This window comes from Heterodontus francisci, chromosome 13 (genome assembly GCF_036365525.1).
Source record: "Heterodontus francisci isolate sHetFra1 chromosome 13, sHetFra1.hap1, whole genome shotgun sequence".
Classification (NCBI taxonomy): domain Eukaryota; kingdom Metazoa; phylum Chordata; class Chondrichthyes; order Heterodontiformes; family Heterodontidae; genus Heterodontus; species Heterodontus francisci.
The window spans coordinates 8,979,384-9,044,131 of NC_090383.1; the positions used below are offsets into that span (position 1 = coordinate 8,979,384).

Genomic DNA, 64,748 nt, shown 5'->3' on the forward strand with positions numbered 1-64,748 from the left:
TCACCCCCATCCCCCCTCACCACCACCACCCCCCCCATCCCCCCTCCTACACCACCACCCCTCACCGAACCCCCCCATCCCCCCTCACCACCCCCCCCCATCCCCCCTCACCACCACCACCCCCTCACCACCCCCCCCATCCCCCCTCACCACCACCCCGCCACCCCTCACCACCCCCCCTCACCACCCCCCCCCATCCCCCCTCACCACCACCCCCCCCCATCCCCCCTCACCACCCCCCCCATCCCCCCTCACCACCACCCCCCCCATCCCCCCCTCACCCCCCCCCATCCCCCCTCACCCCCCCCCATCCCCCCCTCACCACCACTACAACCCCCCCATCCCCCCCTCACCACCACCACCCCCCCCATCCCCCCTCACCACCACCACCCCCCCCTCACCACCACCACCCCCCCTCACCACCCACCACCCCCCCCCTCACCACCACCACCCCCCCTCACCACCACCACCCCCCCATCCCCCCTCACCACCACCACCCCCCCATCCCCCCTCACCACCACCACCCCCCCATCCCCCCTCACCACCACCACCCCCCCATCCCCCCTCACCACCCCACCACCCCCCCCATCTCCCCTCACCACCACCACCCCCCCTCACCACCACCCCCCCCCATCCCCCTCACCACCACCCCCCCCATCTCCCCTCACCACACCCCCCCATCCCCCCTCACACCCCCACCACCCCCATCCCCCCTCACCACCACCACCACCCCATCCCCCCACCACCACCACCCCCCCCCTCCCCCCACCAACACCCCCCCCCCCTCACCACACCACCCCCCCCCCTCACCACCACCACCCCCCCCCACACCACCACCACCCCCCATCCCCCCTCACCGCCCCCCATCCCCCCCTCACCGCCCCCCCCCCATCCCCCCTCACCACCACCACACCCCGCCCATCCCCCCTCACCACCACCACCCCCCCCATCCCCCCTCACCACCACCACCCCCCCCATCCCCCTCACCACCACCACCCCCCCATCCCCCTCACCACCACCACCACCCCCATCCCCCTCACCACCACCACCACCCCCATCCCCCCTCACCACCACCACCCCCATCCCCCCTCACCACCACCACCCTCACCACCACCCCCATCCCCCCTTACCACCACCCCCCATCCCCCCTTACCTACCCCCCCATCCCCCCTCACCACCCCTACCACCACCCCCCATCCCCCCTCACCACCCCCTCACCACCACCACATCCCCCCTCATCCCCCCCTCACCACCACCACATCCCCCCTCATCCCCCCCTCACCACCACCACATCCCCCCTCACCACCACCCCCCCCATCCCCCCCTCACCACCACCCCCCCATCCCCCCTCACCACCACCACCCCCCCATCCCCCCATCCCCCCTCACCACCACCACCCCCCATCCCCCCTTACCACCCCCCATCCCCCCTCACCACCCCTACCACCACCCCCCATCCCCCCTCACCACCCCTACCACCACCCCCATCCCCCCTCACCACCCCCTCACCACCACCACATCCCCCCTCATCCCCCCCTCACCACCACCACATCCCCCCTCATCCCCCCCTCACCACCACCACATCCCCCCTCACCACCACCCCCCCCCCATCCCCCTCACCACCACCCCCCCATCCCCCCTCACCACCACCACCCCCCCATCCCCCTCACCACCACCACCACCCCCCCATCCCCCCTCACCACCACCACCCCCCCATCCACCCTCACCACCACCACCCCCCCCATCTCCCCTCACCACCACCACCCCCCCCATCTCCCCTCACCACCACCAACCCCACCTCACCACCACCCCCCCCATCTCCCTCACCACCACCCCCATCCCCCCTCACCACCACCACCCCCCCCCTCACCACCACCACCCCCCCATCCCCCCTCACCACCCCCCCCATCCCCCTCACCGCCCCCCGCCATCCCCCCTCACCAGCCACCACCACCCCCCCCCATCCCCCCTCACCACCACCACCACCCCCCCCCCATCCCCCCTCACCACACCACCCCCATCCCCCCTCACCGCCCCCCCCCATCCCCCCTCACCGCCCCCCCCCATCCCCCCTCACCACCCCCCCCCATCCCCCCTCACCACCACCACCCCCCCCATCCCCCCTCACCACCACCACCCCCCATCCCCCCTCACCACCACCCCCCATCCCCCCTCACCACCCCCTACCACCTACCACATCCCCCCTCATCCCCCCCCACATCCCCCTCACCACCACCCCCCCATCCCCCCTCACCACCACCCACCCCCCATCCCCCCTCACCACCACCCACCCCCCATCCCCCCTCACCACCACCCACCCCCCATCCCCCCTCACCCCCCATCCCCCCTCACACCACCACAACCCACCACCCCTCATCACCACCCCCATCCCCCCTCATCACCCTCACCACCACCAACACCACCACCCCCCCCGTCCCCCCCTCACCACCATCACCACCCCCAGCTCGCGCACGCGTGCACTAACCGTTTGGAACTCACTGCCCGTTCAAACCGGGCTCGTGCAGCGCATGCGCCAACGGCTCTGCCTCAGTGAGCAACCGCCAACCCCTGCCCCCCCCCCCCCCCGCATATTATAAGAGTTTCCCATTTTCTTAAAAATACAAATAAAACTGTCAAAACTAACATATCGCACCTGATCATAGAATAATAATACATGTATATAGGTGGCCACATTAATGCCTGATTTCTAAATGGAAGCCCGCCAATAAATAACAGCACGGTCGATGCGTTATTTATATATGTGTGTGTATATATATATTTGCAGACGGTTAACAAAAATTCGATTTTTTTTCTCTCTCTCTTTATCCGGAGTGAACTCGCCGACCGGGTGGCTAGAGAAGACCCAGGGCCTAAGCACCATGGCGGAGCGGCTCAAGGTGAGTGAGTGAGTGAGGGAGGATGAGGAGGTGGGTGAGGGGGAGAAAGGGTGAGTCAGGGGGTTTCATGGCATCACCATCCCCTGAATACACTCACCATCCGAAAGAAGGGCCCTGTAGACTAATATCAGTCTGATTTGAAGGGAATGGTTGATTAGTGTGCTTTCGCAAGGTGAAGGAAGCACTAGCAGGAAGTACTCCCTCATCTCTATTATATATTTATAAATAAAATAAAATTTTTCATTTATATAACGCTTTTCACCTCAGGACGACCCAAAGCCACTTTGCACCCAATAAAGTTGTAGGAAATGCCAATTGTGCACAGCAAGATCCCACAAACAACAATGTGATGATGACCTAGACCCATCAATTTTTTTTTCGTGATGTTATTTGAGGATAAATATTGGTTCGGGAAAGCACGATACCTTTCCCCTCTTGTTCCCCTTGGATACAATGTGCGGTGGGATCTTTCACGTTTAGCTGGAGAGAGGGTAGCCGGGACCTTGGTTTTAACCTCTCATCAGAAAGATGGCATTTCCCGCTGACAGTGCAGGACTTCCTCTGTACTGCACTGGAGTGTCAGCCTAGATTTTTGTGCTCAAGGCTCTGGAGTGAGACTTGAACTTACAAGCCGAGATGCTAGACTGCTGCCCACTGAGGCATGGTTGACACTCAATTGTATGTATGTGTGTGTATATTTTATATAATTGTGTGTGTATGAAAATGTTGAAACACAGCTGAAGACTTCACCATGCCCATCCCCATGCTGCCTTCACTATCTGAGCATCAAGCTGTAGATTAAGCTTTATTTGACAGCTTGGGCAAGATTGAAGCCACTCAGTTTGGTTGCTACTGGATTGTTTACACCTCAGGTAGCTGATTCTTCCCTTACTATATTGAAGGCCCCTATTCAACCTTGCTCTTCTGTGAACTGAGCCACAAGCCCAATGTTCGTATGTCATTGACACAAGACTGCTTATTTGCACACCCTACGGCACCAACTGTTGTTAAAATCCTCATTCATGTCACCTCAAAGATTTGATCTGTCCAATTCCCCTACTTGTCAGTCTCCCCAATTACATTCTTCACAGGCTCCAACTTTCCCTTGGGGTCTGTAGCCCATGCCCCAACACACCAAACTGTGTGCACCCTATCTACTCTCGACCTCCCATACCATATTGATTTTAAAATCTTCATTCTCAAATGCCTACATGGCTTTGCTTCACTTTATCTCTAATCTTCAGCCCTATGTCCTCGTATTCATTCCTCAGTTCTTTTGACCTTATTTGAACAGTGTGCTGTTAATATTTTCACTGAATAAATGTTATTTTATTTATAGGTGATTGTTTAAATTAGACATGAGTCTCAAAACTGCTTGGAAGAATTACAGAGTTTTAATTGTAATGGGAACAAGCCTTGCAATGATTCATTGGGGATGGTATAATATGAAGTCCAGTGAAACTTTTAAGAACAGAAACAAAGACCATATTCCAGAACCCGGAATTGTGACACACATCATCCAAAAGGAAGGCCAACCAAAGGGAAAGTAGTAACTGAATTTGTTAGGTAATGCACACTCTCTTTATTAGTTATGTAAAAATAATGATGTTTCATATTTTGGAGAATAAGTAATCACCACAAAAAATTATGAATGAAATGTGTGCAAAAGTACACAAAACTAGGTTATAAATAATTTGCAAGAGCCCATCTATTCTATGGCAATACTAGCAAGAAATAGTTTGTTTTTAATATGCAAGCATCCCTTTTAGTTTCGATTATGCATGTCAGTGGGCAGGCAGATACCCTATTTGTCTTTGAATTGATGCTAGGAGGATGTGTCTTCTGTTTTCAATACCATTTTTTGTTTGTAAATGATCTCCTCTCTTCTGCCTATCCATGGCATCTTTGCTACACAGAAGATGGGCAGAAAGGTGGCCTATTTCTAGACCACAGTCAATGCAGTATGTTATTGTCCATCGGAATGTGATGCCACTTCCCTTCAGTTTACACTCACTTCTCCAGGAAGAAGCCACAGAATTTGCTTAATGCTTTCTCATTTGCGACTTAGATTGGACACTGAGTGGTGTGCAGTTTGAACCTGCCTATGCCTATGCTAGGTGCCTTCTTGCTAATAGACAAGCTGAGATCAGAAACCACTTCTTTAGGAACATGACTGTGAACCTGTATTTTGCTGCTTCAAAGTGCAGTTGTGTTCATTGTTCAGTTTGCAAGCTAAACTTATAAAATTCAAAAATATTACAGCCTTTTCGATTCATTTAATCAGTCTCATTGCAACTACTTCATTCTTGTTTATGTTTATGTTTAGAGATACAGCACTGAAACAGGCCCTTTGGCCCTCCGAGTCTGTGCCACCCATTTATACTAATCCTACACTAATCCCATATTCCTACCACATCCCCACCTGTCCCTATATTTCCCTACCACCTACCTATACTAGGGGCAATTTATAATGGCCAATTTACCTACCAACCTGCAAGTCTTTTGGCTTGTGGGAGGAAACCGGAGCACCCGGAGGAAACCCACGCAGACACAGGGAGAACTTGCAAACTCCACACAGGCAGTACCCAGAATTGAACCCGGGTCGCTGGAACTGTGAGGCTGCAGTGCTAACCACTGCGCCACTATACCGCCTAGTTTTATAGACTATCACAGAATAAGATTGAGTTCAGCTGTCTGTTGATGCTTCTTCTGTCATTTAAACTTGTTCAGATGATGGAATGTTTCATAGAATTGGATTATTTTACACTTGGGCTTGTTCCTCATAGGTTATTGTAGATGGCAGTTGTAAAGGATATCTGTGGCCAAGTCTGTTGTATCTTACCAGATGATAAAAGTGTGGTTGGGCAACTGAAGAAAAAGGGAGATGGGTGTAAAAAATACACATTCATTGCAGTTTTCATCAAGTTCCATTAAGGCTGAACATGCCTTAAACGTGCAAACTTCAAAAGGTTTCCACTACAGTTGCAAATTTAGAGAAGCAAAAGTAGAATTGTTGGCATCTTGTCATTGAAGGTAATGCAATAGATGTACATATGAACTTTCTAAAGGCATTTGATAAATTTGCCTAATTATAGATCTATTCAGAAAATAGAAATACATACTATTAAAGGGATGGTGGTAACTTGGATACAAAATTGGCTAAGGGATAGGAGGCAGAGAATAGCGGTGAACGGATGTTTTTCTGATTGAAGATATGTATGTAGTGGGGTCCCCTGGACCATTGCTCTTGTTATATAAATGACCTAGACTTGGATGCAATTTCAAAGTTTGCAGACGATACAGAACTTGACAACGCAGTGAATAATGAGCATGATAATAGAGTTCAGGAGGACATAAAGAAATTGGTGAATTGTGCACACATGGTAGGTGCAATTTAATGTGGGTAAGTATGAAGTGATGAACTTTGGGAACAACAACATGAAGAGGCAGTATAATTTAAATGGTATTATTTTGAGGAGGGTGCAGGAACAGAGGAACCTGGGGCTGCATATGCACAAATCTTTGAAGGTGACGAGGCAAGTTGAGAAGGTGGCTAAGAAAGGCTTTGAGAAACTTAGCTTTACAAATAGGGACAGTGAATGCAAAAACAGGGAATTTATGCTAAACCTTTACAAATCCCTGGTTAGGCCTCAGCAGGAGTATTGTGAGCAGTTCTGGGCACCACACTTTAGGAAGGATGTCGAGGCCCTGGAGAGGGTACAGAAGAGGTTTACCAGGATGATACCAAAGATAAAGGAGTTTGAGAGATTTCAGAAGCTGAGATTGTTCTTCTTGGAGCATAAAAGGTTAAGGGGAAACCTAATAGAGTATTATAATTAAGAGGGGTTTTGATAAAAGCAAATAGGGAGAAACTGTTTCCTTTGACAAGTGGCTTGGTAACTGGAGCTCATAGATCTAAAATAATTAGCAAAAGAACAAGATGGGAAATTTCTTCAGAGGGTTGTTAAGGTCTGGAACGCACTACTTGAAAGAGTAGCGGAATCAGATTTCATAGCAACTTTTAAAAGCCAATTGGACTTATACATGAAGCGGACTAATTTGCAGGTGTGTGGGTGTATCTAGGCTGAGGTGTGGAACTAAATTGGACAGCTTTTTCAAAGAGCAGGAGCGGTGACATACTGCATGACCTCCAATATGATGTAAGGTTCTATATTCTATGATTGAAAACTTCATTTTGTTAAAAAAACAACCTGACAATACACATTTTCTAATTACAGGTAACAATAAATTGGACTGCAGATATTTTATTGTGACATCCTGATAGAAGAATGAGGAATAAAAGGTGGTTTCACCAAAACTGGCTTCTGGTGGCTGGACTGTCCTTACTTGGCATCCATACTGTTACGTATTTGATGCAGAAGTTTGTAAAAAAATCAACAAGTTTAGAACTGAAGCAGAAGAAAGTTGATAAATAATACAGAAATGTCAAGCAAGATAAATCTCCTACAATACGTCCAAATTTTGCTCCTCTAGTTGAGTTAACATTGAAATATACTACTATGGGAATTCCAAATAATTTTCATAATTTCTATAATATGACTGGTATGTACAGCAAGCATAAAACTCAGACATGAAATGCTGTGTGTTAGATTTCAATTTCCTTTAGCAAATAATAAAGCAACTGTTCTTCGACACACGTTTTCTGTTTTTAAAAACTTCCACTGTACCTGAATGATGTCCAGCATTGTACCTAAAATATCATCTTTATGCAGCTCTGGACATTTAAATTGTGATGTACTTTGTCAGGCTCTTTCCACTTTCAGAGGAATTGTGGAGTCCTGTTATGGCCCATTTGGTAGACTAAAACTAATTCACAATGCTGTGGGAGGTTACGTTTTAACCACATCACAGTCTTCTGTGCTTTTGCGTAATCTTTCTGTGTTCCATCCTGTGATAAATCTGCTAATAGCTTCCGTATTGAATCATGTTTCTCGATTTAATGATTCTGGACTGTTTACAGCAATTCTCTGCTGTAATTTGGCTGAAAGTGCAAAACGACTTACTATACCAAGCAGTCGCATTGTCAAAATCCATAAGCACCTTCTGAATATTTGCATTGACTATCTAACTTCTGAGGAATGTAGCTGCAGAATACAAATAGATTTTAGTAACAGCAAGACTTTGCTTTCACTCGTTCGTACAGTGATAAATAAACCTACTTGTATGTTGACTACAAAAGAAGCTGACTACATCAGTTCCTTGGTGTTAAAGGCATTCTTTAATACAATTCCATCTGTGATTGGAGATAACGTATCCTTGGGAAAGATGCTGATTGTTCCCATTGAGGGACAAAGTGTTAATGACTCCTGTGTGCTTTCTGGAATCCTTATAGAAATATTTGCATCTCATTCAACACCAATTGATATCACAAAGTTGACTTCTGGTTGCATTAAGATTGCTGTATTCAGTGTCTCTATGTCAGGAGATGTTGTTGACAGCGGGAATGGAAACTGGGAGGTAGCATCAGATTTCTGTCCAGAAGATGAATCAATTGTACAGCTGCTAAACGTGGGAAAACAGCTAGTTTGTGACCAAGTTCACCTTGTGGTGTGCCAGAAAGTGATCCATCCAATTCTAAAACAGTATCTGCAGGAGCAACAAGTGATGGTGGAAGATAGACTTGGACTTAACCTCATGGAGCCTTTGATTCAATTAACAGGTCCGTATGTTATTCACTGATGATGAACATTTATGCTTGTGTCTCTGATAGTGAGATAATATTTGATGTTTGTTTACAGATTCATTCTTTGAGGGTGAAAATGTATGAAGTGTTCTTCATATACAGGCCAATTGTTTGTGTTTTTTGTTTAACTCCCTGTTGCTCCTTATTGCTGGGAGGGGGCTGGGAGTAGTCATGTATTTTATACCTCGTAAATAATCTATGCTTTGCATCAGTTATACGTAGTAAGAATTTCTTAAAACCATGAGTATGGTGTCACTAACCTAATCATATAACTCTTAATTATGTGATCCAAAAGCAATCCCCTTTGTTAATATAACAGAATATTCGATTGGCCATCAAATTAATTACTTGCAGTTTAGTTTCCCATTCTATCCAGCAGCAATTAATATCTGCACCTAGTTTGCAAATAAGCCAGCAAAAAGCACCATTTTGCAAGATAAAAGTATAATAGCAAAACCAACTAAGGACTGAATCCTTCAGTCTTTTCAGCATTTTGTGCTGCTTTCTGTATATATTTTTTGAAATTTCTGCTAGTGCCTTGCCACAGGATAATAGTCATCAAATTTGCCCCCACAGTTTCCTACATGATTAATTCTCAGTGTCACCCATACTGGCAAGAAAAATAGAGAGCTAATCGCACTTATTCATCCTTCACATCTCCTAGCATCCAGTAACCAGCGTAGGGAGAGACTTGGGAGCAGGTCGTCCACCTGCAAACTTCATTGAGGAATAGTGCAGAATGGAGGATCTAAGTAGTTGAAAAATATGAATATATATGAAATACAAATTAGTGGTTAAAATATGAAAAGAACTAGCAGCTTCCAATACGGAAATGTGAATGTTTTATTCTAACAAGCACTGCTACTTTCAATGCAAATTGCTGATTTGGATAAGTCTCAAATATGGTGCAATTAAGAACATAGAACAGTGCAGCACAGTACAGGCCGTTCGGCCCACGATGTTGTGCCGAACCTTTAACCTACTCTAAGATCAAACTAACTACCTACCCTTCATTCTACTATCATCCATGTACCTATCCAAGAGTCGCTTAACTGCCCCTAATGTATCTGCTTCTACTACCACCGCTGGCAGCGCATTCCACGCACCCACCACTCTCTGTGTAAAGAACCTACCTCTGACATCTCCCCGAAACCTTCCTCCAATCACCTTAAAATTATGCCCCCTGGTGACAGTCCTTTCCACCCTGGGAAAAAGTGTCTGTCTATCCACTCTATCTATGCCTCTCATCATCTTGTACCCCTCTATCAAGTCACCTCTCATCCTTCTTCGCTCCAATGAGAAAAGCCCCAGCTCCCTCAATCTTTCTTCGTAGGACATGCCCTCCAGTGCAGGCAGCATCCTGGTAAATCTCCTCTGCACCCTCTCTAAAGCTTCCACATCCTTCCTATAATGAGGCGACCAGAACTGAACACAATATTCCAAGTGTGGTCGAACCAGGGCCTTATAGAGCTGCAGCATAACCTCGCGGCTCTTAAACTCAATCCCCCTGTTAATGAAAGCCAACACACCATACGCCTTCTTAACAACCCTATCAACTTGGGTGGCAACTTTGAGCGATCTATGGACAAGATCCCTCTGTTCCTCCACACTACCAAGAATCCTGTCTTTAAGGGAATAGGGATAACCCTGGGAATTATAGACCAGTCAGTCTTACGTCGGTAGTGGGCAAATTATTGGAGAGGATTCTGAGAGACAGGATTTATGATTATTTGGAAAAGCATGGTTTGATTAGAGACAGTCAGCATGGCTTTGTGAGGGGCAGGTCATGCCTCACAAGCTTTATTGAATTCTTTGAAGATGTTACAAAACACATTGATGAAGGAAGAGCAGTAGATGTGGTGTATATGGATTTTAGCAAGGCGTTTGATAAGGTTCCCCATGGTAGGCTCATTCAGAAAGTAAGGAGGCATGGGAGTCAGGGAAAGTTGGCTGTCTGGATTCCGCATTCAAATTCGACCTTCCAAAATGAATCACTTCACACTTTTCCAGATTGAACTCCATCTGCCACTTCTCAGCCCAGCTCTGCATCCTGTCAATGTCCCATTGCAACCTACAACAGCCTTCCACACTATCCACAACTCCAGCAACCTTCGTGTCATTGGCAAACTTGCTAACCCAGCCTTCCACTTCCTCATCCAAGTCATTTACAAAAATCACAAAGAGCAGAGGTCCCAGAACAGATCCTTGTGGAACACCACTGGTCACCGAGCTCCATGCTGAATACTTTCCATCTACTACCACCCTCTGACTTCTATGGGCCAGCCAATTTTGTATCCAGACAGCCAACTTTCCCTGACTCCCATGCCTCCTTACTTTCTGAATGAGCCTACCATGGGGAACCTTATCAAACGCCTTGCTAAAATCCATATACACCACATCTACTGCTCTTCCTTCATCAATGTGTTTTGTAACATCTTCAAAGAATTCAATAAAGCTTGTGAGGCATGACCTGCCCCTCACAAAGCCATGCTGACTGTCTCTAATCAAACCATGCTTTTCCAAATAATCATAAATCCTGACTCTCAGAATCCTCTCCAATAATTTGCCCACTACCGACGTAAGACTGACTGGTCTGTAATTCCCAGGGTTATCCCTATTCCCTTTCTTGAACAAGGGAACAACATTTGCCACCCTCCAATCATCTGGTACTACTCCAATGGACAGTGAAGACGCAAAGATCATCGCCAAAGGCGCAGCAATCTCTTCCCTCGCTTCCCATAATATCCTTGGGTATATCCCGTCTGGCCCCGGGGACTTATCTGTCCTCATATCATTCAAAATTTCCAGCACATCCTCCCTCTTAACCTCAACCTGTTCGAGCATATCAGCCTGTTCCACGCTGTCCTCACAAACGACCAGGTCCCTCTCACTAGTGAATACTGAAGCAAAGTATTCATTTAGGACCTCCCCTACCTCCTCCGACTCCAGGCGCAAGTTCCCTCCACTATCCCTGATCGGCCCTACCCTCACTCTGGCCATCCTCTTGTTCCTCACATAAGTGTAGAACGCCTTGGGATTTTCCTTAATCCTACCGGCCAAGACTTTTTCATGTCCCCTTCTAGCTCTCCTAAGTCCATTCTTCAGTTCCTTCCTGGCTACCTTGTAACCCCCTAGAGCCCTGTCTGATCCTTGCTTCCTCAACCTTAAGTAAGCTTCCTTCTTCCTCTTGACTAGCTGTTCCACATCTCTTGTCATCCAAGGTTCCTTCACCCTACCATCCCTTCCCTGCCTCATCGGGACAAACCTGTCCAGCAGTCGCAGCAAGTGCTCCCTAAACAACCTCCACATTTCTGTCATGCATTTCCCTGAGGACATCTGTTCCCAATTTATGCTCCCCAGTTACTGCCTAATAGCATTGTAATTCCCCCTCCCCCAATTAAATATTTTCCCATTCCTTCTGCTCCTGTCCCTCTCCATGACTATAGTAAAGGTCAGAGAGTTGTGATCACTATCACCGAAATGCTCTCCCACCTATGGATCTGCCACCTGGCCTGGTTCGTTGCCAAGCATTAAGTCCAATATAGATGGTACTTTTAAATAGAATGGGTTTCAGTTTATAAATAGCTAAAATATCTTAAAACATGCGTCATTTAGATAACTTTTTGTGCAATGACTACAGATTTAATATAAATATTTATTAAAATAATGGTTGGAAACAAATTATAGGCTTGAATAGTCAGAGTTCAGCATTAATCCAAGGCTGGATCTCCCAAGGATCCATTCGTAGTCCCATGGTCTTCTACATGCTCCCCTTTGTCGATGCCATCTGAACACATGATCAGGTTCGACACAACAGCAGATGACTTCAAATGTAAATCATTGGCCATAGATATCAGATAGAGAAAGACTGCATTTCACAAATTTAGAGATACAGCACTGAAACAGGCCCTTCGGCCCACCGAGTCTGTGCCAACCAACAACCACCCATTTATACTAACCCTACAGTAATCCCATATTCCCTACCACCTACCTACACTAGGGGCAATTTACAATGGCCAATTTACCTATCACCTGTAAGTCTTTGGCCCGGCAAAAACCCACACGGTCACAGGGAGAACTTGCAAACTCCGCACAGGCAGTACCCAGAATTGAACCCAGGTCCCTGGAGCTGTGAGGCTGCGGTGCTAACCACTGCACCACTGTGCTGCCCACCACCCAAACAAAATTTGTTTGAACAAGCCAAATGAGTGGGATAATAATTTTTTCATAGTGTTATTCAGTGCTACATGCTGCTCTCGGCTGCAGTGAGTGTTGACTTCAGAATGCTTTTTTGCAACAAACTCATTAGTGGAAGAATAAATTTCTAATTTAATCCATAATAATAAAGGTGAAATGTTCTTAAACATTGTTTAGAACACATTACTTGTATAGTGCGTGGGAGAAATGTGTTCCTCCAATAAAATATGAATAAATTGTGGCACTGGAGCATGAAATTGAAAATATAGTTGAGGTTAAAGTACATTACTTACACAGTCTAGATAGTCTGGCCTTAACTACACCTGATCAGGAGATGACAATGGATGCAGAAAGTGAGATTTTCAATTCAATACAATATAAATGAAACATATTAGTGAAAATTATACTGCAGCATTCCAATAGCTGGTTTTGGCTGGAGATAAATGTTGGCATGGACACTGGAAGAAGTCCCCACTGTTTGTTTAGGTGTTGCAGGATCTTTTTAGTGCACCAGGACAGGCAGATGGGGCCTCAGTTTGTCTCATCTGAAAGATTGCACCTCCAATGATGCAGTGGTCCCTCAGTGCTACACTTAAATTTGGACCTTTGACAGTCTGGAAACAACTCATCACAGTTTACCTTATAACCCCACTAATTTTGAGGACCTTTATCAGGTCACCCCTTAAATTTCTCATGCACCATTTCCAATGGGCTGCCCAGAACTGTGCAGCATACTCCACCTCAGCTCAGCTAAGGTCTTGGGCAATACTTTCATCTTTTTTATTCTATGGCCGGAATTTTACACCACTCCAACGAGCCAGATGGTGGTGGCTGGTGGTGGGGGGTGGGGGTATGCTAGTGGTGGTTGGCATAAAATGGAGTGGGAAGCTCCGGGAGGCCTTCCTGACCCGTTCCTGCCTCTGCCCCACTTTATGTAGGGCGGGGGGGAGGCGATAAATGGGCGACCCGCCCCAGGCCAATCAAGGCCCTTAAGTTGCCAATTAATTGCCACTTAAGGGCCTTCGCCTGCCTCCACGCGGATTTTATGCATGACAAGCGGGGGTGGCCTGGAGCCGGGAAAGGCCACCAGGTAAAAGCTGGCGGCCTCTCCGCGCCCCAGGGGTGGGCCCTGAAAATCAGGCACAGGGTGCCCGATTGAGGGTTGTCCCCACTTCCCCAACCACCCCCAGGACCCAACACGCCCCCCTCCACCTCCCCCCCCAAATGACCACCCTTGCCTCGCCGGGGCCCGACCAATTACCTCCGGCAAGGCAACCAAAACTCAGCTGAAATCCCGGCTCCACATCTTCATCTGCCGTGGGCTGGGCTGTAGACCCAGCAGTGGCCACCACTCCCAGTGGCACTGCTGGGACTAAGAGCTGCTGGCCCACTGATTGGCCAGCAGCTCAATGAGACGGGACATCCCTCAAACCGGTGGAAGTCCTGCCTCGGAACAATGAAAGCTTGGGGACCAGTAAAATGTAGGACGGATCCCCAGGCTAGGCGGAAGTGGGTTCGCCATCAACTTTTACGTCGGTGGCCAGCTCCCATCCGCCCAACGTAACATCCAGCCCTATACCTTTACAAAATCAAGGTTTCTGTTTGCCATTTTATGGCTTTTTCTACTTTCATTGCCATCTTGAGTAATCTGTGTATTTGCATACCAAAGTTGCACTGCCCCTCTACTCAATTTAAATGTTTGCCATTTAAGATATAACCTTTTTTCCTATTACTTTCAAAACAAATTTCTTCACATTTTTGTACAGTTCAGGTGCCACCTTGGTGCTCATCAGTAGCCTATTTAGTGCCCTCCTGAAGTCTTTCACAATTGGCAGCCATCAACAAATTTTGATATCTCCCCAATTCCTAATTTCTCATTATTTATATGTATGAATAAGAGCAACCAAGACTGATTCTCGTAGAACACCTCACCATATCTTTGTAATCTGAGAAGCTTCCTTTTGCCTCTACCCTTTACTTTCTCTTGTCACATGTTTCTATTTTTGTGGCAACAATTGGTCAGAATCTTCTGGTTCGAAAGATATGCCAGTTTCTACATCAATTGGCACCTGCACCGAAATGTACTGCCGATCGTATTATGCCATAATATAAAGACTGGCGTAAGCAAGTGGAAATCAGCGTAAACCACCGGAATCTGAGGAAAGTGCAGAATTTATGCTACATTCCTTCTTTAAGAACCTCTTCATGAAAATTAATATTTGAAGCCATCAAGCCATCATTTATGTGCATTGGGAAAGCATTTCAATTTTAATTAGCATTTGATTCTATAAAAAGGAATTCAAAGATGTAGGCCTCCGTAAGGAAAAAGTAAATAAACACTGTAAACTGTGGGGTCCCTACTTGCATAAATTGTTTTGCTTAAATCTGCACCTGCAGACAACTAGCAAAATTCAGGATATTCACATGAGCTGCTCTTTTGCATGGGGACAGTTAATGAGCAGCAGAGAAATTTGCCAGAAATTAAGATGGAGGAAAAGGGTTAGCAAAAAAAAATTCTGATGCCCAAATTTCCTTCATCTTTTGCGCTTAAAATGGGCACTATGCCATACTTACATCCTTGTTTCACTGCAAGTTTTTAAGAAATTCTAGACCAATATCTTCAAAAGGAAATTTATCAAAATCCAATTCTGTTCACAGATATTAAAGTTATTGCAAGTGCAGTTACAATAAAAAATCAATCCAAAAATTCTGAGTAATTCAAGCTGTTACAGTCTAGAAAAGGTTCTTTGGAATTTCTTTGTGGAATATATGAAACCAACATAAAAACTTGTGAATGTTAGATATGCTTTTTTTTGGTACTGATATATCATTAGAGTGAAAGACTGATGCCTGGTGAAAATCAGTTCCTAGTGATCTTTTGTGAGTACATCATCAATGACTAGATGTTCCATAAGTTCCAGTTTTCTCCAATTGGTTATACTTCTGTAGAAGCCTGGACAATGAGTGTCAGTTAACTGTTCTACAGTGATGGTATCATAGCTGAACTTGATCCTGTTCTTAACCGGTTTCCATGCACAAGTAACTTCCAATGAGGGTCGCTGGACATCAATCAAGAGAAGGAATCTGTTTGAATCCGAGTGCTTTGTGCTGTGTGCCCATACCCAATAACGACTGGGTTGAAATCCATTTCCAGAAAACCCTTAGAGCTGGAATCAGTATCGAGTGGATTCAGTCCCGAGCCCTAAATATGATGTAGGAATGTGCTAACCCATTGCCCCATAAAATCATCAGATGTAAATAATTTAGTCCACTTATTCTGAGAGAATTCAAAGACTAAAGTTGCACTTGCAGTTTATGAAAATCCAAAGATTCCATTGCAACATTGAATTCTTTTCTGCATACAGTACCCTAGTTAGATGTAATATTTTGTACTAATGTAGTTTTATGACTTAAATTTTAAATGAAGTGTTTTTATTCAAGATTGAAGGAACACTGCTACCTGACTTTTTCAGGAAATGCTGAGCAGAGTTAATGAAACCACAGCATTTTTTGGCAAGTAGGGAGCATGTTTGAAAGTTGTATTTTTCAGCTTAAGTCATTCATGCCATAGTTGCACTAGTAAGTTTTACTGGAGTAGTCCATGAAACAAGCTTCTGTTACTGAATGATTATTTGGAGTCTAATAATGGGTTGGCACTTTACTGTACCTTTTTATTTAGAGCGTGTGAAAGGCTGGGCACTGTAATTTACAGATGTTGCATGTGCGAATGAGTTCTTCAGGTCTTTCTCACAAGCGAATGCAAATTAAGTGGTCTGCGTATTGCTTGTTACTTCTACATTATTTTTGCAAATTCAGATTCTGTGGTTTTGTTATTGACATAGGAAATGAGTATTGGTATAGACTCATGGGTATTGTATAAATTTTAAAAACAGTACTTTTGCAATTCAGCACTCGATCGACTTTTTTGCAATGTTTTTCCAATGCAATAATATGGCAGGCAAAGGCTGGTTGTTCTGAAAAGCCATCAAAATAATATTCTTTAAAACTGTTCTGTACATCTGTCTGTAAAACAATTTGGTATCTTTATTGTGAAGTCAAGTGCAGATTGCTGACTTCAAATGCCTTAAAATATTTCAAATCATCTTTTCAGATTAATATGCCATTGGTATACTTTTGCAACCTTTTGTAATCAACTCTATTTTTGGCTACCTTATTGAATTAATACAGGAAACCAGACTATCAGATACTGTATATTGTAAAGTGTTCTATGAAGAAGACTATTTTGGCTGGCAATAGTTGACACTTTCTCACATAGAAAATACAGTCCTTCAAAAGAGAAATGCCATGTTCAGCCGATCAACCCCATCAGTTTCACCCTTAATTATTGGTTTGTATTAACACAGGTTTTACTGATTTCAACAAAACGTAGATAGACTGTTTAGTTAAACTGAGCTTAGTATGACATTGATAGTGTCGTGGAAATAGTAGAACACAGAATTACACCAGTAATTCCAGTTTTCCATTCTGGGCCAGATCATCTGCCCAAAGCAGTGGTTCTGCCATCAGAGAAAGGAATGTAGCAAATTACATGTAGCTGGCACGTGTATGTCAGTCTCCTGTGACCTGGACTAAAGAAACATCAAATACAATGGTGCCATCAGTTGTCCACATAAACACAAAAATGGTGTCCTTTGCAATATATTAATAAACCGTATACGCATTCATGTGGCATGGTTTTTGTATGGATCTACTAAAGATCAAATTTAAAAATAACTCTTCAAAAAAAATCAAAATATGTTGCATAAACAACCACTTCAGTTTTGGTGCAGCATTTTGAATAACTGGATAATTAATGTATTCACAAAGTACAACAACAATAAACAAATGTAGGGTGCAATATTTGGGCAACAACAATAACCAGTTACATTTTTAGAGGTCCTCTAAAGTAGTAAAATGTACCACGTTGCTTCACAGAAGCATAATCAAAAAATGGACATAAAGCCAATGAAGGGGATATTAGCAGTGCTAACCAAAATTGCCTCAAATCTTTACCATGGGGCATCCATGATGACACCAAATAACCTTGCAGACAAATAGAAATCATGTCTACTAACCAATCTAGTGGCCTATACACTTTGCATGCTGGTGATGATCATGGTCTAAAATGACTGGAAGTATATGCCAAGTCTGCATATGCTAAATAATAAGTAGCATACGTGTGAAAGCTGACCTCACCTCTGCAGATGAGGGAAAATGAGATGCTACGCATGTGAGCACTGAGGCACAAACTCAGCAGACTAGATCCTATAATGGTACAATTTTTCTTTTCCAAATTAATTAATATATATTTCAGACAATATTTTAAGAAAAATAGAACTTCATCTTTCTAGCCTTATCACATCTGTACTGAAGCTGTATGTCTTATGTGGTAAAATAAAATGTTAGAAAATTATTGCCTGGTATTTCAGTAAAATTCTCCTGATCATCCACCGTAGTGCAGTTCATGCCATTTCTCTGGGATTTCTCCCATAATTTCACTGAAATTATGACAGACAGTCAGGAGAAGCCCTGCAGAAATTCTGCCCCCTTATTTTCATAAACTTAATTTTGCCTAGTTTTGTTTAGGGGTGAATATGAAATAGTGTTGATCAAATTACAACACTTCAAAAGGTTTTCTGCAATAAACATTCCAAATATTTTTACCTTTCATCCTTTTTTTTCTGAATAAGCTCTGCTAAACTAATCGTATAAAGAGGAACTAATTGGATAGCTCTTTCAAAATGCTGGCACAGGCATGATGAGCCAAAAGAACTCCTTCTGTGCTGTGAGTTTCTATGTTTGGATGATATCAATAAGACTGAGATCATTTGATCTTTTTAATGAAGAATTAATTTAATAGCACACTTGCTCTGGCAAATTGCTCATTTATTCTCCACCTGTTTGACCATCAAAGTCTATCATTGAGCATTTGCGATAGCTTTCCATGTTCCTTTAGTTAATGTTTTGCTCAGTGATTATGTTGATGTACTGCATAATCTGACATGTTAATTAGTGTGGATTATTGTTAATTTTCAGTTTGTGGATTTTTCCATTTCTTTGTAAGGTCTGCAATTTTGTAATTTTTGGCATTTTAAATTTACTAGGTGCACAGTCCATTGGTTCATATTATCATCCCATTTCCCCTGGCTGCTATGGTAACGTTAAGAATCTGTGTGTTGTGAAGTTTGGTCTCAAGCGATTCCTGCATCTGGTCCCAAATGAGAACAAGCCTGTGTGTAGTTTGTTAATATGCAATCGAAGTGAAGCTGGAGTGAATGAGCTGAAGGTAGGCTACATGATTCCATGCCAGAGTTGTGTTGGTTTCCTGGTGGGTGCTGGATATCTTGGTCTATATGCAGTGATTTTTCATTACCTGCCAGTCAATATCCATTGCATCTAGTACAAACTTGTAAATGGTAAGTGAATCAGAACCACAAATTAATTGAAGCTGAAAATTCCAGCTTTGTTGATGTGTTTCCATTTTCTTAATTGTGTAAAGAAACAAACTATTGAGGCTGTGCCCACAATTTGTCCAAAACAGTAGTAATAAATGACACAAGATTATACACAAAAGAGTAGGGAAATTGGAATCAATAGCATCAAAACCCTGCAGGAAGAAAAATGTCAAGATTTCATTTGTACTTCATTGGCTGCAAAGTGCTTTGGGGCATCCAGTGGTCATGAAAGACACTATATAAATTCAAGTCTTTTTTATTAATTCCAGATAGGGCATCTAGGCCAATGTTGCACTTTTCATATAGTGATCATTTTAAGCAGCATAAAGCATTGCCATTGAAAATTAGATTTGTTATTCTTTTCCATGTACAATTTCTGTAGCACTGCTGGATGATCCTCTCTCTGTTACTTTTCACCCACTGTCACCTCAGTTAGTTCCATGCTGCTCTTGTCAGTAAGTGAACGAAAACTCAGTGTGTTGATGTATCTGTTTCAGCTTGTGGGTCAATGTTTAGTAAAGTTTAATGGTTGAGTACTTTGGTTAATACTTTTACATTTAAAATTGGTTTTGTGACAAATCCTAAATTGTAAATTTGTGTAATATGCTGGAAGATACCTTCTGTGTTTTAAAGTCATGAATGGTACATCAAATGTATTATTCTGAATCCCAACTTTAAAATATGTGGATTCAGGCAAAGATTTCAACAAGGTTCAGAAAACCATTAATGGGAAGAATTCCAGGACATTACTGAAGCAATGAGTTCAAGCAAGGCTGCCAGGCCTACAGTGTTCCAGTCATTCGCTTTCTTGTCCCATAAAAAAATCATCCAAGCATCTAAAGGAGGGGGCTACTGGGAATCAATAGATTGACTGCCAAATTCTTCAAGTTCTCTATCACTTTGACACCTTTTGGCTGAACAGACGTAGCAAAGCATGCACTTCAAAGCAGATCACTCTTTGCCACATGGGAGAGTGGGTATTGCATGAGCTATACTAAAGAAGCAAGATTAAAGAATTAATTTAGCAAATGATAGATTTCCTCTCTCTTAGAAGAGACTAATATTCTTTTCCATCCTGCATCCACCAGCTTGTAACTGAAGGAGATAAATTCTTACGGTTTGCCTAGTGGGTGACTCACTAATAAAAATGGTCAAATGCATATGCAGATGCATGGGAACATCACCACCTGCAAGTTCCCGTCCAAGTCACACACCATCCTGACTTGGAACTATATCGCCGTTTCTTCACTGCAGCTGGGTCAAAATTCTGGAACTCCCTTCCTAACAGCACTGTTGGTGTACCTACCTCACATGGACTGCAGCGGTTCAAGAAGGCAGCTCACCACCACCTTCTCAAGGGCAATTAGGGATGGGCAATAAATGCTGGCATAGCCAGTGACACCCACATCCCATGAATGAATTTAAAAAAAAATCCCAATTGAGAGTCATCATTCTGGTGATTTAACTTGTGGATTGTTAACTATGAAAAAAAAGTCTTACTGTATATAGTAAAAAGAATTTTGACTTCTAAACTGTATTTGTTAGTAGCGGTGAGGGGTTTGGAGAAGGGCAAATTTAGCCTGATTATAAAACATCTACAATTTGACAAAGATTGGTAGATCATGGCAGTTTCTCTTGGAGTAGATATTATAACGATATTAACTTTTAATTCTCCTATTGGAGGTTATTTAATAGGGTTCCAAAATTCACAATAAGGGTTCTGAAAAATGAGGTAATTACTCAGGTCTGTAGTTTCTTGCAAGGCTTTATGTTATGTCTCTCACAGACCTATTTGGCTTCTTTAGAGTCTGTGGCATCCTGTGAAATTAAGCTCCTTGATTTTCAAAAGCCATTTGATAAAGAGTCCTAACAAAAGTAAGAATTCACAACCCTTTAAGTGAAGTCCTGAATGATTGACCCTGTATCCTGAGACTGTGTCCCCGTGTTCTAGATTCCCTGACCAGTGGGAACAATCTCTTAGCTTCTACCCTATCAAGCCCTGTCAGAATTTTGTATGTCTCAATTAGATCGCCTCTCATTCTACTAAACCCCAGAGAATATAGGCCCAGTTTACTCAGACTCTTATCATAAGACAACCCCTTCATCCCAGGGACCAATTTAGTAAATCTTCGCTGCACTGCCTTCTTTATTCCTGTACTCCAGCCCCCTGGCAATAAAGGCCAACATGCCATTTGTCTTCTTAATAGCCTGCTGCACCTACATGTTAACTTTGTGCGTTCCTTGTACAAGTACCCTCAAGTCTCTCTGAACATCATCACTTACCAGTTTCACATCTTTTAAAAAATATTCTGCTTTTCTATTTTTATGACCAAAGTGAACAGCTTCACACTTAACCTATATTATACTCCATTTTCCATCTTGTTGCCCACTCACTTAACCTGTATATATCTCTTTGGAGCCGCTCTACTTCCACCCCGCAGCTTACCTTTCCACCGAGCCTTGTATCATCAGCAAACTTGGATACATTTGTTACGACCAGGTGAGAAAGGTGTCTAGGGGTCCCATTCAGCCTTCACCGGGTCTTACCGTAACAGGGTTTTAATATTAAACACACCGTTTTTTTTTAGCTCCCCCTTGGTCAATCCTTGTTCACCGCTTTCCAGTTATAAGGCTTTCTTAGGTTTACAGAAGAAAAGTTGAAATTTATTCAACTTAAACTCTAATTCAGTTAACACCTACAGATACACGACGCGCCCACGCTAGCATGCATATGCAATACACACATGCAAATAGACAGAAAAGAGCAGAAGAAAAATAAAGTGGAAAAGTTGAGGCAATATTTGAAGAGTTGTTGTTACTTTTCTTCAAGCTCACTGTAGATTCCTTGATTGTAGGTTGATCTTGCTTTTCGTTGGGGCCCAGTATTCTTCTTATACCATGTTCGCTGGAGGAGACTTTTCTCTCTTGGGGTTCATGTGTCTTCAGTGGATTTAGAGGCTTGTGAGAAAGAGATGGGAGCAGACAGACAGGAGAGGCTGTGGCGAGCCAGCCAGGAGAGATCTTCTCAGTCCAGGAGCATTCTGCTTTTTTTTCCCAAACTGTTAGTACAAATTCAAAAAACTGAAGTTGCCCAGCAGGTTAGTCATGTGACTAGCTGGTTTGACCATGTCTGTTTGTGTATTCGGCCATCTTAGCAGTCAGTCTGGAATGTGAGCTCTCCTATGTTCAACGTCTGGTGATCAAAAGTCCATTGTGGGTTGAATGTCAGGGAATGGCTGCTTTGTCCTTCCAAACACTGTCTGTTAATATGCAAATGTATTTTCCAGCCAGGGCTGATCTTTTAACAAGTCCTTTCTTAACTCCTGTAACAGTTTAAAATCAATGTTCATGATAAAATTAATGTGCCTCATTCTTGGCAGGTGGGGGCCTAGCATGACACCTCCACACCCAGTGGAATGAAATGCGATTTGAGAAAAGCACATTTCATTAAAAGGGTTGAGAGTTTCCTCTGTGCCTTCTTTGTTGAAAATGGCGTAACATTTGCCAACTTCCAATCTGACAGGACCATTCCTGAATCTAAGGAATGTCAGCGCATCCACTATCTCTGCAGCTATCTCTTTTAGAACCCTCGGATGTAGGCCATCTGGTCCCGGGACTTGTCAGATTTTAGTCCCTCAAGTTTCTCCAATACTTTTTCTCCACTGATGTCAATACCCTTAATTTCCTCATTCTTTTTAGCCCCTAGATTACTGCCTATTTTTAGTATGGAACTTGTGTCTTCTACTGTGAAGACAGACACAAAATATTTGTTCATTTCCTCTGCCATTTCCTCATTCCCCATGGTGATTTCTCCTATCTCTGCCTCTAAGGGACCAATGTCTACTTTAGCTACTCTCTTCCTTTTTATGTACTTATAAAAGCTCTTAAAATCTGTTTTTATATTGCTGGCTAGTTTACTCATTCTATTTTTTCCCTTTTTATCAACTTATTGGTGGCCCTTTGCTGTTTTCTAAAACACTCCCAATCCTCAGACTTGCTACTATTTTTTGCAACATTGTAAGCCTTCTTTTAGTCTAATACTCTCCTTAGCTTCCTGAGTGAGCCATGGATGTGTCTTTCTGGACTTTGCAGATATTGAATTGTCAGAATAGGTTATGGAGCTAGTAATCGTGTCTACTCCAATAGAGGACTTTCAAAAAGACCTGCTGGAAAAGAAGAAGGGACACATCATATATGCACTACTTAATGATGGAAGGAAATTTGAAGCCATCATGTCTGAGCATGAACAGTTACAGGCGTCGGGGGTGGCTACTACAATTGATATGGTAATCAAGGCTCAGAAGTCTGCTGAACCTTGTGAAAATTGTGGCATGACTCACCCAATTCACGTTGTCTGACGTACCAGGACTAGTGCAAAGCTTGACATGTGATGATATTGGGCAAGGCAGTGCAGAAGGCCGAGCTCAGATACTGCACACAGGAGTGCTGGCAGATCACATGCAGAGAGAATGTCTGCAAGGCAGGATGGCAAACGCGACAAAAGGTATGCCAAATTACAACAAAAGCCCAAGCAAGTACAACAGGTCAACAGGGCAACAGTTTGTCAGGAGGGCATAGGTAAAGAATGCTCTCATACGAACAGCGATAAGCATTTGACATAGTTAATTTGGATCAGCATGTCAATGCTATCATGCAATCTGAGGCATTCGCTATGTTTGGGATTATATGTCTGCAGAAGAGTATAAGTTCAGAGTAAAAATCGACATCAGAGCAAGTGCAAATATTCTGCCCATCCCTATTCTGAAGGATATGTACTTAAAGAAATGGGAATCTATTGTATGACTCACCACAGCCAGGCTGACTGCCTACAATCGTTCTCCAATCAAGTGCATTCTAACAATAACCTTACAGTGCAGTTATGGGAGCTCTAACTGGCTACCACAAATGTTTTATATTGTAGGCACAACTGGACCAACTGTCACAAGATTTCCAGTACGCCGCGGTCTATGAATTGTCACAATACCTGAATTCAGTAATGCACTGAAGATGGGAGGAAATAATCAGTTCACGTGTATCGGGTCAGTCCATGTAAAGGATGACACAAAGAATGGAATCTTGACATGAAAAGGCGATATGACAGGGAGTCTCTCCTCAGACTTCAGTACTTGCAGCAAGTACCCGGAGGCTAGAGGGATTGCCGTTGATTGGTGATGTTGCCAGTCATCATTTTTCTAAGCTTTCTAAACAAGGAAAGATGAAGGCATCGTACGACAGGCAAGCAGGGCCAGAATTAGCTCGATTGCTAGAAGGTCAGAGTCCTTAATCATGTGTCGGAAACTTGGTATCCTGCAGAGATTGCGAAGATATGCAACCTGCCCAGTTCGTACGAGGTCCAGACACCCAATGGTGCGATTCTCAGATGGAACTATAGTCAACTCAGAGAGCTGCATGACAACACTACATGTGACAACGCTGTGGCATTACGGACTCGTTCAAAGACAAAGTCTGAAGATGAATGTATAGAGGCTATGAGCACAGAGGAAGAACATGCTAACCAGAGTTTCGAGTCACCGGAATCTCAGAGGAGTCGTAAAGAGGAGTTCAGCCCTGGGAAGAGGTGTACGATAACAAGATCAGCATGAATAAGCAAACCTCCTCTACATTTTAAAAAGTGTTAAACTTACTAACTTGTAAATAATATTTTGTTTTAATCCAGTTAGTCTGAACCGCAACATCATTATATATTGTACATATGTTTTTATCTTTGGAAAAAAGGGAGATGTTGTGGGACAACCTTAAGAAGGGACCACCTTAAGAGCGGACCACCTTAAAAATGGCAAGGGAAAATCACCAGAGGACATGACGACATGTCACATATGACCAGTTAGTTGTGGGTGTGGCCCGACAGAGTGAGATGTGTTTAGATGTGGCTCATGCAGTAACTGTTTATACATACATATATATGTTCCTGTTAAAGTATAATAAAACCCACATTTTCTTTAGATATTACTTGTCGTCCTGTGAGGCTTGCAATAGTTCACATGTCAAAGGAACAAGTAATATTATATAATTAGTGGATGAAAAACTGGTTAGACAACAAGAAACTCAAGCTAATTATTAACGCAAATTATTTGAGCTTGGTGATGTCTAGTGGACAATGCACAGACCGGTCATTAGATCTCTACTTTTCACAGACTACAAATGAGCTAGATTAGAGGATTAGAAGCAGAATGTCTAAATTTGCTGACGGCCCAGAAAAGTGTGGGATGGTAGAATGCTTAGTAGAGTCAGATATTTAAAGGGATCCAGAAGCACTCATTACATGGTCTAATAAGAAGAAAATGGTATTTAACATTCATTATCACAAAGACTTGGATATAGGCAGAAAAAAACTTCAATTACAAATTGGGTGGTAATAACTTTCATGATGTCGGAAGAGTAAAAGAAATTGGAATTCCTTGCAGACTGTTACTTTAAAAAGTATCTGCAATGTGAGTGTCAAGCTGCATTGCTATCATTATGGGGTACAATTCCAAGGAAGTTTGTTTAGCTCTGTATAATATGCTGAGAAGACGGTGCTTAGGTTATTGTATTCAGTGTCGGTAACTAGACCTCCAAAGAAGCATTGATCTATTAGAAAGGAGAAGGAGGATACAATGATATTTTGGATCATTGAACTATGAAGGCAAAATAAGAGAACAAAGATTATTCTCTTCACAAGGCAAAAGAACTAGGAGTTTTCTTTAAAGAAGAGCAGATGAAGTGCAAGCTAGCAGTTTTGTTTAATTTAATCAGGATTGCAGGATAAGATAGTTGCTTTTACATTATGAAACATTTACCAATTCAGAAGAAAGGTTTTCTCATGCAACATTACGAACTTGTGGAATAACCTGCCAACTAATTCAGGGAACACTGTTAGGGATTTCATTCTCAAAGGAAACTTGAAGTTATATCTTGGAAAGCTGCAGAGAGATTTAATATTAAAGAATCTTGAAAACTATTTTTAAAGAATTGTTTTTACAGTTCACGCACAAGCAAATTTCTTTCCCAAATATTCTTGCTCATTTGCTCTGTGTTCCAGAGAGACACAAAAATAAACTGCATTGTTTCACTATAAGGAAAACATGCAACGTTGCTCCTTTATGAAGTGCACTCTGGGACGGATGAGACTGTTGTGGCTGGATTACACTCTATAGCTGCATTGTAAAACCTTGTGGAGAATTTTGGTTTGTAAACGATCTAATTTTTTGTGTTTATATATGAAATAAATGTATTTACAAAGCTTTATAGCAAAGCTACAATGTGCTAATTATAATGGTGAAATTTTCCTAGAATGCATTGCAAAAAGGAAAATCAGTTTCTTCCTTCCAGTGAAAAAGTACACTATTTCATGCACTGCAGCACATAGCTAAGAACAACTGGGAATTTTTTTTTGATCCAACAGTTTTTGTAAGCTTTGTTTTTTGTTTTCCCTACATCTAATGTCTTGAAAATTATGAAACTTAATTCATTGGATTCCAAAGAACTGAAAAGGGATGACATAATTTGTATAATGTTTCTTTGCAACATGACAGCACACAGTTTAAAGAAGACTTAATTAAGTAATTGAAATTAAATTTCTTTTAAATGTGAAGCTCCCTTTAAGCCTAACTAATGTTAGATTGATGATTTTTTGATTATAAAATCAGAAAGAAATGACAATTGAAGCAGGTTGCAGCACTCAGTTCAAAGTGACTTCTTCTTGTTCCACAGAAATATTTGTTTTCAAAGTGTGCATCTAGTGTACTTTATTTTTTCCCATGGATTTATAGTCCTCCTGGAGGATAGAAAATGTTTACTTGAAAATAGTGTTCGAATTGTTCCCTGCAAGTGTAAGATAAATTATCTATTCCTTCAAACATGCTCATTTGATTGAGGTGATAATGTAAAGGATAGTTATGTCAGAATTTTTTTACATAAAATTTGCATGCATTCTTTGCTAAGTTTATTTACTTGTATGTTGCAGATTGTCTGTCAATCTGCAGAATGTGTGATGCGACTCGCACTCAAAGAACCTTTGGCTGTACTAGGAGGAGGCTGTACTGAAAGTCATCTAGCTACTTATGTTGGGCATAAGGTTTGTGCTTTATTTGACAGATCTTCAAAAATAACTATTCTTCAGTTAATGCTGGTCCATAGAAGTTTTATTTATATGTTTGAAAACTTGCAATAAGGAATAGTTTTGGTCCCCTCTCAGAAGATACAAAATGAAATACTTGATGAATGAAAAAAAACACTGATAAAGATGGTATACCTATATCCATTTACTGTGTCAATTTTTCTCCATTGTAATTCCTATGTCCATGCTTGGAATGGAATCTGTTTATATAAACTTGTCACCTTGTAATTATGCCCTCCCATCAATGATGGCACTACAGCACCTCAACTTTGCAGTTCCCAGCTATTCAACCGGTACTATGGAAGAGCCCTGTGCTCCATGGAACGTTACTGCTCAATTACCCAAATGATTATAAATTTTGTTGCTTAGCTAAAAATAATATGAAATCGAAGTATAACTTAAAATGTCCGAACAGAATGTATTGCTTTAAAATTTGTACTGAAATATGCTTGTCTGCCCTGCCCTCTGTGTCACCTAGTACTACATTTGATGTTGACTTCCAATGTGCAACACCATGCTAAATTGACTAATATATCAATAATATATTAAAAACAATAAAAGACCACAGGATCCAAAGGTACTGCATCAGTAGGGAGTGCTGAAAAAGTAACATTATGGGACAATTGAGCAGCACCTAATACTGTGTGATAGCCTACACTAAGTCATAGTATTTGGCACCCTGCCCACTCCTATTGAATAACAACCCTTCCTGTGCCCCTCACTCCCATTCCCTCTTGCCCTCTGTTCCCTTCCCTTTTTTCTCCTTCCATTCCTGTCCCACCCTCCCCCATGTTCTTGTTCCCTTCTCCTTTCACACATCTCCTACTTCCAATCTTTCCTACTCTGTTCCTCCCTTCTACTGCCGCCTACTGCCCTCTCTCTCTTCTGCTCCTACTCCCCATCCTCTTCCATCCTCTCTTTTTCTCACCTCATCTCCCTCTCTATTAGTCTCCCCCCACCCCCCACTCCACATCATACTTTTTTCTTCCCTTCCTGTCTTCATCTCATTCCCAACGTTGTACTACTCCCTCTAATCTTGATCTGAAAAAGTAAAATGGGCCTTGACTCCCCATGAGAGATCGATTGCGTGTGTGCACGTTTCATATATACATTAAGTAATGGAAAAATTGCTTGTCTCATAATTTTAATGCTTTAATGTGGCTTATCATTGCACATCAACTGCATAGAACAGTCTGGTTCTCAGTATGTTCTGTGACACCTGCCACCAAGGGAAAAATAAAGGAAAATAAGAACAAAAAAAGACATGAACTCAATTCAAAAATAACAAAGGGGAGCAATTGCAAAGGAAATAATTTGACCTCATAGTTCCAATGACAATGAAACATTCAAACTTCCCTCACAGTGTTGGACAGCATCTCAACCTTTTTATTAGATTTCTTCACAATTATTTTACCCAATTCATTATTACTCTGTGCAGTTATAGATAATAAAAGTGCTAACCAGAATTGCTCAAAACTATATTTACAAATTTGAAGCTGGATTCTTTTCATTTGAGCTATTTTTGTCATATGTTTTTTTCATGCACATTTGCATATAATTTGATGAAAACTGGTATAAATTGTTTAAGTTAAATCCCGCCTTGATTTTGATTTTAGAAAATCATAGTATAAAAAAGTGCTAGCAGTAATATCTTCACATAGATTTTCATAATCTGAAAATTTAGAGGTTTATCTTGCACACTGGTGGAATAGATGTTTTGCTGCCGTAGATGTTGTGAGCGTATACAAGAACAAGTAATATAATTTATTTGATAGTCAATATACTGGATTAGAGTATGATGAAATCAAGTTAATTTTCAGTAGAAATAAAAATTTTGAAGATGATTTTTGCAACTATTGTGTATCACAGGCATAATTAATCGAATATTGTGGAGCATTTTCTAAGCTGAACTCTTTTCACAGAGCCACTCTGTGACTGATGATAAATTGGCAGAGCTGGGCTGCTCTCAAACCGAGTACAGAATTGTTGCTGACAGTTTCTGCCACTCCCTGGAGCGTACTGCTTCTTCACTGGAACATGATGGTGGTGAGAACTTCGTTGACACTAAGTACGGCCATCGTTGGTCAGTTTTGCCCAAAATGCCTCTGCACACTGACTGGTCGGAGATTTTTTCTAGATGTGCTTGTGGTTTGTACACAGCGCAAAAAAATCTGAACTGGACTGTTCTAGGTAATAGAACAGCAATAGTTAGCCCAGCAATGCCCCTTGAGAAACCTAGTGAATATTTCCCAGATCAATTAGTCTTGGACTCCTACACCGTGAAACTTAATGCTTTGCAAGTAGCTGTAGAAACAGCTAATTTGATAGTTGATTTACAATATGTAATTCAGGACCAGAATTAAACTCAATGGAGGCCTGACATTTCATCACAAGATCTACAATGTAGCTTACAACCTAATTTCACATCGATATTCAGCATTTCTTGCCATGATGCTTAGAAAGGTGTTCTGGCAAAGTTGCAGGTAAATATTAGCTTCAACTGAAACCATCTACATGTGTCTTTTATGAGATCATTTTATGCAGTCATTTTTCTCAGACGGTTCTGATTGCAAAGATCAGGACTTGGTGGCATGGTCGTGCTGTGTGTTAATGCATTAATTCTCCAAGTTAAAGTAATAACTCACAGCACCATATGGTGGGAGGATATTAGTCTGATTCTTTCTCCAGTGAGCTATACAAAGCAGAGGTATAGTGTTTTACTGCAGGGAGAGGAAATATTGGGTGCAGTGCTGTGTAACACATCTTCTGACAGTTGGTCAAAGAGGGCAATGGTAGACGTATGAAACCAGGCCTTTTGTCTACCTTCATATTTCAGAGATGTTGCAGTCAAGAAGCTATAGAGAGAAAGAAATAACAATAGTTTCCTGTTCATTAGAGGACAGATATAACCCCATCCCTAAAACAATATAGCTGAGCTCAATATGCTACAATGTTTGTTGACGTATGAGATGTTTCCCAGTATTAATTCTACCCACACTGATCTATTGTGTCTATTAAAAAAATCCAGTGTATATGAATTTGTTGCATTAAGAAATCATGTGGTTTTCAAAATCTAAATTTTTTCGATGAATTGTTGATGTTGCTGGATTGTTAATGTTACATTCCACTGAAGACTCAACCTAGATTTAAGTAGATTTTAATTTAAGGTGGTTAACAGTCTCATTTTTTATTTAAAAACCCTATAGCCTAAAATTGAAAATAAAAGCCTTGTTTACTAAAGAGTTTAATCTGTGAAGAAAACATAGAAGATTTTGAATTTGATGTCTGGCGAACAGGGCATTGTTGATAGGAGAGTGGGATTTAATGCAGACGAGGATATGGTTGCAAACTTTTAGATAAGTTGTAGTTATGTAAGATGGGAACTTGGGAGGTTGGTGAGGAGAGCATTAAATAGAGAAGACTTGAGGTGACAAGGGCTGAGATGAGATTTTCAGCAACAGTGGGGGTAAGATAGGGACCAATGTGGTTGGTGTTGTGGTGATGGCAGTCGGCAGTTTTGGTGGTGACTGGGAAGTAGGAGACAGAAAACTAAAGTTGGACCATCAGGATTAGCTTGAGCGAGCAGCTGAAGAGAGAGAGAAAGAGATGGGATCAGAGACTAGGGCACAGAGATTTTTGCAAGAACTAAACACGTTGGCTTCAGTTCCGGCAATGTTAAGTTGATGCCTTGCCTATATTGGCAAAAATGTTATTCATCTGTGACTTGATGTTGGACAGGCATATAAATCTATTAAATATATTTAAAAATAACATCATTGACTCAATTTCATTAGAATATCTGGACAAATACAAAAATCAAGGCTGATACCCCAGTGCAGTACTGAGGAGTACTGCAGTAAAAGGCAGTATATACCTAAGTCTTTCTTTTCTTTTTAGGGCATAGTCCACTAATCTTGTACATGAGTATTTGAAAAACCTAACTTAGCTACTAATCAGACATCAATATTAGTGTAACGCTTTATTTGAGGTTTTCATTAAGTTTGTAAATTTAAATATGTGATAGGCCATTTTTAGCAAACCATTCTTAACATTTCATGCATGTAAAATCACCTGGTCAAAACTCGATAACAGATCTGATTATAAGCAGGAATAATTGCTTACCCAAATTTTAATTTGATACAATTAATGTCTTATTGTCTTTTATTGGGCTGAATTTTACCAGTCCTCGATGCCGTGGGTCGCGGCGAGGGGGCCGGTAAAATTCTGCGGGGAGAGGCCCGCCTCGACCTACGACGTCAAGAAGGGCCCGCCACATATTACCGGCAGCGGGGGGACCACAGTGCAGCACCCCCCCCCCCCCCCCCCCCCGATATCTGGTGGCAGGCCCTTCATCTAAATATGCAAATTAACAATAAAGAAATGTAAATGAACTTACCTGCAGGCGGCAGCCATCCCACGCCGATTTTACGGCCGCCGTTCGTCCTTCATGTGCCTTCGGAGCTCCGTATGGAGTTTCAAGGCGGGAACCTGGTGGGAAGGGGGGAGGAATTAAATTTTCAGGGCAGGAGGGATGGGGGAGCGGGGAAATAACTTTTTATTGGATGTGGGGGTGGTGGGAAGGGGTTGAAGGGCAAATGTTAGAAGGTTGGAGGGGAAAGATCGGGTAGGGAAAAAGGCAAGTGTTGGTCATATCGGGCATTGAAATGACCATGGGGGGTGGAGGGGAGTTGGGAAAGGGCCTCCGTATCTTTATTATCTGTTTAATAAAAATTCCAATTACTTTGCCTTTAAAGATTAAAACTTCATCTAAGGACTTAAAGCCCTTTAAAAAATAACACCAGTGCCTGCACGGTGGCGCCGGACGCCGTTGCCAGGGACACAGCGACCGCCCCGATGATGTCATCGTGGGGGCTCTTCGGCGGCACTTCCATGACGGAAGGCCGCCGAGTTCAAAACGTGCCACAGTGCACAATTAAAATTCAGCCCATTGTTTTTTGTATCTTTGACAGAAATATGTTCATATTTTCATATTTACAGAACCATTTTCTGTAAAATTATGGACAGTCATCAAAACGAGCGCATTCTGAGATTCCCTGTGCTTCTAAACTAACTCCGGTATTTACTTGGATAGGATGGCCACTATGTAAGTGTATGTACAAGCCTCAAATCAAAAAGGGAACAGTATATCCCTATAATCTATTCCTGCTCACTGTTATTTCATCTAATAAATAGATAGTGTTTTGTCTCTTAAAACGTATCCATTTCTGAAAAGATTACCGTGGGAAGGAAACTACATGAGTAAACAAGTGGCTTGTAATTATGAACAAAGGATTTCATGCCTTGGTATGCACAATTGCTGGAAAATGTTAAGACTTGTTCTGCTGTTGGAACGTGTGAGATATAAGTTTATTTGTTCCGGAAGTCCAGCAATGTTAATAGAAAGAAAGAGCATGCATTTATTCGGTGCTTTTCATGAACTCAGGATATTTCCAAATTCTTCATAGCCAATTTGCACACAGCAAGGTCCCACAAACAACATTGAGCTGAACGACCAGATGATCTGTTTTTACTGATCAGTGTTGTATTATAATTCACTTAGTTCGCATAAAATTTCTGAATTCATTCCCTGTATCTTTCAACAGCTGTGATTTTCTCTCTCCAGTTTGATGTAAAAATACTATTATAGACACTAAGCCAGAAAGAAAATGGGTAAGATGAGATTCCTCTCTTGGTGCAAAAAAATGTATTGAAGAAGTGTTAATTTCTCTGCTCAGATTTTTAAATAATTCATTCATACAATATTTTGGAAAAAAGGCAATTTTTCCAAGATTTAATTTGTTAAGGCAACATGGATGTGCCAACTGATGAGCCAATCAGAATGCATCTGCAACAGTGATGCGGAGAAACTTGTTATGATGCTACAGGGGCACTTTAATAAGCTAACATCTACAAAATACATTCTGGTGCAGATGTCTCTATTGGTTGGATCAGCTACAAATTGTAAGGCCAGAATCCATTGAGTCCAGTGTTGGCAACCCTCCTGATTTTTGCAATTAAAAGATTGCAGCCTGTGTTAGAATTATTGTTTGTGATAGTGCTGTGCACTTCCCATTTGGCACGGTTGATTAGCAGCTCCAGCGTTCATGTCTGCTGAATCCTGCGTCAGGTCACATGACTCGAGACATTATACGTGTGCAACATTTTGCGTTGTCTTACAGATAAAATAAAATTAAGCAGTGAGATTCGAATGTTTTAAAAAGATCACCTGCATGTCCATAATGTTTGTAAGCTTATTATTTTGCACAGTATAAATAAAATTGAAGAAACATGTTAAGACCTGTAGTGCTATGCTTGAATTATATAGCAATGCATGCATGATACTCCAGATGTTGCACTTTCTTACTAATGCTACACAAGGTCAAAATGCTGGATATTTTTGAGTTGCAGCGTGAAACTGACAAGCACGTACCAATCAGCAAAGTTTTCTGACCAATCAACAATTAAACACTTAATTTATTTGAGCCTGTGTTTGCTTAACGATTAGACTTGGTGCCCTTAAAGGGTCATTGCCGCACCTTAGCAGAATAAGACATTGTGTATTTTTGGGATAACACTCCTTATAAAGCAACATATATAGCTTGCATTGAGCAATGCAATAGAGATCTGTGTGTGTTATGAGTCAACCAGCATTCGACCACTAAAAGCCGTTTGGATTAAATTGTTACTAACTGGAGCATATTCCACTGTACGAGCAGCTATTACAATAATCAGCTAGAAACTTGCTACACTCAATTTGGTGGGTGATAATTCTAACACATGAAATTTATACCCCTACTGCCCAACCCTCCGGAATATTTGTTTTAAAACCGGTTTATTCTGTTTATTTCCATTGACTTTTCCCATGTGTCTAAATTTCTTGCATTGGCAAAAATTCCCATCATATCTGAAAGCCTTGCTGGGACAGTTTTGGGTGATTCTGACAAAGTGACAATGTGTGAAGTCCACAAATGTTCTGCTTGTGAGAAACTGTGCTTTATAATGGAACGTTTACTGCTGTAGAGCAGTGTGGGAACATTAAAAAGAAATCATCTCCAATCCAAACAATTCTGAGCCAGTTTTTCTTTAACCCTCTTAGTAACAATAATCACAGCATTAAAATCATTTGAAGAAACAATAGCCAAGTATGTGACCTTGTTTCTGAATGCGTCCATGTAGTTATAGGGAATCTGCTTTCAACATAAAACCTTTTTGCCAATAGTTTATTTTTCAACTGTAAAGTTTTGCATCAAAAAGGTTGAATCAGAGAATCACAGGATATATATATATGTATATATATAGTAATGCTAGGCCCCTACTTGCCAAGAATGAGGTACATTAATTTTGTCATGAAAATTGATTTTAAACTGTTGCTGGAGTGAGGGGAGGACTCATTGAACAGATCAGCCATGACTTGAAAAGACATTTGCATATTAACAGATGGTGTTTGGAAGGGCAAAGCAGCCATTCCCTGACATTCAACCCACAATGGACTTTTGATCACCAGACGTTGAAGATGGTGTAGCTCGCATTCCAGGTTGACTGCTAAGATGGCCAAATACACAAACGGACATGGTCAAACCAGCTAGTCACATGACTAACCTGCTGGGCAACTTCAGTTTTTTGACTTTGTACAAACAGTTTGGGCAGAAAGTTGTTTGCTCCTGGACTGAGACGATCTCTCTCCTGTCTGTCTGTTCCCATCTCTTTCTCAAAAGCCACTGATTCCACTGAAGACACAAGAACCCCAAGGGAGAAAAGTCTCCTACAGCGAACAAGGTTTAAGAAGAATACTGGGCCCCAACGAAAAGCAAGATCTACCGACAATCAAGGACTCTACAGTGAGCTCGAAGAACCGTAACAACAACTCTTCAGATATTGTCTCAACTTTTCCACTTTATTTCTTCTGCTCTCTTCTGTCTGTATCTGCATGTGTGTATCGCATATGCATGCAAGTGTGGGTGCGTCGTGTGTCCGTAGGCGTCAACCGAATTAGAGTTTGTTTAATAAATTTCAACTTTTCTTCTTTAAACCTAAGAAAGCCTGTTAGTGCTGGTTTCTTTGCCTTATAATTGGAAAGCGGTGAACAAGGATTCACCAAGGGGGAGCTAAAAACACGGTGTGTTTAAAATTAAACCCTGTTACAGTAAGACCAGGTGAAGGCCGAAAGGGAACCCTAGACCTCTTTCTCACCTGGTCGTAACTGTATATATATATATATATATACTGCTCACCATTATACTGTTTACAAGGTTTTTTTTTGCCAGATATGCTGCAGAAATGTAATGGCTGATCTGTGAATAAAAATCTCTTGTATCAGCTCTTTTGTTTCTTTAAATGTGTTCTGACATGCTGTATGTTTCACAAGTGACTGCTACTATTAAAAATGCTTAATCCTATTGGATTTGTTTCTGTCTGCCACATAACAACCACATTTTGTTAAGTTTTGTTTTCTATAACACAGAGGGCTGTGGTCCAAAAAGGTCTAAATGATTTATGTGGTACAAGCTTTAATGAAGTTTGGGAAAGTGTGGGAACAGTGTTTGAGGATGAGTAATTGATGGCTGAAGTACAAAAATTGTTACATGGTAATCCAGAAGATTCCCTGTTTGACAGAACATAAAAATAATATTCATTGCAAACAGAACTGTCATAATTTATGTGTGTTATGAGAGAAAATAAGTTACGAAATTCTTTAGGGTATAATTCGTATCCAAACAATATGTTCAGGTATGTATTAACCCTTCCTATAGAGTTACGGTTCTTGGGTTATGGTACTTTCATGCTAACTGGTCAGAGCAGTCAGTTAAAATGCTTCGTCAGGCTTTTAACCAGACTTCATAAGTGATTAACCGATCAGGCGGCGAGTTATTTCTGAAAATGGGCATGCTGGGACCTGTATGTATCTACAAACACTGACTTACCAGCCCATTAACTTCAAAACACTTCATCGTGCTCTAAGCAAGTTTCATAAATGACTTCCTGTCATCAGACACTGTTTGTTTTCAAAATGAGCATGTTCGGAACGCTTTGTGCACGCGTTTGAACATCCATAAACATTTGACTAACTGCCTGAGTGACTTAGGAGTTTTATGAGATTTTAGCCAACTTCAGAAGTGACTTCCTGTCTCAGACGTGGGGTTGTTTTTAAATGTGAATACTGCAAACTGTCAGAATCATGCTTGAACTTCTGTTAAAATGCTTGAGAGCATATAGCTCCCCCAGTGAGCTGAGCCATACAGTTTGGGAAGGTCCCTAGTTTTGCTCCCCAATCAGTGTTGAATTAGCTGATTTCAGCCTGGGTTCAGTGGAGACCTACAGTTAGCATCAACACTTCTGGGTTAGGCAGGGGAAACTCAACCCACATTCACACTCCTTATTGCTATTCAGTAACCCATGATTGAAGTGCTCTTGCATAAGCTTTAGGCAGGGATTGGACACAACTGTGATGAGCTCTGCGATAAAGTAACCTTTCAATGCTCACAAATCATAATTCTGCTTGGGTGAGCTGGTGGAGTATGTTATGAGGTTTCTGGCTGGCTCAGGATATGTTGATACCACAGTATTCTGGTAAGTTTGGATGTTCTACAATAAATTTAGTGGTCTTATAAAAAAATTCAGAAGGAAATCTTACATTTCTGTAACACCTTTCATGACCTCAAAATGTCCCAAAGCATTTTACAGTCAATGAAGTACATTTTGAAGTGTAGTCACTGTTGTAATGTAGGAAACACGGCAACCAATTTGCACACAAGAAGCTACCCCACACACCAATGTGATAATAAGCAGATGATTTGTTTTAGTAATGTTGGTTGAGGGATCAATTTTAGCCAGGACACTAAGAAGACTTCCCCACTCCTCTTTGAATAGTGCCATGGGATCTTTTACATTCATCTGAGAGGGCAGGCAGAGTTTTGTGTCTCTTTAGCAAATAGCACCTCTGACAGTGTCGCACTTCCTCAGTGCTGGCACAAGGAATATCAGCAGGATTTTGTACTCAAGTCTCTGAATTGGGGCTTGAGCCCACAACCTACTGACTTAAGAGGTGAGAGTGCTACCCACAGACCTACAGCTGACACTTACTATAGCCCAATAAACAAACCAAATTGAAGTGTTTAAATGTAAGGTGCTTCATTAATGCCTACCAGCATGTGCACAATGCCATCACCACTAGTATTGCCTGACACTGACTTACTGCCCGATCACTGCTTCTTATCTTCCCATTCTCTTTCAGGCTTTGGCAACCATTCCATTATAGTCGCTCCCGGGTCTCAGCTCCTTGGCCCAGGAACACTGCCTTAAGAGATGTAGTAAATAAACATGTTAAGAGAAACACAAGGTTCTAAGGGGACAAATGTTATCATCGCTGGGCACAGTGAAAATCACAGTGAAGCACTTACAGCCCCATTCTCACTGCCATTTTTCTGGGGGCCTCAAAATGGCCAGCCTAGGAAACTCCTGGCCCCACAAACATCTACACCTTCCTGACCCTCCCTGGCCCTCTCTTTTCCTTTTTAACTTTACGACAACCAACTTGGCTCCATGGAAGGGCCAGGATCAGGTTTTCCAGTCCCCCCCCCGCAACCCCAATTGACAAGCTGCTATCAAAACCTATTTAATGGTGGCAGCTTGCGGATTAAATTTACATGAAGGGCCAACCATGAATAAAGTGCGGGCTTCCAACTACTTCCATCAGGCTAACTCCACATGACTCTGGCCCAGTGGAAGTGGCCACATGAAAGTCAGGTCCATCACTGTAATAAAAGGATGACTTAAATGATAACATTAGCAATTGCAGAATGATCAAATATCCTTGAAAACGTAAGATAAAAATTGCATCATTTTTTGGCAGCTGCATCAAAGGAAGCGACAAATCACTGTGAGAAAATTTGAGAGCAGGAAGAAATCGGGAATGAAAGTGATGAGCCTGGAATTGTTAATAGGAAATCATGGGATGAGATAAACCTGAGAAATCTCACACAGATCACAAAACATATGGGTTAGAAAGCAATTCTTCAATTCTAGCGTATTTAAAATAATGGTGCATTTATAGTTTTACCATGTGACTCAGACAGAGCTTCATCACAAACCTAAAGTGTAATATGATAGATCTCCAAGGAATTCAGACAACTGAAAAGAGAAGGCTGTTTAAGACAAATTTTTAAACTACTCACATTTGTGAGAACATTTACAAGGGGTAAGTTTCCAACTTTCTACTTAGAGTAGCAGCCTTGACTGCCAACAATGCTTATTGGAAATTTGTGTTCGTGTTATGTCTTAAAGTCTGATATATGCTTCAGCTGGACAAGGTGGAAAGTCTGAAAATTGTCCCTTGGTACCAAAATAATATTTTCATTGATTTTTGGGGAAGGGAAGAGATGACGCTTATTCAAATCTTTATCTATGTAATTAAAAGTTTTGTTCTCCCTCAGTGTCAGCTGGGGTTTAGTGGGTAGCACTCTTGCTTCTTAGCCAGAAAATTATGGGTTCTAGTCCCACTCCAGGATTTGAATGTAAGAAATTTAAGCTGACACTCCAGTGCAGTGCTGAGGGAGTCCTGTACTGTTGGAGGTGCTGCCTTTCAGATGTGATGTTAAACTGAGGCCCCTTATGCTCTCTCAGGTGGACATAAAAGATTCCATGGCACTTTTTCGAACAAGAGCAGGGGAGTTACCCCTGGTATCCTGGTCAATATTTATCCCTGAATCAACATCACAGTAACAGATTATCTAGATATTGTCACATTGCTGTTTGTGGGAGCTTGCTGTGTGCTATTTGGCTGCTGCATTTCCTACATTACAACAGTGACTATACTTCAAAAAGTACTTCATTGGCTGTAAAGTGCTTTGAGACGCCCAGTGGTTGTGAAAAGTTTTTTTTAATTCATTCATGGGATGTGGGCATCACTGGCTTTGCCAGCATTTATTGCCCATCCCTAATTGCCCTTGACAAGGTGGTGGTGAGCTGCCTTCTTGAACCGCTGCAGTCCATGTGAGGTAGGTACACCCACAGTGCTGTTAGGAAGGGGAGTTCCAGGATTTTGACCCAGCGACAGTGAAGGAACGGCGATATAGTTCCAAGTCAGGATGGTGTGTGACTTGGAGGGGAACTTGCAGGTGGTGATGTTCCCATGCATCTGCTGCTGTTGTCCTTCGAGGTGGTAGAGGTCACGGGTTTGGAAGGTGCTGTCTAAGGAGCCTTGGTGCATTGGATGGTGCACACTGCTGCCACTGTGCGTCGGTGGTGGAGGGAGTGAATGTTTGTAGCTGGGGTGCCAATCAAGTGGGCTGCTTTGTTCTGGATGGTGTCGAACTTCTTGAGTGTTGTTGGAGCTGCACCCATCCAGGCAAGTGGAGAGTATTCCATCACACTCCTGACTTGTGCCTTGTAATGGTGGACAGGCTTTGGGGAGTCAGGTGGTGAGTTACTCGCCTCAGGATTCCTAGCCTCCAACCTGCTCTTGTAGCCACGGTATTTATATGGCTACTCCAGTTCAGTTTCTGGTCAATGGTAGCCCCCAGGATGTTGACAGTGGGGGATTCCGCAATGGTAATGCCATTGAATGTCAAGGGGAGATGGTTAGATTCTGTCTTGTTGGAGATGGTCATTGCCTGGCACTTGTGTGGCGCAAATGTTACTTGCCACTTATCAGCCCAAGCCTGGATATTGTTCAGGTCTTGCTGCATTTCTACACGGACTGCTTCAGTATTTGAGGAGTCACGAATGGTGCTGAACATGGTGCAATCATCAGCGAACATCCCCACTTCTGACCTTATGATAGAAGCAAGGTCATTGATAAAGCAGCTGAAGATGGTTGGACCTCGGACACTACCCTGAGGAACTCCTGCAGTGAAGTCCTGGAGCTCAGATGTTTGACCTCCAACAACCACAGCCATCTTCCTTTGCGCTAGGTATGACTCCAACCCGCGGAGAGTTTTCCCCCTGATTCACATTGACTGCAGTTTTGCTAGGGCTCCTTGATGCCAGACTTGGTCAAATGCTGCCTTGATGTCAAGGGCAGTCACTCTCACCTCACCTCTTGAGTTCAGCTCTTTTATCCATGTTTGAACCAAGGCTGTAATGAGGTCAGGAGCTGAGTGGCCCTGGCAGAACCCAAACTGAGCATCACTGATCAGGTTATTGCTAAGCAAGTGCTGCTTGATGGCACTGTCGATGACACCTTCCATCACTTTACTGATGATTGAGAGTAGACTGATGGAGCGGTAATTAGCCGGGTTGGACTTGTCCTGCTTTTTGTGTACAGGACATACATGGGCAATTTTCCACATTGCCGGGTTGATGCCAGTGTTGTAGCTACATTGGAACAGCTTGGCTAGGGGTGCAGCAAGTTCTGGAGCACAGGTCTTCAGTACTATTGCCGGAATGTTGTCAGGACCCATAGCCTTTGCAGTATCCAGTGCCTTCGGTCGTTTCTTGATATCACGTGGAGTGAATCGAATTGGCTGAAGTCTGGCATCTGTAATGCTGGGGACTTCAGGAGGGGGCCGAGATGGATCATCAACTCGGCACTTCTGGCTGAAGATTGTTGCAAATGCTTCTGCCTTATGTTTTGCACTGATGTGCTGGGCATCCCCATCATTGAGGATGGGGATATTTGTGGAGCCACCTCCTCCAGTTAGTTGTTTAATTGTCCACCACCATTCACGACTGGATGTGGCAGGACTGCAGAGCTTAGATCTGATCCGTTGGTTATGGGATCGTTTAGCTCTGTCTATCGCATGCTGCTTATGCAGTTTGGCATGCAAGTAGTCCTGGGTAGTAGCTTCACCAGGTTGACACCTCATTTTGTGGTATGCCTGGTGCTGCTCCTGGCATGCCCTCCTGCACTCTTCATTGAACAAGGGTTGGTCTCCTGTCTTGATGGTAATGGTAGAGTGGGGATATGCCGGGCCATGATATTACAGATTGTGGTTGAGTACAATTCGGCTGCTGCTGATGGCCCACAGCGCCTCATGGATGCCCAGTTTTGCATTTCTAGATCTGTTTGAAATCTATCCCATTTAGCACGGTGATAGTGCCACACAACACGATGGATGGTATCCTCAATGTGAAGGCAGGACTTCGTCTCCACAAGGACTGTGCGGTGGTCACTCCTACCAATACTGTCATGGACAAAAGCATCTGCGGCAGGCAGATTGGTGAGGACAAGGTCAAGTATGTTTTTCCCTCATGTTGGTTCCCCCCACTGCCTGCCGCAGACCCAGTCTAGCAGCTATGTCCTTTAGTACTCGGCCAGCTCGGTCCGTAGTGGTGCTACCGAGCCACGCTTGGTGATGGATATTGAAGTCCCCCACCCAGAATACATTTTGTGCCCTTGCCACCCTCAGTGCTTCCTCCAAGTGGTGTTCAACATGGAGGAGTACTGATTCATCTGCTGAGGGAGGGCGGTAGGTGGGAATCAGTAAGAGGTTACCTTGCCCATGTTTGACCTGATGCCATGAGACTTCATGGGGTCCGGAGTCAATGTGGAGGACTCCCAGGGAAACTCCCTCCCTACTGTCGACCATTGTCCCGCCACCTCTGGTGGGTCTGTCCTGCCGGTGGGACAGGACATACCCAGGGATAGTGATTGCAGTGTCTGGGACATTGTCTGTAAGGTCTAATTCCGTGAGTATGTCTATGTCAGGCTGTTGCTTGACTAGTCTGTGGGACAGCTCTCCCAACTTTGGCACAAGCCCCCTGATATTAGTAAGGAGGACTTTGCAGGGTCAACGGGGCTGGGTTTGCCATTGTCATTTCCAGTGCCGAGGTCGATACCAGGTGGTCCGTCCGGTTTCATTCCTTTTTATTGACTTCGTAGCAGTTAGGTACAACTGAGTGGCTTGCTAGGCCATTTGAGAGGGCATGTAAGAGTCAACCACATTGCTGTTTTTTTTTCTCTCTTTTTTTATTTTCTTACCACATTGCTGTGGGTCTGGAGTCACATGTAGGCCAGACCAGGTAAGGACAGCAGATTCCCTTCCCTAAAGGACATTAGTGAACCAGATGGGTTTTTACAACAATCAACAATGATTTCATGGCCATAATTAGACTAGCTTTTTAATTCCAGATTTATTAATTAAATTCAAATTCCACCTTCTGTTGTGGTGGGATTTGAACCCATGTCCCCAGAGCAATACCCCAGGTCTCTGGGTTACTAGTCCAGTGATAATACCACTACGCCACCGCCTCCCCTCATACTATATAAATGCAAGTCTTTCTTTTCCCTAAACCTCTCCACCTCCCTACTTCCCTTTCTTCCTTTCTGGATGCTCCCCAAAACCTACCTCTTTGACCAAGTTTTTGACCATCTGCCCTAATATCACCTTATTTGGCCAGGTGACAAATTTTCCTCATAACGCTCCTGTGAAGTGGCTTGGGACGTTTTATTATGTCAAAGGCACTATATAAATACAAGACGTTGTTGTTGCATGAAATTCCACAAGGATTTTCCTAACCTCTCACCATAACTTAAGCAGGAAGTCAGTGGACCTTTGACCTTTTCTAGACCTAGATCTCACTACATCTTGAACCTGTGATAATACACGGATTCTGGGCTTATACCCGGGATTCAATCATGTGTTCTGAACTACTTCTAGCCTCTTATCTTTATCTTCCAGCTCCTATCTCCCCGTCGACAGTTTCAGCTGCTGTATCCCCGCTCAGTGCTCACAGCTATCAACTGAGGTCTCGCAGAACTTACCTTCCCTCCCTCAATACTTCCAGTCCCCACTTCACACTCAATGCTTCCTACTCCCCCTAATGCTGCCACAAGCCAATCTCCCAGTGCACCTACCCTTTGAACTTTCAATTGTCAGTCCTAGTCCAATGGTCACAGTTTTGTCTTGCAGGTTCAAGATCTACTGTAAAGACTTTTTCAGGCAACCCCCCCACCTGCCAAGATTGAGGCACACATTATTTCGCCACATGAACATTAACATTTAAAATTGCAAGCCCCTGACTGGAAAGTCATTTGCATGGTAACAGACAATGTTGGAACAAGGAACAAAGGACCAAGCACTGACCCATTCAACCAACAATGGACCTTTGATTACCAGACGTTGAAGGTGGGGGGAGCTAGCATTCCAGGTTGACTGCTAAGATAGCAGAATCCACAAACACAGAAGAAGTGGTCAGACCAGTTTTAGTCACATGACTAGCTGGCTGTTGGAATTTGAACTTCCAACAGAGTGTTTGAAATCAGGAAAGCTCCTTGCTCCTGGTTTGAAAAGACCTCTCTCCTGTCTGCTTTCATCTCGTTTCTCACCAGCTTTGGAATCCATTGAAAACCCGTGAACCTCAGAGAGAAAAGTCTCCTACATGAACAAGGTTTAAGAAGAACACTGGGCCGCGCAAACAGCAAGACCAGCCGCAATCAAGTGATCTTGAAGCAAAGCAAACAAGAAACTCTTCTGATATTGCCTCAAGCCCCCTCTCTACTATATTTTCCTCTCCTCTTTTCTGTCCCTATTTGCATGTGTGTATCGTGTGTACATGCTAGCATAGGCACGTCGTATATCCGTAGGTTTTAACCATGTTAGAGTTTAAGGTTTAATAAATTTCATGTTTCTTTAAACCTGAGAAAGCCTGTTTGTGCTCGTTTCTTTGCCTTATAATTGGAAAGCTGTGAACAAGGATTCACAAGAGGGGGAGCTCAAAACACAGTGTGTTTAAAAATAAAAACCCTGTTACAATAATACCAGGTAAAGACAGCAAAAGACCCCTAGACACATTTCTCACCTGGTCATAACAACTTGAACACATTCTACTTTAATGCAGTACTAAGGGAGAGCTGCACTGTCAGAGTTTCAGATGAGACCTTAAACTGAGGTTCTATCTGCCCTCTCAAATGGATATAAAAGATCCTGTGAGTGTTTGAATGACAGCAGTGAAGTTCTCCCAGTGTTCAGGCTAATATTTACCCTTCAACCAATGTCCCCCACACCCCCCAGAAATATCTGGCTATTTATGTTATTGCTGTTTGTGGCACTTTCCATTGTGCAAATTGGATGTTTCATTTTTCAACGTTACAGTACAATACTACAATTCAAAAGTGCTTAATTGACTGTAAAGCACTTTAGGGTGTTCTGAGCTCATGAAAGGTGCCATGAATACATTTGTTCATTTGTTGTTCTCTCTTCTGTCTCTCTTTCTCCCTCGTAATTTATCTTTCTCATTTTTTCTCCTTCTCTCCCTTCCTCAGCTCACACTGCCATTTTCATGCCCCAGCTATCTTATTAACCCCACACTCCATTCTCGTAAGTTGCAAGACCCTCAATGCTCTGTGTTACCTACCCATCCATGAATCCCTATCATTCTCCCTATCTCCATACCCCCAGTGTTCTCTGCTTCATGTCCTACCATATTACTCCTATGCTTCAGCTACTCCATGATTGTTGCTAAACTCAGCCACTCCCAAAGTCCTCCCCATCCCAAAACTTCAGTCTCATTACATTCCCATACCATGTCTGCCCCACTCATTCCCAGCCAGCATCTTCCTCCATCTACTAGCTACCAAACCACAGCATCTTGCTTCCTCTCGATGGCACTGCATGTTTTTCAGATGCCAGGGTTCCCAAGATTATAATTGGTGCCACCAATGCATTGCTCAGACCATTGAGCCTGGTTGCCACCTCCTTCCTGGCAAGGTTCAGTTCTCTGGAGAAGGTGGCCTGAAGTGTCAGACAGGTTCCCTTCCTCGTACCCACCAGTGTGCTCACTTTGCAAGCCATTAAACAGGCTACTACATTGCTCCTTCACTTTTCCACCAACTTCATTTGTGTCCTTTCAATTACTTGTACCTGCTATTCCTCCCACTACCACCCACACCCTTCCGCAATTTTATGAAGACTGACAAATAATAAAGTTTAATTTTGAAGCTTTACAAAAGCTGAAATAATATTTGCAGCATTTGCGGATGCTTTATTTGAGACCATCCCTTAAATTTGTGCCAACAGACAAATTTTGCATATCCTCCATTTAGGTAGTCTGCCAGTGGGAGGGCAAAGCTGCCCTGAGGTCATATGCTAATTGTTGAAGTAAATCAGCACCACAAAATTGGGCACAGTCAGCTCAGTGTGCTGTAAGCTAGCTGGAGCCAGACAGCTAACATTGTCCGCCACAGATTTTGCTGGTCTTTCAAAATTGGCCCAATTTAGTTCACCAGTAAAGGCTCACACAGTAACATTGGGGACATACAGGAGTGAGGAGACAGAAGAGAGAAGGGATATATAAAAAGAGTGAGATAAAGCTGCTGCAAAAAAGTTAGACAATTTGATAAAGACATCGCAGTGATAAGCCATAGAGAGAGAGATGGAAATCACAGAAAGAATTAGTCAATAAGGAGGAAGCAATAACTTAAACAGTAATTTTGGCCAAGTGCAATGCCACAGAAGATCAACTGGATGATAGTACTTTGTGTTGGATTGTATATAACTGATTTAAAAAAATTATCCTCTGACTCACTGGGCGGAATCTTCCCAGCCCCGCGGAGGCAGGCTTGAAGGCGGGATCAGGAACTGAGGCCACAAATTTTTTTTTTTCTCACATCTTTCGAGGGCGCCTCCACCTTGAAGCGCCCTCACATTCTCCTGTCTGCCGCAGCAGTGCCCACCTCTCCTGGTGGGGCTGCCAGCAGGACAACGCTGCAGGCCCTCCCATTGGCCCTGCTGGGTGCCTGTTCCACCCACCATCCTTAATTGGACAGTGCTCCCAGAGGTGGCCTCTTAATTGGCTGCTTCCAGTAAGATTGCACAGGCAGCGGCCAGGCATCACCAGCGCGGCTGGGACTCCCAACTTCAGAAAATCTTCAAAGGCAGTAAGATTCCGGACACTGTGAGCACACAGTGGACGAGTGGTTTAATTGAAAAATAAAGTCCCAGCTCCAAAGCTTTTTAAAAAGGTGCATTTTGCCTGCATCCTAAAAGTGAAAGAAAATTAAATCTTTGGGAAAATGTGTGTCAGTAGAATTCAGTTCACAATGACTGTTTCTGATTCTTTTCGCATGACCTGATTACTAATGAATGATTTCCAAAATATTGTCTGTCATCACTTCTGGCAGAAAGGGCTCATTTTTGTACGCATTTCTCATTCCCTTCAGCTCCATCCATGGCTATGATTCTTTTCTGAGGTAGAGGAGGATGAAGGAATAATGTGTTGCATTTGCTTTTCCTACATTATATAACATGGCCATTTATCACCACTTTGAAAGTCACAGTCTCATTGTTTGCCTTGAAATCTTGTAAACTAATGGACAAGACGGTGATATACTTTGCAACTCCTCAGATGCTCAAGCAGCCCATGTCCGTGTGCAGCAAGTCCTGGACAACATTCAGGATAAGTGGCAAGTAGCATTCATGCCACACAAGTGCCAGGCAATGACCATCTCTCCAACGAGAAAGAATCTAACCATCTCCCCTTGACATTTAACGGCATTATTTAGCTAAATCTCCCAGGAAGGAAACAGGTGCATTAGAGCACCATAACTTCCAAGTTCCCTCCAACTCACACGCCATCCAGACTTGGACAGACATTACCACTCCATCATCGTCGCTGGTTCAAAATCCTGGAACTTCTTCCCTAACAGCACTGTCGGCGTACTCACAGCACATGGACTTCAGCGGTTCAAGAGGACAGCTCACCACCACCTTCTCAAGGGATGGGCAATAAATACTGGCCTTACCAACGATGCTCACATCTCATGAATGAATCGTTAAAAAAAGCTGTTGGTTGCTGAGGTCGCATGAAATGGCGGGTGGACTCGGGGTCTGAATGAACTGCTCCCACTGGCTGCCAAGCTCTCAAAACACAGTGCTACTAAGGGAGTTAACAATTTGGTATCATCCATGGCTTGTACATCTTCCCTAAGGTAGGGAACCCCAAAACTGGATACAGTTCCCTTCCAGGGTGAGATAAAAGTGGGAGATGACCCATGTGGAGCATAACCACCAACATAGACCCTGTTGGGCCGAATGGCCTATTTCTGTGTTAACGTTTCAGGTGTGTGACTTTTTAAAAATTCATTCATGGGGTGTGGGCATCACTGGCTAGGCCAGCATTTATTGCCCATCCCTAATTGCCCTTGAGAAGGTGGTGGTGAGCTGCCTTCTTGAACCGCTGCAGTCCATGTGGGGTAGGTACACCCACAGTGCTGTTAGGAAGGGAGTTCCAGGATTTTGACTCAGCAACAGTGAAGGAACGACGATATAGTTCCATGTCAGGATGGTGTGTGACTTGGAGGGGACCTTGCAGGTGAGTCATAGAGTCATACAGCACAGAAACAGGCCCTTCAGCCCATCGTGTCTGTGCCAGCCATCAAGCACCAAACTATTCTAATCCCATTTTCCAGCACTTGGCCCATAACCTTGTATGCAATGGAGTTTCAAGTGCTCATCTAAACACTTCTTAAATGTTGTGAGTGTTCCTGCCTCTATCACCTCTTCAGGCAGTGTTTTCCAGATTCCAACCACCCTCTTGGTGAGAATTGTTTTCCTTAAATCCCCTCTAAACCTCCTGCTCCTTACCTTAAATTTATACCAGCTGGTTATTGACCCCTCTGCTAAGGGAAAAAGTTTCTTCCTATCGAACCTATCAACACCCCTCATAATTTTACCTCAATTATGTCCCCCCTCAGCCTTCTCTGCTCTAAGGAAAACAACCCGAGCCTTTTCAGTCTCTCTTCATAGCTGAAATGCTCCAGCCCAGGCAACATCTTGGTGAATCTCCTCTGTACCCTCTCCAGTGCAATCACATCCTAACTATAGGTGTGGCGACCAGAACTGTACACAGTACTCCAGCTGTGGCCTAACTAGTGTTTTATATAGCTCCATCATAACCTCCCTGGCTCTTATATTCTATGCCTTGGCTAATAAAGGCAAGTATCCCATATGCCTTCCTAACCACCTTATCTACCTGTGCTGCTGCCTTCAGTGGACAAGTACGCCAAGGTCCTTCTGACCCTCTGTACTTCCTAGGGTCCTACCATCCATTGTATATCCCCTTGCCTTGTTAGTCCTCCCAAAATGCATCACCTCACACTTCTCAGGATTAAATTCCAATTGCCACAGCTCCGTCCATCTTACCAGCCCATCTATATCGTCCTGTAATTTAAGGCTTTCCTCCTCACTCTTTACGACACCAATTTTCGTGTCATCTGCTGTGGCAGATGCATGGGAACACCAGCAATTGCAAGTTCCCCTCCAAGTCACACACCATCCTGAATTGGAACTATATCACTGTTCTTTCACTGCCGATGGGTCAAAATCCTGGAACTCCCTTCCTAACAGCACAGTTGATGTACCAACACTCCAAGGGCTTCAGCAGTTCATGAAGACAGCTCACCACCAGCTTCTTAAGGGCAATTAGGGAGGGGCAAGAAATGTTGGCCTAGCCAGTGACACCCACATCCCATGAATGAATAAATAAAAAAAATTTCTGCCAATCAGGTGATCCAATTGGTGCCCCAGGACCACTTTGATTTCTGACACAGTTGAATATGCAGTCACAAAAATAAAATTGACAATATGAGAAACACACAAAATTACCATTAGGCAGTGGACAAATTCTGAAATGTGGAAGCAAAGAGGAAGAAAAGGAGTGCGAGAGGAAAGCATGTAAGAGTTCTAGTTTCCAAAATACTACTTTGCAACATCATACCCAGAGACCAAGACAACCAAGTGGGAAAGGATTCTTTAACCGACCCAGCAATTTCAAGCTGCTGTTGACAAATTCTGCTGAGAATTGGGAGTTTTTAAACCCTATTCGTATGGAATCGCAATCCCCAGAGAACAGCATTTCCATTGGCATGAGGTCACACTAAACATGATAACTACGCTCCAGACGTCAGACTAACCCTGTGCAATACTATGGGAGATTAGCTAGTATTTATAAATAAAAATATTTCATTATTTTCCTTCCTAATTTGTTAGTTTGTAATAGATCTTGCAAACACCAATGAGATAATGATCAGATAATCTGCTTTAATGACACTGATTGAACTCTAAACTTTGGCCATGTCACTGGGAGAACTCTCCTGTTCCTCTTCTAATAGTACCATTGTTTTTTCTTATATCTACCGGAGAGGTCAAGCAGTATCTTGGTTTAATATCTCATCTGAAGGACAGCACCTCTGACAGTGCAGCTCTCCCTCAGTGGACTGCACAGGTTAAAAATGAAGCTAGGAAGGGTGAAAATTACTCGAGAACAAGCTAAATCTTTTAGAGGTGTAGCCAAGAGTTACTGGGTAGATATGAAGGGAGTTGGAAAAACACTAGGCTGTCACACAACATAATGCTGCTGTGCATGGTATTTATCTGGGGATATGCAAACAGTAGTAATATATACCATTAAATTCTTTTTCATTTTGCCATCATTTGAAACTAATCTGAGGTGCAAAAAGACCACAGGGTTAATTTTACTTAACGAGTTGTGGCCCTAATCAATCATGATTTAATTAACTTTCACAGGTTTATATTGTTCTCTCAATGTATTGTACTGGATTTCACATTCAATTTAATTGAAGCATTCAATGTTACCCAACAAACCCATCTCAACCTCTTCTGTTCTCCATTGGTAACTTAACACACTGAATTATCAAGCTGTCGCACAGAGAGTTATAACATTGTCCTCTTGCCTCAGAAATACCAGTTTATCCAAGTCCAGGCTGATGGTGGTATTCCCATGCATTTGCTGCCCTTGACCTTCTAGTTGGTAGAGGTCGCGGGTTTGGAAGGTGCTGTTGAAGGAGCGTTGATGCCTTGCTGCAGTGCATCTTGTAGATGGTACACACTGCTGCCACTGTGCTTCGGTGGTGGAGGGAGTGAATGTTTGTAGATGGGGTGCCAGTCAAGCAGGCTCCTTTGTCCTGGATGGTGTCGAGCTTCTTGAGTTGCACCCATCCAGGCAAGTGGAGAGTATTCCATCACACTCCTGACATGTGTCTCATAGATGGTGGACACGCTTTGGGGAGTCAGGAGGTGAGTTACTCGCTGCAGGATTCCCAGCCTCTGACCTGCTCCTGTAGCCATGGTATTTATATGGCTACTCCAGTTCAGTTTCTAGTCAATGGTAACCCCTAGAATGTCGATAGTGGGGGATTCAGCGATGGTAATGCCATTGAATGTCAAGGGGAGATGGTTAGATTCTCTCTTGTTGGAGATGGTCATTGCCTGGCACTTGTGTGGTGCGAATGTTACTTGCCACTTATCAGCTCAAGCCTGGATATTGTTCAGATCTTGCTGCATTTCTACATGGACTGCTTCAGTATCTGAGAAGTCGCGAATGGTGCTGAACATTGTGCAATCATCAGTGAACATCCCCACTTCTGACCTTATGATTGAAGGAACGTCATTGATGAAGCAGCTGAAGATGGTTGGGCCGAGGACACTACCCTGAGGAACTCCTGCAATGATGTCCTGGGGCTGAGATGATTGACCTCCAACAACCACAACCATCTTCCTTTGCGCTAGGTATGACTCCAACCCGCGGAGAGTTTTCCCCCTGATTCCCATTGACTGCAGTTTTGCTAGGGCTCCTTGATGCCATACTTGGTCAAATGCTGCCTTGATGTCAAGGGCAGTCACTCTCACCTCACCTCTTGAGTTCAGCTCTTTTATCTATGTTTGAACCAAGGCTGTAATGAGGCCAGGAGCTGAGTGGCCCTGGCAGAACCCAAACTGAGCATCACTGATCAGGTTATTGCTAAGCAAGTGCTGCTTGATGGCACTGTCGATGACACCTTCCATCACTTTACTGATGATTGAGAGTAGACTGATGGGGTGGTAATTGGCCGGGTTGGACTTGTCCTGCTTTTTGTGCACAGGACATATCTGGGCAATTTCCACATTGCCGGATAGATGCCAGTGTTGGAGCTGTACTGGAACAGCTTGGCTAGGGGCGCGGCACGTTCTGGAGCACAGGTCTTCAGTACTATTGCTGGGGTATTGTCAGGACCCATAGCCCTTGCAGTATCCAGTGCCTTCAGTCGTTTCTTGATATCACGCGGGGTGATTCGAATTGGCTGAAGTTTGGCATCTGTGATGCTGGGGACTTCAGGAGGAGGCTGAGATAGATCATCAACTCGGCACTTCTGGCTGAAGATTGTTGCAAATGCTTCAGCCTTATTGCACTGATGTACTGGGATCCCCCATCATAGAGGATGGGGATATTTGTGGAGTCTGCCACCTCCTCCCGTTCATTGTTTAATTGTCCACTACCGTTCACAGCTGGATGTGGCAGGTCTTCGATCTGATCTGTTCACTATGGGATTGCTTAGCTCGGTCTATCGCATGCTGCTTATGCAGTTTGGCAAGTAGTCCTGTGTTGTAGCTTCACCAGGTTGGTACCTCATTTTGAGGTATGCTTACTGCTGCTCCTGGCATGCCCTCCAGAACTCTTCATTGAACCAGGGTTGGTCTCCTGGCTTGATGGTAATGGTAGAGTGGAGGATATGCCGGGCCATGAGGTTACAGATTGTGGTTGAGTACAATTCTGCTGCTGTTGCTGATGGCCCACAGCACCTCATGGATGCCCAGTTTTGCATTGCTAGATCTGTTCGAAATCTATCCCATTTAGCACAGTGAGTGCCACACAACACGATGGAGAGTATCCTCAGTGTGAAGGCGGGACTCTGTCTCCACAAGGACTGTGCTGTGGTTACTCCTACCAATACTGTAATGGGCAGATACATCTGCGGCAGGCAGATTGGTGAGGACGAGGTCAAGTATGCTTTTCCCTCTTGGTTCCCTCACCACCTGCCGCATACCCAGTCTAGCAGCTATGTCCTTTAGGACTCGGCCAGGTTGGTCAGTAGTGGTGCTACCGGGCCACTCTTGGTGATGGACATAGAAGTCTTCCACCTAGAGAACATTCTGTGTCCTTGCCATCCTCAGTGCTTCCTCCAAGTGGTGATCAACATGGAGGAGTACTGATTCATCAGCTGAGGGAGGGCAGTAGGTGGTAATCAGCAGGAGATTTCCTTGCCCATGTTTGTCCTGATGCCATGAGATCCAGCCTCAATTTTGAGGACTCCCAGGGCAACTCCTTCCCGACTGTATACCACTGTGCCACCACCTCTGCTGGGTCTGTCCTGCTGGTGGGAAAGGACATACCCAGGGATATCTGGTATCTGTGATGCTGGGGCATCCATGAGGTGATATCTGGGACATTGTCTGTAAGGTATGATTCCATGAGTATGACTATGTGAGGCTGTTGCTTGAATAATCTGTGGGACAGCTTTCCCAACTTTGGCACAAGCCCCCAAATGTTAGTAAGGAGGACTTTGCAGGCTCAACAGGGCTGGGTTTGGCATTGTCGTTTTGGGTGCCCAGGTCGATGCCAGGTGGTCAGTCCAGTTTCATTCTTTTTTTATTGACTTCATCGCGGTTAGATACAACTGAGTGGCCATTTCGGACGGCATGTAAGAGTCAACCACATTGCTGTGGGTCTGGAGTCAGATGTAGGCCAGACCAGCAGATTACATTCCCTAAAGGGCATTAGTGAACCAGATTGGTTTTTACAACAATTGACAATGGTTTCATGGCCATCATTAGACTAGCTTTTTTAAAAATTCCAGATTTATTAATAAAATGCTATCTTTTGCTGTGGTGGGATGCGAATCCATATGCCCAGAGCAATACCCTGGGTTTCTAGTCCTGTGATAATACCACTACGCCACCACGTCCTCTTCAGTTCATTGGAACTGGGAAAAAACTTGGGAGAGTGAGAATCTAATGGACAATTTAGGCTTACTCCTGCTCCTATGTTCCTCACTGTGATAATACTTGTCTGCCAAAAACATTAGCAACAGGCAAAATGCTGCTTAACCACTGAAAAAATGAGCAACATAGAGCCCCTTTGTACTGTTGCAAAGCTGGACAACATTATGGATTATTCTTCTAAGAGTATGGAATCCTTCATGTTGATAGTTGTAGTGAAAATGCTTGACTACAATATGGAATTTCAAAATTCCTCCTGGTACTGAATTTTTCAATGAAATTATAGACATGAGAAAGTTGACTCAATGAGATGCTAATGCAGAAATCACGCATTATTTGCAGCTTGATTCTGTTATCTTTGATAATATAGATACTATTGATTACAACATTGATGCTTTATTCACAATATAAAATAGTCAGCCTTCATCCAGAATCAGCTGTGAGAGACAACTCACATCACATTTTCACACTTCAGTCGTCATGTAGGAGAACACACAGCAGAGGGCGCCTCTGGCATTCAAATACCTGCTTAATATGGTCAACAATATTTGCAATTAACAGTCAGAAAAAGTAAATCAGAAACATTGAAATTTAAACTGTAACACTTATTCCATTGTGGTTGAGGAAAATTCTAAATTTTCCATTTTTTCATATCATATCCTTTAGAAGCAAAGACTAGCATTTGTTTCTCAGAAATTCCCCAAAGCATTGCACATAAAATGAATTATGGATTATTTTTTGGAAAGCAGTAGTTAAACAAACACAACAGCCATTTTGCACACAGCAAGGTCATACAAACAAATATTAAATGAACAACCAGTGAATCTGCATTATGTTTTAGTTGCAGGATGGCACTTCTGATAGTACAGCACTCTCTCAGTATCTCACTGAAGTAGTATAGTGTAAATCTGAAACTACCTTCCCCCAAAAGTTGGGTCAATTGAAATTTGAAGACCCAGATTTTTTTTTAGATAAGGGTATAAATGAAGGTCAGCAAATAGAGTTGAAGTGCAGAACACACGGGATCTAATTGAGTGGCAGAAGGTGCTTGATGGGCTGAATGGCTTACTCCTGTTCCTGTGACATACCAGCCTAGATTGGATGCTCAAGTCCTAGAGTAGGGCTTCAACTTAGCAGGGAGGGAATCAGAGATGGCTGCAGTAGATAAAAGGATTCTGCAGCTGGATGAGATAGCGGGAGGAGATTTAGATAGAGAGAGAGAGAGAGAGAGAAATAGACCTAAAATGACAATGGCAGAAAGAGGAGCATTATCTCAAGGGTCTGAATTGAGAAAAGTCACAAGGTTTTCAGAAGCTGCAGTGGAGATTATATAAGGCAAGAAATCAAAGATTCAGCGCATGACGTCCCTGAAAAAGAATATGCAGATAATCTAGAAAGTGGTGGCAGTGGTAATGCCAAATCTACCATCCCGCGAACAGATATTGAGTGCTGGAAACATTTTAATGACCTCACCAGGTGGGCTAAGGTAAGTGAAGACATGAGTGCCCATGCAGAGTCTGAAATAATGCTGGAAACTCCGTACTATCTCAGATCACATAGGGTCAAAGAGGAAATGGATGAAACCATGAGTAATTATGAGATGCTCTCAACATAACCCACAAAGGTACACCTTCTCTCCTACCATTTCACTGTCCCATGTCATACTTTGTGAGAATAAAACAGAAAATGCTGGAAATATTCAGCAGGTCAGGCAGCATCTATGGAGAGAGAAATTGAGTTAACATTTCGAGTCAATGACCTTTCGATAGACTTGAAATGTTAACTCTATTTCTCTCTCCACAGTTGCTGCCTGACCTGCTGAGCATTTCTAGAATGTTCTGTTTTTATTTCAGATTTTCAGCATCTACAGTATTTTGCTTTTGTTTACTTCGAGAGATGTATGCGTGAGAAGTGAAGAGATTGCTGCATTGCCTGCACCTGGTAGTATGTTCACAAGGGAACGTCTGCGGACATCTGTGGGTAATTTTCAGTTTGGGCGTGGATGGAAAACTGGAAGTTGAGGATTGGTTTCCCATCACACATCTGTCCAATTTCCCTCTCTATGGAAGCCAATCTGTAAACCACCAGCTTTTCCGCCCATGTCCAAAATGAACATTAACCACATTGTGAATGAGTCTGTAGCATGTCTGAACCCTTGCAAAGGAGAAACACACACAGACAGACACACACAGTGGTAAAAGACTGCCATGGAGATACGACAAGGATCAGTGCATGGATTCAACATGAGAGGGAAGTCTGCCACTCCTGGGAAGACACAGACTGTGGGAAATGGAGAAGTTACAGGAGAGTAGTCAGCTTCAGACTGGTAATGGAATAGCTGCCTTGTAGGCCAGAATTTTACCTGGCAACGGTGGCTCCACCCACCGGCTAAAAAGTCGGGGGAGAGTCTGCCTCTGCCGCGCATGGATGCCATGCTGCAATTTTGCGTGGCCTAGGCCCTTAATTGGCTTCAGTTGGGGTTTTCGCCCCTCTGAGGCAGGAAGCCCCACCTCCAAGAGCTTCCAGCCATCAGAGGGCCAGCAGCTCCTCAGTCCCAGCAACGCCACCAGGAGCTGTGGCCACTGCTGGGACTGCGCCCAGCAAGAAGAGGAACGAAGAACGTCACCCTTTAGGAAGGCAAGTAGGGTTCGGGCCTCACTGGGAACAGTCGGCAGGGCCCCAGCAAGGGGGTTGGGAGTCGGAGAGCAGGGCACGGGGGCTAGTTTTAGCGGGGACGGTCCATGCTGCTGAGGGTGCCCGATTAGGAGGCCCCCTCACACCTGCAAGGATGCCTGCAGGTTTTACTGGGCAGCCTCCTCAGGTGCTGAAGTGCCCGTCTGCCGCTGTTAAAATTCCAGCGGAGGTGTGAGGACGCCCTTAATTAGTTGACCACTTAAGGGCCTCAATTGGCCTGGTGTGGGCGGGCCATTTGCCACCTACCCCGCCACTGGTAAAATAGTAGCAGAGGTGGGTAGGTGACAGCAATGGCACCCCTTGCCTCTTTCTCGATTTTACACTCCTCCACCTCCCTGCCTGCTCCGAGGCGGCAGGGTGCAGGTAAAATTCCAGCCATAGTCCTGTGAGCTTCTACTGTTTACAGACATTCTGATTACTGGGAAGGCCTCTTGCTATTGCTCAGTTAAATGTGCTAATGCAGAAGACAGAGTTTGTAATATGAATGTCCTTTGTGTCCCTTACAGATGTTGAATGTTTACAGAAAGAAGCACGTGATGATCGATTTGCCAGACCCATTCCAGCATTCACCCACCCCAAATGGCCCCTTATTCAAACACCAGCCAAATACACTCATTTGGAAGGAGGCACTGCTGAAACAGAGAGTATATTTCAGGGTGAATCTCAGAGCATTTTAGACTTCCCAGTGTTGAACTGAAGAAAACTGTCTCATCCAAAGTTGGATGTCAAACAAGCAGTTTGACAGCACATAGATAAGGGAGGAATTGAGAGAATTTGTGATTAGGTCAAGTTGGGTGTCATAAGCTACATGGAGAAGCTGGCCCAATGTCTGAAAATGATGCCATAAGAGGACGTATGTAGATAAGGAAGAGGAAGGGGCAAAGGATAGACTAATGGGGAACACCGGAGGTAAAAGGTAGAAGGGTTGGAAAGGAAGACATTGCTGGTTAGGACAGGTGGGAATGTAACAAACAAGGTCAACCCCATTGTGCTGGATAATAGAGGAGAGGCGTCGGAGGAGGATGATGTGGTTAGCTGTATCAAAGACTGCAGAAAGACCAAGTAGGATGAGAAGGGGTACGGCACCATGTTCACAGTTACAAAGGATGGAATTTGTGACCTTGTCTAGGCTGGTTCAGTGCTGTGGCATGGGCAGAAACCTGATTGGCGAGATTCAAATGTGGACTTGCTGGAAAGATGGGTACGGATTTGGAGGACAACAACACTTCCAAAAATATTTGGCAAGGAAAGGGAGGTTGGAGATGGAGCGAGGGTTGTTGCAAGGATAGATGGGTTGATAGTGGATTTTTAGAGTAGTGGGATGATGCCAGTGGTTTTGAAAGGGTTGGTGACTGTATTTTAGTAGAGGGAATCATTTACAATGTCATCTAACAGGGAGAGAAATAGCCAGCAGTTTAGAGGAGTCACGGGAGCAAGAGGTTACACAAGAATGAGGAGCAGGAGTAGACCATATGGCCCATCGAGCCTGCTCTGCCATTCAATACGATCATGGCTGATCTTGAGTTTCAATTCCACTTTCCTGCCTGCTCCCCATTTCCCTTGATTCCCTGAGAGACCATAAATCTATCTATCCCAGCCTTAAATGTATTCAATGATGGAGCATCCACAACCCTCTGGGGTGGAGAATTCTAAAGAATCACAACCTTTTGAGTGTAGTGATTTCTCCTCATCTCAGTCCTGAATGATTGATCCCTTATCCTGAGACTGTGTCCCTGTGTTCTAGATTCCCTGACCAGTGGGAACAATCTCTCAGCTTCTACCCTATCAAGCCCTTTCAGAATCTTGTATGTCTCAATTAGATCGCCTCTCATCCTTCTAAACTCCAGAGAATATAGGCCCAATTTACTCAGGTTAGTCTCATTACCAAAATTTAAACACAGATTGCACTCAGATCTCAGCCACCCCAGCAGTGTAACACCAGATCGCGGTTAGATGTCAAGAGGTGACTCATCTCCACAAGAGTAATGGACCTCTGGACCAGGCTGCTGTTTTGTGTGGTGGATGCCGACTTGCTGAATTCCTTCAAAAGTTTGACCTGTTTGTGGTTGGGGCAGACATCATGTCTTAAAAAAGATAGGCAGTTGAGAGAACTTAGGGCCAGAGTGATCTCCTAGACTAGTTTCGATTTCCTAGACGGGTCAGAAAAGAATTTCCCAGATTTGCTGGGTTTTTAATCTGTGTTATCATCTCTCCAGGAGATTACATGGTCTCAGGTGGAATCACATGTATATATATTGTAATACGCAAGGTATTGCAATTGTGTGGCACAGGTTGGATAGACCGGAGGGTCTTTACCTGTCTGCCATTGTTTACATGTTATTTTTAGAGAGATACAGCACTGAAACAGGCCCTGCAGCTCACCGAGTCTGTGCTGACCATCAACCACCCATTTATATTAATCCTACATTAATCCCATATTCCCTCCATTCTCCTGCCTACTCTAGGGGCAATTTACAATGGCCAATTTACCTATCAACCTGCAAGTCTTTGGCTGTAGGAGAAAACCAGAGCACCTGGTGGAAACCCACACAGTCACAGGGAGAACTTGCAAACTCCACACAGGCAGTACCCAGAACCAAACCCAGGTCGCTAGAGCTGTGAGGCTGCAGTGCTAACCACTGCGCCTCCGTGCCACCTTTAGTTTATGATTTAACATCCCTATTGGAGCAAAGCCACAGAACATTGTTCCTCATACATAAATTCTTAGTGAAATTCTATTTGTTTAGTTTAAAAAATATAAGATAATTCAAGACTATTCAATCCATTTAAAAAATGTCAACAATAAATAGCAAGACATAATTGAGAGAAATTCATCAATATTTCAATTCTTTTCATCAACATATTTGTCAATAACAGGCTTTCCCTGATGTCTTGTGCAAACTATCTGAGGGTACTGATGATGAAGCGGGATTAAGGAATTCATTATTGAGGAAACACCATTGTCTATAACCACCTATAGAGGCAAGTTCATAGCCTGCTACCGATAGACATGTAGGTCCACATCTGTCGCTGAGTCCTCGACAGTAACTGCCTGAAGGTACCTCAAATCTCAGGATGTTCTCCACCAACAAACAAGAAGCTGTGTCAGAGTACGGTCTGTACAAACTTGAACTATAGACTGGGGGAGGGGGGTGCAGATGATGGTGGTGGAGGGGGTGAAATGGACTAAAGCAAAAGAGCAGAGATTTTGTTTGATCGTCTAAACCACAGCTGGAGGCACAAAGATGAATACAATTATCTATTTTCATGCATTTTACATTTTTTCTCTGCCTTTCTATGTACTAGCAGATGACATAGTACTCTGTTAAAAGAAAATTGCCTGGCCTGAATGAGAAATGCAGGATTTTTAGCAGCTGAAAAGGTTACCATTTATCAAATTTTATATTTGCCTGATTTCCATGTAATTAATTTAAACCTTACTTTGCTCTATGCAAAATGAATCCAGCTGGGCTTTTTTGTTTGTTTGCTAAATCAATGGGCAGAATTTCCCTGGCATTCTCTATCGAGGCCACAGCAATGCCAGGCTGGTAGGATGGGAAGTGATTACACAAAATCTCCAACCAATGTCTTTTCCAGTCTAACTTTCTCCAGAAGCTGGAAAGGCCCACACATATTTAAATAAGGCAGTAATTGTGGTGCATTTTCCGTTTATACTTGCCTCCTCAGCAGGCATCCGAGTGTTTGTAGACAAAGTGAACATGGAACTAAATTTAAAAGGATGCTGCATGCATATTGATTAATCCCAGGGTCATCCATTTGCAGCCCCTCCAGTTTCCTTACCAATTTGTCAGCAGAGGTTGTGGCTTTGTAATGATGCCTGGCTATCTCTAACTCCTGCACACAAGCCAGTGTGACCTCTCAGATGTGGAATGGAAATTCTATCAAGAGCCAAGTGAAATTATGCTAATTGAGATGACCCTGCTACAACTGGCCATATCAGTGCCAACGAGGATGGGCAGACGGAAAGCCTATCCTGCCAAGCCTACGCCTGTGATTCCGTAGGAGAGGAAAATCCTTGCCTTCTGGATCTCAGTCAATTTCTGTTGTCTTGCTCAATTGCATTCTAAGTGTGCCATCTAGATCAAACAATGAGAAGGGGGTCAGACTGTGACCAGAGAGAATCAGATGGTGAGCTTTATCCCCTGCCATTCTCATCTGTAGCACTTTACAACTGACCCCTGTGGTGATAGCTTGCAAGTATTGCATTGAAATATAGGAACAGGCGGAGGCTATTCAGCCCCTTGAGCATGTTCCGCCATTCATTAAGGTATTGGCTGATTTCTAGCTTAACTCCATCCACCCGTCTTGGCTTCACATCCTTTTATACCCTTGTCTATCAAAAAATCTATTGATCTGAGATTTGAAATGACTATTTGACATAGCAGCTACTGCTTTTTATGGGAAAGAGGTCCCCACACTTCTACCTCCCTTTTCATGAAGAACCCGCTCCTGACTGGCGTGGCTCTGATTTTAATATTATGTCCCCATCCTAGACTCCGCCACCTGTGGAAAATGTTTCTATCTACACCTTTACCCTTACAAAATGGTGAAAATAGATGCTCATTTATCAGAATTTTTCATATACACTCCCGGATCTCTCATGTGGCATGCCTCACAGTAAGTCGGAGGCTGCATTCTCTCTTTCACCTGTTCTATCTCTTTCTGATTATCTGTCCTGTTTTTCTTCTTTGTTCAACTCTTTATCATCCATTGTGTCTTCATCAGCTTTCCTCCTTTCTCTGTGACTGTCAAGGTGAGAGGTGTTTGGTGATAGAGTAAGAAGGCAGCACTTTGTGATGAGTGTTTGGAGGTGCCAGGTTTTGGAGGTGTTTGGCTAATGTGCAGGCCGGTACGTCTGGGTGTTTTTGGTATTGAAGAATGGTTGGTCAGCCTTTGGGCTCGATCCCTTTCTGGTGGTGACGATGGGAACGATGATCAGGGATTTGGTATAGGCAGGAATGGGAGGTGGTCAGAGCTAAAAAGGCTTAGGAAGATGAAGGTATGGGCACTGGGGGATTTTTGGATGAAATCGGAACAGGCAATCAGGGCAGAAGGTAGTAGGAGGAGGGAAAAGACATCGGGGGCAAGGAGGTGCTGTGGACCAGTGGGTTGCGGGTGACTTTTGGGTCACAGGCTGTACCCCATGGATGGGAATAGGGATGTAGGGAATAATGGGTGCAGGATATCGACTGAGGAGATTATACAGTCAAGGAAGGGATATGATAGAAGAAAGAGGGAAAGGGCAAGGTGTAGGCAGTCACAGGCACTTTGGGTGCCAAGGCTGGAAATGAAGCGAGGGAGGGAGAGTGAAAGGGCGAGTAACAGTAATAAACGCAATGTTTTTGTGAAAGGTGGTACGAGATGGAGATAAAGGTCACGGGGAAGGAAGGAACTGCTGCCTGATGGGAGGAGGGAGAAAGTACATTAAATTTTACCGTGAAGCTGCAGATTTGGGGAAGGTGCAATATATACATTTCTATAGTTCAAATGAGTAAACCCTTAGGAAAATTCCCCATTTGTAATTCAAGAATCGATTCCTTGGGTCAGGAAAGCAGTGAATCAAGCTGAGAGAGAGAGTGAGTGGGCCTGAAATTGCAGAGGAAGTCACATGGTGCAGTAATAGATGGATAACTGGGAAAAGAGAAAGAGATGGTTGCCAAATGTTGCAAGAGGCTGGAAAGGTTAAAGCAGAAGACTGGACAAAAAAACGTTAATAAGGTGAAAAAGAATTCATCCAGAAATATCAAACTTATCTGAAAAGCAAAATGACCACCGGAGGGAAGAGATTTCAGGGACTGTTCCACATAATCACCCAGTGCCAGCAATATGGAACTGAAGTGTGACATCTTTAGATGGGCATTTCCCATTACATAGAAACATAGAAAAATAGGAGTAGGAGTAGGCCATTTGGCCCATCAAGCCTGCACCGCCATTCAATATGATCATGGCTGATCATCCAAACTCAGTACCCTGTTCCCGCTTTCTCCCTGTATCCCTTGATCCCTTTAGCCCTAAGAACTATATCTAACTCTTTCTTGAATATATTTAATGATTTGGCCTCAACTGCTTTCTGTGGTAGAGAATTCCACAGGTTCACCAGTCTCTAGGTGAAGAAATCCCTCCTCATCTCAGTCCTAAATGGCTTACCCCTTATCCTTAGACTGTGACCCCTGATCCTGGACTCCCCCGCCATCGGGAACATTCTTTCTGCATCTACCCTGTCAAGTCCTGTTAGAATTTTGTAGGTTTCTATGAGATCCCCTCTCATTCTTCTAAATTCTAGCAAATACAAGCCTAATCGACCCACATCCTATGAATGAATAAAAAAAATCTCTCTTCATACATCAGTCCTGCCATCTCAGGAATCAGTCTGGTGAACCTTCACTGCACTCCCTCCATAGCAAGAACATCCTTCCTCAGATAAGGAGACCAAAACTGCACACAATACTCCAGATGTGGTCTCACTAAGGCCTTGTATAATTGCAGACATCCTTGCTCCTGTACTCGAATCCTCTCTCTATGAAGGCCAACATACCATTTGCCTTCTTAACTGCCTGCTGCACCTGCATGCTTACTTTCAGTGACTGGTGCACAAGGACACCCAGGTCTCACTGCACCTCCCCCTTTTCCAATCTATCGCCGTTCAGATAATAATCTGCCTTTCTGTTTTTGCCACCAAAGTGGATAACCTCACATTTATTCACATTATACTGCATCTGCCGTGTATTTGCCCACTCATTCAACCTGTCCAAATCACACTGGAGCTTCTCTGCATCATCCTCACAGCTCGCACTTCCACCCAGCGTTGTGTCATCTGCAAACTTGGATATATTACATTTAATTCCCTCATCTATATCATTAATATATATTGTGAATAGCTGGGGTCCTAGCACTGATCCCTGTGGTACCCTACCAGTCACTGCCTGCCACTCGGAAAAAGACCCGTTTATTCCTATTCTTTGTCTCCTGTCTGCCAACCAGTTCTCTATCCATGTCAGTACCTTACCCCCAATCCCATGTGCTTTAATTTTGCATGCTAATCTCTTATGTGGGACCTTATCGAAAGCCTTCTGAAAGTCCAAATACACCACATCCACTGGTTTTCCCTTATCTATTCTACGAGTTACATCCCCCAAAAATTCCAGTAAATTTGTCAAGCACGATTTCCCTTTTGTAAATCCATGTTTACTTTGTCCGATCCTGTCATTGTTTTCCAAGTGCTCTGCTACATTACAAATGCTGACATTGGAATTTTCAGTGTTAAATGTTGACATACAAAATCTGACTCAAAATTGTAACAATTAGACACTGCAATCTTTGTTGAATAAACCAATCTATCCCAACAACTTAATGGTAACATTGATGTGGATTAAGATAAATGGAAATGAAAACAGGGCCAATTTGAAATACCAGTTATAGGCCTTGGCAGCAAATTGAAAATTATTAGCACAGAGAGAGACAGAGAAAAGTCCAGGAAATCAAAGAGAGAACAGAGAAAGGTATACACATGTTAAAGACTAGTCAGAAATATGGGGCTGAATTTTACCAGCCCCTCGACGCCATGGGTGGTGGCCAGGGGGCTGGAGGGGTGGGGTGGGGGAGGGTGCCATAAAATGCCGTAAATTTCCAGGGCGGGAGGGGTGGGGGAGCGGGGAAAACAATTTTTATTGGCTGTGGGGATGGTGGGAAGGGGTTGAGGGTCAAAGGGAACAAATAGGATATTAATAAAAGTTTATTGTGGGGGGAAGAGGGCAATTTAAATATAAATTACCCATTGGGGGATGGGAGATGGGATTTAGGGTTGAAATAAAATTTTATTTATATTTCCCGGAGACTGGGACCTTTAAATATGAAAATGTTACTGAAGAGCATGAAGCCCTTTTAAAATGGCACCTGCGCCGTGACCCCAGACGCTGTTGCAAGGGACGAGGCGGCTGCCCCCTCTACGTTATCAAGGGCGGCCGCTCCACCCCCTCTATTTAAATCAGCCCCCACACGTAATATCGCGGGGGCTGTGTGGCGGCACTTTCATGTCAGAAAGCTGCTGCTCTCACAGCGCGTCACCACGGAGCGCAGTACGCTGATAAAATTCAGCCCATGGTTTTGAAAAAGGAAACCAAAATTAAACCACAAATACAGATGCCTCTCCAAATAGAAAAAAAGCTCCAAATTTATTTATAAAGCATCACTATTAAAATGAAGTACAAACAAGCAGCAATATACACAAATTTATCATATAGTGCCTTCCACTATTGAAGAACAAGGGCAGCAGATGCATGGGAACACCACGACTTGCAAGTTCTCCTCTAAGTCACGTAACAGCCTGACTTGGGAATGTACCGGCGTTCCTTCATCATCACTGGGTCAAAATGCCGGAACTCCCTGCCTAACAGCACTGTGCGTGTACCTTCACCACATGGACTGCAGCGGTTCAAGAAGGCGGCTCACCACCATCTTCTCAATGGCAATTAGGGATGGGCAATAAATGCTGGCCTGGCCAGCGACGCTCACATCCCATGAATGACTAAAAAATATTTGCCATTGAGCAGAGAAAACAGCTGCAATAAAAGAAGCAAAGTGACATAACATCATTACAAATAAAAAGCTGTAAATTTTCGCAAAAGAAAAGCCTCAAATTCTGTGCAGTTATGGACAAGTTCAGTGGTAACTTGACACATTCCCAGTAGCTTGTGGCGAGGAGTTAGTTAATCTATCGATGCTTGTTTTTAAATAATAGACACCTGGGAGTTGAATTGCATCTCAAACTCTTTAGGCCAAAACTCGACAGTGTACATGTTGAGCAGGCAGTTTTAGGAAAAATTGGATGCTCAAATCCCTGGTGGTGTAATTTCTGCTGGCATGTTTTCTTCTGCCCAGATTCAAACTGAGGATGAAGCTATTACTAGCAGACTAATGAACCCATTTATTCCCATCACTTTTTTATAAACAAAGG

At 43.3% G+C, this 64,748-nt stretch overlaps 2 protein-coding genes across 5 annotated transcripts in view; one reads left to right on the top strand and one right to left on the bottom strand.

The window, feature by feature from the left end:
* Positions 1-2,519, bottom strand: part of slx4ip (SLX4 interacting protein) — a 117,372-nt gene extending 114,853 nt beyond the window's left edge. The window contains 1 exon segment of the mRNA XM_068044329.1: positions 2,485-2,519. The gene's annotated coding sequence lies outside the window, so the exon portion shown is untranslated.
* Positions 2,520-7,588: 5,069 nt separating this feature from the next.
* On the top strand, positions 7,589-58,924 carry mkks (MKKS centrosomal shuttling protein). 4 transcript variants are annotated; one of them, XM_068044331.1, is made up of 6 exons: positions 7,589-8,576; positions 18,902-19,083; positions 22,108-22,350; positions 27,219-27,329; positions 56,281-56,430; positions 58,652-58,924. In XM_068044331.1, exons 1-6 carry the CDS (start codon positions 7,589-7,591, stop codon positions 58,742-58,744), a joined length of 1,767 nt encoding a protein of 588 aa, XP_067900432.1. In that variant the 3' UTR covers positions 58,745-58,924. The 4 variants fall into 4 exon arrangements, with proteins under 4 accessions (XP_067900432.1, XP_067900431.1, XP_067900434.1 ...); XM_068044330.1 differs by lacking the exons at positions 56,281-56,430; positions 58,652-58,924 and adding an exon at positions 29,294-31,142; XM_068044333.1 differs by lacking the exons at positions 56,281-56,430; positions 58,652-58,924 and adding an exon at positions 29,241-29,301.
* Positions 58,925-64,748: the final 5,824 nt, after the last annotated feature.

Bases quoted from the DNA above. Each gene is read 5' to 3' on its own strand.
- mkks (XM_068044330.1), top strand. From the start codon at position 7,589: ATGATGTCCAGCATTGTACCTAAAATATCATCTTTATGCAGCTCTGGA. The intron at 19,084-22,107 runs GTAGGCTACATG...CCTTGATTGTAG, and splicing joins CTGGAGTGAATGAGCTGAAG to GTTGATCTTGCTTTTCGTTG. The intron at 22,351-27,218 runs GTTAGTCATGTG...TGTATGTTGCAG, and splicing joins AAACTGAAGTTGCCCAGCAG to ATTGTCTGTCAATCTGCAGA.